Below are 69,155 nucleotides of genomic sequence, written 5' to 3'. Positions count from 1 at the left end.
ACGAAACACATTATTATTTATCAATTTTAAGGTTCATGGTAAAGCCCTTTTTACGTTCTTTTCTTACTATCTTTCCGTATTATTTTTTTCACTCTCTAATAATAGAACATTTCTTAATGCACAATTATCTACAATCAAACATATTCACTTGTGAAATCCTACACTTCCTATTTACATTCACCATTTTCCGTCCATTGTTGATAAAGGATATTTTCCAAGCCTCTCAAACTGTGTTTCATGCACTAAATTCATTTTGGAATCGGGAACAACACCAATTAAAGCCAGTCTTCAAATTAGAATTATTTCTGTAACTATTTATACCTGTTTCTTTTTTCTTTTTTGTTATTTTATTGAAGTCGATGATTGTTGAATTTTTTTTTTTTCTTTTACTATACATTACGACACACGTATGATAACTGTTGTTTTGATTTGTTCTAAATATGTTAATTGTTTTTGAAAAGGATAGTTGGTGATCAATAAATTGGCAAGGGAAGATGATAGAACAAGATTTCATGAAGAAATATGATAAGAAAATGAAGCAAATAGGGGAGCAAATGAGAACACTCGAACGAGAGAGAGTTCAAGCATTAAATGACCCAAGACAAATGAAAAGGATTGCCGAGGAAAATAAGGCGATGGTGGATGAAACATTAGCCAACAAGAGATTAAGTGTTAAAGAATCGAACAACAAATTGTCAGAGAAAGATGTGTTATTGGACAACATGAGGAATGAGATGGATAATCTTAGATCTTCCGAGGATAATGCAACGACCTTGTTATCTAATTATAAAAGGAGAATTCAAGAGCTGGAGATTGAACTAGACAAGACAAAGGAGTCAGAAGCCAATTTGTTTGACACATTAGTAATGCAAACCAAACAATTGGAACAGAACAAGATTCTGCTTGAAGAATCAAAGCTTGAGATAGCTTCTCTTGAAGAAAAATGGTTGGCAGCTGAAACAAGTGCCGATCAACTCTCTAAAAATCATGGTAATGCTTTAATCTCTCTGATCCTCCTTTTCAATTTTGATTAAGATTGGTACCATCTATTCTATTAGTAATATTTTGATGACTCCCACCTTTGTTTTTTGTGTTGTTTATTTGTGTTATTGAATGTTTTTGGTTTGATTTTGTAGACACAGAAAATGACTTTCCATCGAAGAAAAGTGGAGAGGGGAAGGAAATTGAAACTGAAATAAAAGAGGTGAGGTGCAATGGTGGGGAAGTTTCTGAGAAGGTTAAAACCATGCTTGAAGAACTAAGCATACTTAAATCTGAACTGAAGTTAGCAACTGAAGCAGAAGAGAATAGTAAGAAGGCGATGGATGATTTGGCATTCGCATTGAAAGAAGTGGCAACAGAAGCGAACCAGGTGAAAGCAAAACTAACCCTAAGCCAACTAGAACTAGAGCATTCAAAAGAGGAAGTTGAGCGTTGGAAAGTGATGTTAAAAACCACAGAAGAAAGGTACAAGGAGATTCTTGAAGCAACGAGGAAAGAAGCCGATAAGAACAAGAACACGGTTGAGAGGTTGAGATCGGAAGCGGAAGAGTCTCTTATAGCGTGGAATGAGAAAGAGGTTGAGCTTGTGAATTGCATTAGAAGAGCCGAAGAGGAAAGGTTAATTGCAAAGCAAGAGTGCAATGATGCGCTTGAAGCTCTGAAAGAGGCAGAGAATAAGGTAAGAGTTTCAAAGGAAGAAAATCAGAAGTTACGCGATATTCTTAAACAAGCCTTGAATGAAGCTAATGTTGCAAAAGAAGGTGCAGAGATTGCGAAGGCTGAAAATGCTAGGTTACAAGACAGTCTTAACTTACTTGTCCATGAGAACGAGATGTTGAAAATCCATGAAGTGGCGTCGTTTGAGAATATCAAAGAGTTGAAACGCATGCTATCGGAATCATCGATAAAGGAGTTCAAAAATGAGGACACTGAGAAACCACCGGTGAAAGAAAGTGGCAAAGAGGAGAGTAGTAATATCAAGGAAGGAAGAAGAACAAGGACACATGGCAATTACTCAATGGATCAAAGGGAACACAAAGAACCTAGGAGTCTGAACAAAACTTTTAGCCTTAATTTGAAGGAGATGATAACACCACATAGCCATAAGCAACAACAACAGAGCAAAACGGGAAACGAAGAGGTGAATAAGGACGTTAAAGATACTAAGGATAAGGATGCTGATGATGACACATTAAAGGGTTCAATATTTGATGAAGTGGATTCATCGGATTCAGAATCACGACAAGACATGGAAATCCCTGATGATTTTGATCATCTTGATGAATCTCATTTTGATGATCCCGAGGGTGATAGGAACTCAAGAAAACGAAGAGCTTTACTAAGGAGATTCGGTGACCTTATACGAAGAAGAAGTTACCATAATCATCGAAAGGATCCATCCAATGAAGAACATTTACAGACGTAACATTCGATCTCTGTAAGTATCAATTGTTGTATTAATTAGATTGTAATGTTAACGATGTTTTGATTCAAAACTTTTTTCTAGATCATTTCTAAAATTTGAAATTTTTTAGATCAAGTTTTTGTTTCATATGTGAAGAATTTTTTTTTTCTTTTCGTGATGTAAAGAGTGATTGTATGTGAAATGTTACATATAATTTAGAGAATAATGTAAAATGTAAAAGTTTCATATCATTTAGATACAAGGTTAATATACAAATTTATGTTTAGTGGTTTTTTCTTGATGTTTGAAGAAATTTATGTGTAATTCAAACTGTAATTGGCAGGAATTTACTATTTCAAATAGTTTAGAGAAAAAAATAAAATATTCTTAGAGTTGTTTAAAGTTATTTTTACTATCTAAAAGAAGTCATTGAAAATAATAATGAATAAAGTATATTATATATTTATTTATAAATCTTTTAAAATAATTTTCAAGAGAAATGATTTTCAAGATATATTTTTTAATTAAATACAGATGTCATATGGAATGTCACCTTATAGAAACTAACTTTAATAAATTTTATTAGTTACTCACTATTTTTTTTTTTTATCTTTTGCTATTTTCTTTTCTTTCCCAACCCAGTGAATAAATATTCCATTTACAAAAGTTGTATAATGTTTTTTTTTTCACACTTAAAATATGTAAGGAAAGTTAATTTTGGTTTTGGGGTTCGGTTTTTTCGAGTATTATATAAATAACATATTAGTTTTGTTTATCATATATCCGAGGTTTTTTTTTTTTTTGTTGATTTGACAATTTTTTCTACGGAGAAAAATATAAAAAGCAATAATTAACGTGGAAAAAATAAAACACCGCGACAGCTTATTACGTTATATTGTGGCAAATTCATAAATCCGGCAAGCAAAGACCTTTTCTTCGCATTTTCTCTGAGGTTTAATGAAAACCTTGAAAAAAGAAAAAAGTAGACAGATAACTTTGAAAAAAAAAATTAGGGACCACTTTTATTTTATTCCATCTTGTTTTTGGTTAAATAACAGCACCGTTATTAAAAATTCAATGGAGATTAAAAAAAATGTTTTATAATTCAGGATTATGATGTGCTCAATCATATTAATTATCTATTTCTGTTGCTTAGGGCATTATTTTTAAACTTTTAGCATTACAAAGAGTAAAACAAACTTCAGGTTTTTTTTTTTTTAATTTAATTCACCTGATTGAATTAAAAAATACTTGATTTTTTGATGAAATTAAAAAAGAAAAGTGTTTTTAAGAATTCAGTTTTTTCTTTAAGATGTACCACTAGATTTCATAAAGTCTGACAAAATTATTATACATGATAATATAAAATCGATGGAAACTAGCATCATAATTTTTAATACTTTTTAAATTACGAAATTAACATAAACATGTTAAATATTGTTACTTCAATATTGTTGTTATTATATTTAGGGTAAAATATGATTTTAGTACGTGAATTTAATATGAAACTAAAATTCGTTTCATTTGAAATTTTGACATATTTTTAATTTTAATTTTAAAAAATAAATAAATATTGTTATTTTAATTTAATTATATTAAATTTTTTTATGTGTTAAATGTGTTTTTCTAATTTAAGTTAAGGTAATGATGTATTTAGTGTAAATAATTCAAATACTAATTTAAATAACTCAAATAGCGTAAAAATATTTGACACGAAAAAAAATATAGTACATTTCGAATAGAGGGACAAATTCCAATGAATAAAATCTACTCGACCCTTGTATTTATAACTAAAATTTTGAAAAACTTATGAGTTATTGAGATAAAATTCACAAACTATTAAAATCAACTATAAAATTGATACCATCTATATGTACCTATATATAAAATAAGTTTCTTTGTTAGTGTTTACATTTGTTTCTAATTTTACATTGTAATAAATAAAAATTAAATTATAAAATAATTTATTTATCAATTTTATTCTTGAAATGACTTTTTTTAAAATTTAACTCTTTTTTCTCGATTTAATTGTTATTTTTTATTTAATTTTATAACCTATATACCCATATAAATAAAATTTTCATATTTAATTTCTAATTTACCTCTTAAATAAAATTTTTAAATATGAAAATAATTATTTTATCAATTATACCATTTAAATGATCGTTTCTTTAAATTTAACTGTTTTTTTTTATTTGACCGGTTTTTAAACTTAACCACTTTTTTAAATCAAAATATTACGTAGAAAATAGATAAAAGAAATTGCAATAAAATTATAGAATTTATTTATATTAATTTTACAATTATAATAATAACTTTATTAGTTTTTATTTTCATAAAGAAATCACACAAGCTCACTAATAATAAATAAGGATGATATATCTTATAAAAATATAACAACCCATATAAGAATGTTATCACTACATACACATGAGAAAAAAAATACTAAAATTAGATTATATGTATATACTTTATAATTCTTGTATTTTTTCATCACCTTGAGACTCGTTTCAAATAAAAGTAAAGTGAAATTAAAAGAAAAAGTAGGATAGTTTTCTTATATTTAATTCGGCATTCATAAGGATTAGGTAGGACAAGTGTGTTGAGAGAATATTACTATTGTAAAATTAAACGGCGGGAATTTTTTAATTAAAATATTCTGAAACACTGTACAAGTTATATTAATCAGTTTTTCCTCATGTTTATTCAAACTTGTGATGCTTTACACCTTGATTAGACATTAATCTGGTATTAATCTCGTTGAGATTTTCATGGTCCACCTAATCTATAAAGGACATAGAATACAATATACCATGGGAAAAACGGACCAAATTTGTGGTGGGTTTTGTTACCAATTTGAGGGTTTCAAATTGTAATATTCAAATACAAATTAAACATATCAATGGGACACGGACACGGTTTCTGAACATTTTGAGGCCCACACCGGAGGAAAATATCTTATCCAGAACAGCATGTGATTCGCATGTTCTTTACAGTTTCTAGCTAGATCCTTAACGACAAAAGCTGCAAACGTGGCCAGCGGGTGTACCGTATCTCCATACACCGCCACCGCATTGAACTTCTGCTCGACACGTTATGCACCTAACCTTAAGCCCCAGGAATATGTCTGAACAGAAGCAACAAGCGATAATAAATAGGATCATGTTTTGGTGCCTCCACTGTGTTGTATTTATATATTCTCGTGTAACTTGCTCACACTTAACACCACTTCACTCTTTCATTTTTGGGTTCAGTTTCTAGACAATGACGTTCTCAGTAGTCGAAGGTGGAAGCGAAAAGGCCAAACCCAAACCCGAGCCCTCTGATTTGAATACCGAAAGCATGAATCTGACGGCTGAAAACCTTTCACTTCCCTATGAAACATTCTTGAGAGCAGCAACTTCCCTCAAGGACAAGGTTCCTTTCTATTTTTCACTTTCTGCTTATATAGAATGATCTAGACGTTGTTACAGTGGAGCGTGAACCTTAAAAGAAGTGAAAATATGGGTACGAACAGGTTGTGGAGGAAACTTGGAACCGGAGAGACCAGGTTGTTGATCCGACGGTGTATTCGGGACTCTTGGGCACTGCCTTCACTTGTTTGCGGTCGTACCAGGTTACCGGTTGCCGGAACGACTTGCTGTTATGCAGAGATATCGTTGACACGTGTGTCACCGCTGCACGTGCCTCGCTCAGGTATCTTCCATGCTAGGTTTCCTTAATTTTTCGATATGTTTTTTTATTAAGAAGTTTGAAATGTGTCTTTTTTACGGCATTAATTATCCTTTTGTTGAAAAAACTATTTCATGACCGACTAACTAATTGTAACCCATTATTTCTTATACTAAGTCAATTAAAATTTTATTGAATTCTTTTAATGGTTACCCGTACTGTTTTCTTTTATGATAATATGCTTCAACTAATCAATAAAAAAAAAAAAGCATTAGCATTTCCCCTCGTCATTTCTTAAGACATTTCCAACAAATTAAGCATTGTATACTTTTTGGAAAATAATGTTTAGGGCGTGTAACTTTTAATCAAAATAACAAATATTGGTGGTGCGATTTAGATTTTAGAATTAGAATACATGTTGGGATAACAAAGTATGATTAACTATAGTTAAATAATAGCAAAATGAAGATGTAAAATAATGCATGGAATTTTGGTTGGGTGGAAAGTTTGATTCTTTTTTCGACGTGGGTAGGCCATGGATGGTTGTAGTTTCATGATTTGATTTGATATTATAAAAGATATCAAGTTTGGCGTTAGTTTCAGGCAATTTCAGGAGATTCGATTGTGGTAATTCAATAAGATATGAGAATATATATGGGTGACCGAATGCCACACTGGAGATTCTAACTGCACTTTTCAATGTTTTAAGTACTGTAACACCCACTCCAGTAATTTAATTAAAACTTATAAAACTAGAAAGAGTTATAAAACAAACAAATGTGAAATTTTCAACTTTTAATAAAATTTTTTCCTTCAAAGAGGTGTGCTACTAGGATTTCTTGCAAGTTATGTGATGAGTCTCCTATAATATTTGTTTAGTTATATAAATTAATTCATAGCATTACTTTGTTCGACTCAGTCCTATTTTTTTTTTCTTAAAAAACACATGATAATTAACCCTTTTTCAAGGTACATGGTAACAACAGTGGGTCTTCTTATGTTGACATTTTTGGTATTCTTTTCTAAAGCAACAGACACGTGACTTTTTTATGCGGTAGTGGAGGCGTTTATGCGCTTGGTGCCGTCGTTGCCAATTACATGGAGGACCTGAGAAAGCGTGACTTGTTTTTGGCTCTGTTCATTGAGGTAAAATCATGAAAATGAAAATGCACCAAATTCATTTATGTCTGAATTATTTTGTCTCTGTTCTTCAAGGACAACGTTGGCACACCACGTATATCTTTTTTTTGGCGAATTTGTTTGTTTGTACACTTCATGAAGTGATTCGTGGTTCATATTCTTCACTTATAGTGCTTCCATATCTGTTGGAATCTTTGTATCAGACAAGAAGATCTACACTTGAAAAAGATCTACACTATGATTTTATTTTTTCGAACATGTTTTTTTTTTTTTATTACTATGATGGGATTAATGCATAGGTGGCAAAAGAGAAAGCCCTACCAGTAGGACCAGAGGAAGGTGGTTTCGGAATGTCATATGATCTTATGTATGGACGTGCTGGATTCTTATGGGGTGCACTATTCCTAAACAAGCACTTAGGAGAAGAAGCAGTGCCAAAGGACATTCTTGTACCGATCATTGATGCAGTGTTGGCTGGTGGTAGAGCAGGAGCATCTGATATTAAAGAGTGTCCATTGATGTATAGATGGCATGGAACAAGGTACCTTGGTGCAGCAAATGGTCTTGCTGGTATCCTTCATGTGCTGCTTCATTTTCCTCTTCCCAGTGAGGATGCTGAGGATGTCAAAGGAACTTTAAGGTACCTCATGAGTAAGCGTTTCCCTCACAGTGGAAACTACCCCTCCAGTGAAGGGAATCCTAGGGATAAGCTAGTTCAATGGAGTCATGGTGCAACTGGCATGGCCATCACTTTCTGCAAAGCAGCACAAGTAAGACACAAACCTTTTCTTTCCTCTTCGGTTTTCTTACATATCTTACATTGTCGTAATATGACATCAAAATTTGTCGGTAAAATTTTGTCTGTAATTTCACCGATTTGTATTTGTAGGTGTTTCCTAATGACAGAGAACTTCGAGATGCAGCGATAGAAGCAGGGGAAGTTGTGTGGAAAAGTGGATTGGTGAAGAAAATGGGACTTGCAGATGGGGTATCTGGAAATGCCTATGCCTTCCTTTCCCTATATCGACTCACTAAAGAGAGTATTTACGAAGAGAGAGCAAAATCATTCGCTTCTTGCTTGTATGACAATGCAAAATCTCTTGCTCCTGCCAATGGCTATTCACTCTTCCAAGGTCTTGCTGGAACGGCGTGCCTCTTGTTTGATCTGCTTCAACCCCAGAACTCTAGGTTCCCAGGTTATGAATTATAGATTGATGCAGATCAAAAAAGTTTCATGTAAGAGTATGACTGATATGATGTCATAGTAGAAGACAGAATTAAAATAACAGTAACAATAATAGTATAGGTGTTTGTTGACTCAGAATTATGTGATATAACTAATGAATAAACATAGTTTAACCCTCTATCTTTATCTACCAAAACTGAAACCAGAGTGTTCTGAAGTTCTGGAAAAGGCTATTTGTACTTATTATGAGTATATTTTTTGATCATTTGTGAAATATATGTAGATATCAATGTCTAGTCCGGATCAATTTTCAGTAGGATTGTTTTTAATTTTCACCCCGAGTGATTTTCAATTTTAACAATTTTTATTATTATATATATATATATATATATATATATATATATATATATATATATATATATCACTGTTTCTTACTACTGTTTATTATTATTACATCCTGATTTTTTATTATATAAACATGAATAATTACTTCCTGTTGTAATTTTGTGACACTTTACTCGTTTAATTAAAAATACAAAAAAAATATATCAATTTTCTTCAGATTATATTATTCTCACATTTTTTAAGAGCCTTCTTCTTAAATATTGTCAGTACAATTTTAAGAAAATAAAGTTAACAATATTAATATTAAGACATGTAAGGAATGGAATTTTTATTTTTCCTTGTATTGTTATCGGTTTTCTTTTTCCTTCTCTTCTCAAAAGTTTTCTCAATTTTCTTTGTGCAACAAAACCACCAATAAATTATTTGCCACATGCTTTAAGTTGGGAGACAACTTCAAAAGTTATAAGGATATTAATGTCACAAAAGAAAGTGAAGAGATACTTGTATACTTCTCAAAAGAAACCATACAAGAAAGAAGAGAAAAAAAAAATGTGTCAGTATAAAATAAAAGAACTTGTATATCTGTAAGAGAGAATACAAGAAACAAGGGTTAAATAGTAGTTAATTAAAAATAATAAAAATTACACCAGCTACACACTCATAATCATAACAAGATGATTTTATAGAATCACTTTTCATTGTATTTATAAAAGTTAAAAAGATAATATGATACATAATAATATCTCTACCACATATGAATATATTGAAAAACTAGTTTAGATTGTATTGAACCCTTATTATTTCAAGTTTTATAACAAGAAAGCACCAAAGGTTCTAAAATAATAATTATTGAAGTGGTTCTCCAAAACTAAGAAATTGGGCAAATTCTTCCCGCAAATCCATATTTTTAGTCCTTTAGAATTAAAAAATAACTTTCAAATACAATTTAAAAATAAAAAGTAGTTCCTAAACTGCATAACTTGATTTTTTTTTAACTTACAGAGTTGTTTTTAATTTTTGAATTATTTAATTCGAAAACTATTTTTTATTTTTGAATTTTGAAATATAAAAATTATTTTTTTTAAACATTAAGTTTTAGACTATATAAAAAGGCCCAAGCCCATTGCGTTTAACCGCTAATTGACCCGGGATGAATAATGGACTACCACTACCGTGTGCCCCCAAACTGAAACTGAAACTGAAACTGCAAGTGCAACAGCATGGGGAGAGGAAAGGGAGGGAAGAAGAGTCGCACTCAAAGAAAGCATTTCCAAGAGAGCAGAGAAAATGTGTGGAACTCCAAACGTCCTAGATCAGATTCAGATCCTTTTCCTTTCTCCGACCGCTTCGCTACTCAGAACCTCGCTTTCGATCACTATTACAAGGTAAACCAACCTAACCAATGCTTCGCTAAGTAACATACCGTAACTCCTCTCTCATTCTCTCATTTCTTTGATTCTGTTCTTTCTTTTGCAGGAGCAGGGAATCGTGTCATCGCAAGAATGGGATGAATTCGAGCAACTTCTCCGAACTCCTTTGCCTGCAGCATTCAGGATCAATTCCACGTATTCATTTATTTATTTCTATTTAAACTTCTTTTGGATTTTCACCTTCTGTCCAGTGACTGAGTTCAACTGATTTTGAAAATAATCATCTATCTGTAACAGCATTTCAAAGTATAAAATAATTGCACGTGCGTAGTAAAGATAGTCAAATCCGTTTCAGTTTGAATCTAGACTCGTTTATTTCAGTTCCAAGTTACGTTGATGCTTGCTTAAGTTTATTGTGTCTTTTTATTCGGTGATTCCAGTAGCCGGTTTTGCGCGGATATTCGGTCCCAACTAGAGAATGATTTTGTGCACTCTCTTCAGGCTGAGGTATGTCACCGGCAGCAATTTTGTTTAATTATGCTGCTACTGTCGATTTTTCATGTTTAAAGTCTTTGACTCTTTTTCTTATGGTCCTGAATTGTTATATGTAGGTTGTGGAAGGGGATGATACAGAGGCTATTTTACCTTTGCCATGGTATCCTGATAATCTTGCTTGGCATTCGAATTTTTCGCGTAAGCAGCTCAGGAAAAACCAAACACTCGGGAGGTTAGTAAGTTTTGTACATGAGTGGTGTGAATTGAACCTATATTAGTTTGGAACTAGATATGTAGTTCTAATTAACAGCGCAACAGCCAAAAGTTCATATTGATATAGTATGATTATGACTTGATGTTTAGTTATATGACCATGCTTATTTATGACTTTCACATGACTGGTTGGTTGCATTTAGTTATGATTTATGCCTTATATCAGAATGTATTGTTTAGTTAATTCAAATAAATTATGCATAAGTTAGTGCTTATAACTAATATGTCAATTCCTGCTCCCTATTATGTGAATCTCTCAGGTTTCATGAATTCTTAAAGATAGAAAATGAAATTGGAAATATTACAAGACAGGAAGCTGTCAGCATGGTGGGCCAGTTTACGTTTTGTCTATCATTATTCATGATCGTAAAAAAGGACTAGCTCCTGTTCTAGATAGCTGGATGATTTAGTGCATGTATTTTACTTTATGATCTTACATTTCAAAAATTTAACTAGTGGACACAAATGTTTATTTGCTACACAGGTACCTCCCCTGTTTTTGGATGTACATTCAAATCATTTTGTACTTGATAGTAAGTAACTTGTGCTGTACTGAAGTGGATTTTGTCACTTTTCCCATTTTTTTGTGCTATTTTGTTTGTTTGCAATGCATATTTTAGTACTTCTAACTATTTTTCTATTTGATTGCTTTTATTCAGTGTGTGCAGCACCAGGTTCAAAAACATTTCAATTGCTTGAGATTTTACACCATTCAACTAAAGTAGGATCTCTGCCCGATGGAATGGTTTGTGTCTGTGTGCATAATGTTATTTTATTTGTTTCCTAGACAAAACAGTCTAGCAAATAAGGTCTGTCCTTATCAGGATTCATGTGCTTTATTAATTAGTCTATGCTTAATAATCAGGTTATAGCAAATGATCTAGATATCCAAAGATGTAATCTTCTCATTCACCAAACCAAACGGATGTGCACAGCTAACCTGATTGTCACCAATCATGAAGCTCAACACTTCCCAGGATGTCTCTTAGAAAAACATTATGATAAAATGGAGCTAGATCAAGAAGGCCAGTTATTATTTGATCGGGTTCTGTGTGATGTCCCATGCAGTGGAGATGGTACCCTACGTAAGGCCCCTGATCTCTGGAGGAAATGGTAATTTTGTTCCTTTCCTGTATGCATTCTTCTTCCTTCTTTTTCTTCAACCACCATATGCTATTTCTTGGCTTAAGACTGATTTTTCTTGTATAAAGGAACACAGGGACTGGAAATGGCCTTCATAACCTACAAGTTCTAATTGCAATGCGAGGTACATTTTTCTCAATCACAATCCCTATAGTTAAATTGAAGTTACATTCATGGTTGATTTAGTAGAGAAGTTCTATTGACTATTGAAGTTGACAAGCATTCTTTTTCTTTATACAAACAATTTATTTCTGTGCATTTTTAGTTTTAGTTTGAACTGACGGTCTCTTGTTCCTCTGGTTCAATTTTTTTTTTTTTCCGTATGGTACTTGGATCAAACTACTGCTATTATTATTATAGATACAGATGAGTATAGGGTGAATAAGAATTCGCTACCAAAACGATGTTGGCAAACTTAATCACTCTATTAACGTTATTAGGTGTATCTTTACTTAAAGTTGGTGGAAGGATGATTTATTCAACCTGCTCAATGAATCCTATCGAGAATGAAGCGGTTGTGGCAGAGGTAATCAGCTCTGAAAGCTCTGAAATTATATTTCTTGCCAGCTATGCTATCTAGCTTGTCCAGTTATGGGCATTTCTATTGAAGTGTTTTATTTTCATACGATGAAGTAGATACTTTATGCTTTTATATGTATAATTTGTTCCTTCATTGATACGTCACTCCTTTATCAGGGATCAATTGGTTGCTATCTTATATATTCAATGGATATTTATTTTTTAGAAGAAATACGAATATAGCCTTGATTTCAAAGAAGTATTTGATAGAAACGTGTAATTTAATTAATGGAAGCTAACTGGGGCTAACTATCAATAGTTCTATCGCATCCACTCTTTGGTATTACTACAAATCCTTCTGTGGTTGCTTTTGTAGCTTGTGGTTATGAAGGAAAAACTCCATCTGAGATGTCCCCACTTTATAATAATTTGTCCACAATATAAGAATTTACTTTTTGTTTATTCAACATTAATAGTTCTTCTTTTTATTTGAAAAAATAGTTGGAGTTTTTCCTTATTAAAAAAAAAATCATGTTCAATGCTTTGGTCTTGGCACCTACTAGAATATATTAACATTGTTTGTAGCACTTAAGTATTTTCCCTTACGTACCAATTGCAGGTTTTGCGAAGGTGTGGAGGGTCCATCGAACTTGTAGATGTCTCTAGTGAACTTTCCCAACTCACTCGTCGACCAGGTCTCAAGAGATGGAAGGTTTGTTTTTTCTGTGACTATTTGTTGCCTTGTGTTTTAAAGTTTGAAGATAAAACGTGTAATGACTACCAATGGATGTTTTGATTGGCTTATACATGGCAAATTCGAGCATGCATGACTCTTCTTTCTGGGGCTTAGAAGGAGAAAATGTCTTCATTACTTATTATAATGAATTAATTATTTCAATTTTATTGTGTCACATGGCCTGTCATTCTTGTGGTTGGCTCATTTTTTAGTTGTGTTTTAGTTGTTAATTCCTTGTAATTGATTACTGGGATGTCAGTCAACTTGTACCCAAGTTCACATTCCTGGTAAAACATTAAATTTCAAACTTTCTGAATAGAAAAATATTATGTATACCCAAATAAAACTTGCATTTCTAACAGAAGATGTGTGATTATTGTGTAGTTAATTGAATGCAGTACTCTAGAATAGAAGGGTTTAAGGTTGTTATGCTGTTGTGTGCATTGACATGCGTCTGAAGATGGTTTGGATGTGCAGGTATGTGACAGAGGCAAGTGGTTCATCTCCAGCAAAGACGTTCCCAAGCTTCGTAGAAATGTAGTTCTTCCCAGCATGTTTCCAAATGGCGGAAGCTATCAGGATGTTGGTGATAGTAATTCTAATGTCATCATTGAAGGTGATATTAATACTGATGATGTTAAGGGACATAGTGAAGATGATATCCAAGCAATGGAGAACCCTGCTATGCTCGAATTTACTGAGGAAGATTCTGATTTCCCACTAGAGCGGTGCATGAGGTTTGTGCCTCATGATCAGAACACTGGGGCCTTCTTTATTGCTGTTCTGCAGAAAGTTTCTGCTCTTCCTGGTAATTTCTTTTATGATTTTAGTTGTTTTTCTCTCTCAAATCCTGACTAACAGAGTCAAGGAATTCTAGTGGATATTGGGAATAACTCTTCCTTCAAGCAGCCTCTTTTAAATGCTAACATATTTTGTGTCCAGTCTATGCCTTTTCTTGCCATAATAGGTTTGTGATTGTTGTCCCTTTTTGCAGCAATCCAGGTAAAACCTAGAAAAGAAGTTGGGAAACAGGTTGACACAGCAAACCAGGGCAATGAGGATTCACACGAACTGCATGTTAATCCATTGGAAAGTATACCTGAAGGAATTTCAGAGGCTAATATAGATGAAAATGAACCTAATGAAACAGATTTGAAGGTTAATTCTGTTGCATGTGAAGAAGCGGATTTCAAGGAAGCCCAAGAACCCTGCAGTGTAGAAATCATAACAAAGAATACTCCAGGCAAAAGGAAGCTACAGTTTCAAGGAAAATGGAGAGGCATTGATCCTGTTGTCTTCTTCAAAGATGAAGGAGTTATTGACAGCATAAAGGCATTTTATGGCATTGATGATCAATTTCCATTTAATGGTCACCTTGTAACAAGAAACAGTGATACAAGTCACGTGAAAAGAATTTACTATATATCCAAGTCAGTCAAAGATGTTCTGGAGTTGAACTTCTCAGTGGGGCAGCAACTTAAAATAACTTCTGTTGGCCTGAAGGTTTTTGTAAGTATATTATCATCTCAATTATAAATGTTTGTGTTATTATTGTAATTTTTAAGTTGATTTATTTATAACATATGCTTATTATTTTCAATAAAGTGAGAACATGTATAAAGTGGGAACGTAGTAATTTATTTACCGTAGATATATGTTGTAGATAATTTAGTTCAACTAAAAGATGGAAACTTTCTCTTTTCTCTTTACTTTCTCTTTTCAGAGAACCAAAATCCTTTTAAATAATTCCCTATGCAGTAGTGAAAACAGTGTCATTTGAGGACACAGATCAGGTTGAAACTTGTGTGGGTAAAGGTTACCATCTATTTATATAAATAAATTTAGTCAAACTGAGTTACATTGACAAAATTATAGTGTATAAAAACACAAATATTAAAATAGTAGCATGACTTGTTAGTGTTAAGATTCCTATTTCTGTTTTTCCTGACTCAGTTTAGAATATTTTGTGGGATATGAATCATGGTAAACAACTGGGGTGTGAGATTTCTTTTTGCCGTGATAATTGATATGGGATTGCTGTGATATAAAGCCTTGATAGTTTGTTTGAATTTTTATAAAAAACTAATTACTTGTAAACAATCAGTGGCCTGCCCTCAACTGTATGTGACAAATGAGTTATTTGATTAGCTCTCTTGTGAATAAGTGAAAAAGCTTGCCAATGTCATCATCATACAGGAAAGACAAACTTCATGTGAAGGAAGGTCTGCACAATGTTCTTTCCGGATCACTTCTGAAGGATTGCCCCTTATTCTCCCTCACATCTCCAAACAGATTCTATGTGCATCTGCGATAGATTTCAAGCATCTTCTGCAGTATAGAGCTGTAAAATTTGCAGATTTTGTGGATGCCAAGTTCGGAGAAAATGCTGCAAACCTAATGCCGGGCTGTTGCGTGATAGTTCTGGGTGAAGGTATGCACCGGCATGATCAAAGAGTAAATGCCAATCAGCCAGACTCTATTTGACCTTCTTCTTTCTTCGCAGGAAGCAGAGCTGGTACAGGGACCCTCCAAGTGGACGAGTCTACTGTAGCCATTGGATGCTGGAAGGGTAGAGCAAGTTTGACTGTGATGGTTGGTGCATTGGAATGCCAAGAACTGCTCCAAAGGCTTTTAATGCGTCTAGATACACAAACAGAAAAGGACTCCTCCATGCATGAGGACCAACCGTCTGGTACCAAGGGAGATGAAGCACAAGTGGAAAACGGTAAAATTGAAGACGTGGGAGTTACTGGGTGTTAGAAAAAGGTGAATAATTAACGGATATTTAATATTTTTCACTGATTACTTGGAGTAGTCAATCTAGGTTTTTACTAATTTATTCACAGCTCGTATCCTCATGTTTCCCACTTAACTTAACTCTCTCATCCTTCTTACAAAAAGGCATTTTGCAGAAATTAAGGCCGTTGGTCCACCTGTGTAAGTTATGAATTTATTTTCTATTCATTTTTCTCGTCGTGTTATTTATATAGCCAAGTTAGCACACAGACTTTGCTCAAATTTGTATTAATACCTTTTAGTGAGTTTACCAGAATTGCTTATACTTGACAGAAGCGTCCATTTTACTTAACCAGCACATTTTATGAGCATTGGAAAGTTGTTCTAGTTGCATGTTAGGGAAACGCGAGATCACTGGTTTTTGTGAAAAAAAAAAAGGTCTTAACCAATGTCTGTTTGGGTATTTTAAAGTTAAACTTTCATTTTTCTCGTTGTCAATTAGATTTATTTTTGTATTTTCTCAGTATTATATAGTGATCTTCACGCATAGCGCACAAGATTGAAATTGATTTAATTTAAAATCTTGCAAATTTTTAATAGTTGAAGTACTATTATTACAAATGCATTATCAGCTTTCAATTTAAACGAGAAGCTATTTTTGTTTAAGATTATAATAATTACTACTTTATAAATTTAAAATACATTTTATTTATTATTATGTTGTTTTATTTTAAAGTTTAACAAATTATATTGTCTTTAAAATATTAGAATTATATTATTGTATGTGCTATTAAAACAGTAGCTTTATCTGGAAATGTCATCCAAGACCAAGGACTTTGGTATCAATCCCACAAGATTTATTATTCTAGATCTATCAAGACCAGGGACCTTTGTTATACAAACTTACAAATCTTACAACAATGTTGATTAAATTGATTCTTGAACTTAAAGAACTATTTGTGCAAATTAACAAGAATTATGGCATCAAGCTAAGGCTATGGGTATGGCATTTTATAATAAACTCTATTCCGAGTCTAACAAAGTTACTACCAAAGAATTAAGCTTAAATCAGTACCACTATTTTGTTATATTTTCTGATTAAAATAGTTTTATTTTAAAATCCAGCATAACAAAGGTGAGCATTGATTAATGAGATGAAACTTTAATCTAATTGAAAAAATAACAATAAACATATCTAAAACAGCACGTCTAAAGTCAAGGAAGACCAGCACCGTCAGGATGATGATTGTCTGTCCGCCTTACATGTATTCTATTCCTACTAACAGATAAAAACAGCGCAATTAAGTTGTCTCCTATGTTATACCACGAAAATTTTAATTACTTCCCTCTCTTGATCTTAATGAGCAACTCATGCAAAATAAATTTTAAATAATGTAAAAATATACAAAACGAAATGCACCAAATTAATAAAAATTGGTGATAAGAACACAAGCATGAAATCTAGAAAATTTAAACAAATTATAAATAAAGTCAGGATTACTGACAACACATGTTCCCCTTGGGGATTTCTTGAGCAGGACCAGGAACGATAATCTTCTTGCCAGACAGAGATGCTGAGTTGCCATTTCCCTGACTATCACCAGCCGCTAGGTTCTTCTTGTTAACAATGTTGAATATTTCTGTCAAAACCGTCATGAAGGCTGTTTCAACGTTAGTCGATTCCAGTGCCGAAGTCTCCAAGAAAAATAAGCCTTCTTTCTCGGCAAATTCTTTTGCATCGTCTGTGGGTACTTGACGCTGGTTCTCCAGATCACTTTTGTTTCCTATAAGAATAATGACTATATTCTTATCTGCATGGTTTCGCAGTTCTTCTAACCAGCGAGGTATGTGATCGAAGCTTTGACGTTTTGTGATGTCATAAACCAGCATTGCCCCGACAGCACCTCTGTAGTATGCACTTGTGACTGCTCTATATCTGTAGAATAAAATCATTTATATGTCAGGTCAAACCGCAATCAGTGTTCGGAGTAATGGTACGTTAACCATGGGTATTGGGTATCATAAAATGATCAGAGATATAAACTTGACAACAGTGTGATGATTGAAAAAGCACATACAACCTAAAAATATACACCGTACAAAAAGATCACAAACACAGCATATTAAAATAACTAGGCTGAAAATATACATACTGCTTTAACTTTAAACTTGACAATATACCAATGATTATCCATACAGAAATATACATAACCTTTCTCGAAAGAGTTAAACTAATTGAGTGATAAGCTCTCAGGTTTCCGATTTAGTAAAAAAAAATAAAACTAAAGTACTCTCTACAAATAAGATTGCATCCAACATGCTCTGGTAAGATTGTCTACTGCAGAGGATATTATATAGTGGGCGGCCAAAGAAGTAAGAAAATGATAATTTTTTAATTTAAATTTGTGGGTTAAACTTTTAGCAACACAAACGAGCCCCTTTCATGTGCAAACATTTTGCATAAATTCATAATCTATACACACTACTTATGTGGATGGTAAGTTCAGTCACAGATACTTCTGTTTCTGTTGAAATGTACGTGAGTTTTACACCCAACGATTCTGTTATACTACAAAGCTGAGAAATAACTATTTTAAAAGAACAATCCCATGGAAATTGGGCAATGATGACAGCTAATTATAAACGTAGAAAAAAAATCAATATACTCCTAATTGCTTTATAAATTTGATTTCTCTCTCTTGTGAGGAATGAAATAAGCTTATAAACAAATTCGCACATGAATTTTGCATCTATAGGCATTAACAAGAATTATTTCACAAAAGATACCAGAAATTGAAAAAACGGTTTTTAGAATGGTACAAAATATAATCATAGGCCTACCTACTAACAACGTGTTTGTTCTCACTTTGTGTACAACCAGAATTCCTTCAATGGGCAGGTTTAACACAAAAGTTTGTATAGGTAACTCTTGACCTTCAGGTCCATTACACAGGTATTCTCCTCCCAAATACACACGCATTAACAGTGCAACACAGATTCAAACACGGAACAGAAATTTGTAGGAATCATTTCTAAGGATTTTATTAGGTTATCTAGACAATTCAATCTGATTACTATAGTCTCGAAGTTCTAATAGCACACTATATATGAACTAGGAATATTCTAACAGATATGTCACTTCCAAGTGAAGTTCTAATACGTCCCATGAAAGGGCGTATAAACTGAGAGAGGGCAGTCCGGTGGCACATTCATCTTTACTTGTGAAAATTATTATCCTTCATTCATAAGTATGTTTGCCTTTGAGTTCATCACAGTGCACATCAATACTCAAATTGTCTCAAAGAAAACCTTGACAGCCCCAAAACAAGTTGAGAAAAGGGATGTTGTTCTGACTTGGTCCAAACGAAATTGGCAGGTGATCTTAGACAATTATGATCGCTATTAATCTTTATATATAAGACACAGTTAAGCATTATTAATTCCTTTTTGTAATTATAAAACTTGAATGTATTGCATAAACATTGACGGGAACCAAAGACACGGAAATCTAAATAGTTTGAGTCCTAATAATTTCTTCCCAATTCTGGTTCCAAATGGTCCAATTAGGTCACCCCTCTGACCACACACGTCCAATCCATAACAATAGATAGTTATCTTATATGTAAAATAATCAACAGATAATCTTCTAATCCTTTAAAGATAAGATGGAGATAATTCACTTATCACTAAGAATAAGTTCAAACAGACTAATACCTCATCAACTCACATGAGATAGGCTATCTATTTGTCCCTCAACTCCGTACTCAAACATCCACCGACTAGAATCGTAGAGTTCTTGCCACATCCAACAAGACATCGAGGTACACGATCCCTACCCTTGTGTTTGTCCCGAACAAGTGCAAAAAGGTTGGTGACAATATGAAGTTAGGTTTTAATTTCTAACCTCTGTAGTTGCCATTCGTCAAACTATTTCAAGGAACATGCAATCAACGATAGCACAGATATTAAACTCCAAAGTTCAAGATCCTTCTCCCACAAGCAAAACATTCCAAGTCAAACTCAGTTTGACTTACTACTACAGACTAAGTTGGCGGAAAACACGAAGGTGGTCACTAAAAAAACAAATCCAAGGATCAATTCTTCCGTCGGCCACGACCAGACGAGTAGATCAACTCAGCAAACAAATCTAACATCTAAGTATCTAACTCAGAGTTAAACTGCGTAATAATTCGCCGCGATCAGAGCATACAGAAGGTGCGCACTAATCAGTAACTATTGTTTCAAAGGCATATCAAGCAACGGATACAATACGTCGCGAAACCTAACAAGTCAAAAAGATCTACAAAATCCTCCACTAAAATCCTCTAGGTTTTACTTCAAACAAACAGCGAAATGAAACAAGCAGAAAATAACAGAGTATAGTGTAGATATAGTTGAAGAGAAGTAGAAGAGATAGAGAACCGTTCTTGTCCCGCAGTGTCCCAGATCTGAGCCTTGACGCTCTTGTGCTGAATCACCAACGTGCGGGTTTGGAACTCGACACCGATTGTGGCCTTCGAATCCAAGCTGAACTCATTTCTGGCAAATCGCGCAAGTATCTGCGACTTCCCCACCGCTGAATCGCCTATAAGCACCACCTTGAACACGTAATCTACCTTTTGGTTCGCGTCTCCGTAGCCTCCTGCAGTAGCCATTATTCAGGTAAAATGCACTTTCTCCTTCTTTCTCACTCCCAAATTTGTGGCTCTTTCTATTTCAAATTGAGCTTGGTCGGCGATTGATTAAGCAACTGTTTAATGTTTAGCTTAATTTGGAGGTTTGTTAAGTGTGGAGTAGAGTAGTAGTGGGATTCACATGACACGTGGCCGCATGGTATTGGGCGCTGGTCCCTATAAGCTTGATTGATTCTATTGAGAATAAAATAAAATAAAATTGTGTAGTGAAAGGGAGGGAAGAATGGTTGAAAACAGCTTTATTACAGTGATAACAGTTGTCAAAAAGTGTGGCCAGCGAATGTCTTTGCATCGGGTGGAGTTATCTCGTTGATCGTCTTTGACGGCAATTTCTTCTTTATATTTTTTTATTCAATACACATGGGGAAATGTAATCTCTATTCTTTTAATATAAATATATAAATATATATATATATATAAAATATAAATAAGCCTAAATAATTATTTAAATAAAAAATATTTCAATTATTGTTTTAATATAATATTTTTTATTTGTTTAATTGAGTATAGTTTTTAATAAATAAGTGTGCGTTCATTTTTTACTAGTTATTATATATATAAATATATATTTATTTAATAACAAAATTTAATCTGGTATGCAATTATTTTAAATTTACAAAAATAGTAAAACAAATGATTGAGTCATGTATATTAACATTAATTTTCTTTTTAATAAACACGAAAGGTATAAGTATTAATTTAATTCAAATAATGATAATAAAATAAAATAAAATGTACAAAATTATACTTTTTCCTTATTATATTAAAAATGAAATGTATTAATATTATTTTTATTATATTTATCCTAATGATAATAATACAATGCGAAAACAATGGTAATGATATTTCAGTCAGTGTTTTCTTAACACCCTGTTAATTGTAGAAAATTCAGTATAATTATGTTATGAGATTATGTATGCTTTTAGTAAAGGTGTTGGAAATATGATGGTTCGAAATTAAGATGAAAAAGATGCATAATGTTGCATTATAATATGCTCCAAAGATTACAAAAATAATTTAAGTACTATATATATTATTTATGAAGGAATTATCATGCATGTGCATTTAGATCATTTGAAGGTGTTGAACTCCAATTAGATGAGGATCTCTATCCCTACCTTTCCACAAAACATGACATTTTCAATTCAAATTAATGCTAATGAAAACTAAGATTTTTCTATTTAGACCATAAAGAATGTATGCAACAAATGTCTAATAAGTAACACAATATGAGAATCTATTTAATACATACATTATACATAACTCAAACAACATTATTTGTGGCATTAATAAAAAGTCACAACTAACGTCAATAGAACAATAATCACACATAAAATATTGATTAAAAAAAATTGATTAATGTTAATTAAAAAATAATATTGATTGATATATTAATGTGAAGATTGTGTTTAATCAAAACATGTTATCAAAGAAAAAAAAAAGTCTAATATCACATAAACAAATAACAATAACTCATATAAAAGTAATATCACATAAACAAATAACAATAACTCATATAAAAGAAAGGGTAATCATAAAAAATAATAGTGATTAACTTCAATTAGAAATAAATCTCTAATAAGACTATGGCATCTCAACCTAGATCAAAACATGAGTTTTAAATAAAAGCCGAGTAGATAACCTTCCAATACTAAGTCAATTAAGAGAGAAAATAAAAATGCAAATATGAAAGACAAGAAATTTTTAATATTTTTTTTACCCTTTTAACTGAAGTTTAAAAATATTAAATTGTAATTAATAAATTACATTCATAAATTTTTTTAAATTTCAATGTTTTCAAACAATGTATTTTATTGAAACGGCTCATTTTTTAAAAAAACAACTATTATCTAAAAGATCTTTAATGTACTATAAATTTTAACTTATCTATATTATAGGAATTTAAAAGTAATAAGAAAATAATATTTATATTTATAAAAAATTTTGAAATATAATATTTTAAATAATTCAAAATTCAAAATTAAAACATAAAATCAATACAATTTTTTATTATTTTTAATAATTAACTTGTTATCATTTTATTTTGTTTTCCAATAGTTCTATATTTGAATATTTTTTCATTCATGACTCAGTTTTAAGTTTAAAGTCACCATTTTTGCTACAAGGTTTCTTCACTAATTTAGTTGAGAATTTATATAAACGATTTTTGTTACAGAAAAATTTACCATAATGTTGATATTCCCTTCAACAAAGAAAGAAAAGTTATATGTGATGAGAGAAACAAAAGTTCAATAACCAGCATACGAGATAAAAGGTTTATAAATTCTGAAGAATTTTAGTGACTTTTTATTAAAAGTCACATGTATTTTTTGCGCAAATAATATATCTAAACTTATATACTCTTGAATATAACATTTTTATATAAATTAAAAAAATTAATTGAGTTCTATACAATTTCAGTTTTTTATTTTATTTTAATTTAATTTTACATGACATTTTATACCATTTAAAAATTTTATTGAATATTATAAGATTTACACATTTTTTTTAAATATTAATACAACTCTAGGAAGACCCTACATTTTAAAATTTTGTAAATTTTTAACTAGATTTCCGTACACATTTTCGATAAACATTACATTTATTTAAAAAATTAAATAATTAAAATTTGGATCGATAGTTTAATTATTCAACAAACTTCCATATTATATTTTGATAATATGTGATAATATGTCAAACATTTCAATATTATTTTTTGAGATAGTTGTTTCATTGTGTTCTTATTTTTAAAGTTTATTCTGTCAAAACATTTCCAATAACTAATTTTAGAGCACAGAAGCAGGGAAATAATGACGAGAACTCTGACTTTATGCGTGTGAGATACTGATAAGTTGGATTCAAGAGTGAGTTACAACTAGAATATGAATATCCAACACACAAAAATAATAATGAAAAGTTTAAATAACTTAGAAATGTTATAATTTATATTTAAACAAAATATTATTCTTATAAAATGATATGTTTGGTAAAATAAAATTATTTTCTGCAGAAAAAATAAAATATAAAAAAAAAACACAGGAATACCATTTAAAAAAAATCTGAGAATAAAAAGATTAATTTTACCTAAATTTTTCATTCACATAAAAGTAAATTTTAGGTGTGAGAGAAGTTGTTGTGTGAAAACTTTGGTCTGGGTGGGAGAAGGGACATGGAAGAGTTACGGAAACTAGAGAAGGTACAGAGGATGCTGGAGTTCATGGAATCACGAGGTGTTTCAAACTCCAATCACCACTCTAACCGCTTCCTCGCTAATTTCATTATCTTCATGATCCAACCCTGCGGAGATCTTGCCATCAACGATAAATGCTGCGTGCTTTCCCATTTTATTCCCACTGTAAGTCCCACTCCTTCTTTTCATTTTCATGGTTCAAAGTGAAATTTGAAAATTGAAACTGCTTCGTTTCCCTCTTGGAGCTCTCATCTTCATTCCTCGAGGACGCGTACAAGCACCACCATTTCACCACCACCACCAATGAACAAAGTTCTGGTACTGCACTGCTATGCCTATTTTATCGTGTTCATGTGTGCTTTTTTATTAGTTTTACTGTTTTTTGTTTGCATCGGATAGAACGTTCTGTATTGAGAATCGCTCTTTATCTGGCTCCTGTTCAAAACTTATAAGGCACTATCATTTATTTTGCTTAGAGATAGTAGTAGTACGATTTTCTATCTCGTTTCATGATTTCACACATAATTATCCTACACGTCTTTGATACTCATACCCTCTTGGATAAAGATATTAACCATCAATGATTGCGGGTGGTGGTGCATTAAATGCCTTCCACTGCTGCATTACCATGGCGTGTGCTGATGTTCATTTCATACAATATTTTTTAAACTTGCTGATCATATTTTTGTTTCATGCTTTAATTCTACTTTTGTGATATTTTTTTAATTTTACCTTAGGTTTTCAACAAAGTATTGTAGGAGATCCTTTGCTTAGTTGCAATCAGACCGAAGAATACAGTTTATTGCAAAGTTGTAATGACAACATGCCCGTGGTTGGGTTGGACTCCATGCAAATGGCAAATTCTACCCTTGAGGATTTTGTAAGTGTATATTAAAAAATAACCTTTTGCTGTGATTTTGATATTTTGTTATAATGCTTGATTAGGTAGTAAATGTGAGTATTCGTAACAGATAAACTTTATTGGTATCGTTATAATATCATGTTTTTGCCATCAATTACCACATTCGTTATTAGATGAATAAAGTGGCATACATCCGGTCTGCACTGAAGCTTTTTTCACAACAAACAATGTACGAGAGTAATTTTGTGGAAGGCTTGATACCATTTAATTAACACTTCATGCTTTTAGAACTTGTTTTGAGATTTGTATGTTAATGTGAACTTTTTTTTTTCAGTGCAGGTCTTATTTTATGTTTCATGGATTGGATATAAGCAAGCCACAATCAATCTTCAAACACTTACCTATTCTTTCATTCACAGAGAGCTATATTTATCAGGTATATGCTTGATTGATGCTATTAAATTCGGTCACTCTTTTATTATTCAAGTCAATTACTGTTTTGAAGGTGTAGGATTCGTAAATGTGGTTCCACTGCATCTGTGGAGCTAATCAATGGTCCCAAAAGGGGAAAATAGATAGATCTCCTCAAGCCAGATGAAAGGCAACGCAGAGCCATTCCACATGTTTCAGGATTAATGTCATTATAGCAATTGAAATGACAGATATTTAGTGCTATCATGGAGTGACTTGTAACAATGGTGATAACTGACATTGACCTGTATGGCTCTTTATTGTTTTGGGCTTGGCCTAAATAAGGATCATCATTTCAGTTATCTTCCTAATAACAGTCCTAATGCACATGTGTTCAATGGGGTTGATGTTTAACCTAGGTGCACAAGCGCTTTTATCTGCATTTTATTTTTGTTCTAGTGTCTCATCTCAGCAAAGCAAAGGTCAAGTAATGCACTCTAACACATGAATACTATTATGAAGAAACTATCTGCATTTTATTTTTGTTCAAGTGTCTCATCTCAGCAAAGCAAAAGTCAAGTAATGCACTCTAACACATGAATACTATTATTAAGAAACTATCTGCATTTTATTTTTGTTCAAGTGTCTCATCTAAGCAAAGCAAAGGTCAAGTAATGCACTCTAACACATGAATACTATTATTAAGAAACTACGCACTCCTCAAATTTAAGATTTGGTTGCTTAAATTTGACTACCCTGGGCAGCCTTTCAATGACTGTTTCTTGCATTAAGATGCTCAAATTCCTATTCTCATACCTAAATGTCTTGGTGGGTTACTTGGCCTTTGAGTTTGTGGAGGTGTATTTTTATGCAATATTGCATTCAACAAATGCATGAGGATGAAGTGAACCATTTTTTTCCAACTAGGAAGCATATGTTTTGGCATTTGTTTTTCATATTTGTAAGTGTTACTTTGAGACTTGCTTATATATTCCAATAGTAAGTATGAAATCTGCAAAAGCTACTACTTTTTCTAAGAAACCGTCTCTGTTATGATGCAGCTTGATAAAATGAATGAGAAATTGCTGCAAACACCCAACAATGAAAAGCATGTATCTGGAGAAAAAGATAAGGTGATTGATTTATTCAGTGACAATTTGAATGTTGATGATTAGGTAATAACTTTAAGTTTTCTCATATAATTTAATTTTAAATGTAGAGGGGAACCGAATTATTTGTTTCTTGCTTCTCAAACGACCCACTTAGACCACTTTTGACTATTCTTGAACACAAAGGCCTTTTGACAGAAAGGTTTTGATTCTGCACTCTTTACCTTACATTTCCCATGGAGTAATTAAGGTTTAGCTTAATTTGGTTCAATGTTCTTTTTCCTTGATGAGACAAGGATAAGAGAAGAACTTAGACATGGAGCAGAGTACTGGACTCTCGAAAGAAAACTTTGTTCTGCGCTAATAAACAAGGAGGAGGTATACATAATTCATATGCACTTTTCGTTTTCTTCAGAGTGCTTATATGTTGATTCAAATCCTTTTTAAAGATTTTTTGTAATATATTCAATTATTAGTTATTGGTACTCAGATTCTTGTTGAGGATGTGATGAAGGCTGTTCATTTAAAGTCTTTTGATTATCGAGTGCTAAATCTTCTTCTCTATGAACTGCAAGGGACCAAGGTATAACTAATTAGCAATATTTAGTAGATATTTGCATTATTCATCTCACCCTTGACATGTGCACACACACATTCTCTGAGGTAGGCATTAATTTTCTTCTAAAATATTGTCAGCAACATGAATCTCTATGTAAAATAACAAAATATTTTTAGCTAATTGTATGAATTCAGGATAATTTCTGAATCTTTTTGGAAGGTAGAGGAATTGCATATGGAATTTCTCTCAATTTCGGAGTTCCTAGTGGAAGTTTCTGACGATCTGTAAGTACTATCATTTTCAGATAATACCAAAGTTATCCTTAATTTTTTTGTTGTTTCTTTCTGTAATTACAGGCTGATTTAGATTTCAGCCTTAGTCTAGTTATTTTTCTATTTATAATTTTACATAATTTTTCTGTCCTGATGTTGCAGGTATGATTATGAGGTGTGTTCAACTCTCCTAATCTTTTAACCACCATCTGTTGTAATGTTTTCTGAGTCCTGATTTGATTGAAAACCCTCGTTCAGGATGATGTTTTAGAGAACAGTTTCAATATTTTGCGCATGTTTATCCGAATATATGGACCTTCAGCTGCTCCTGCTATGCTGGTGAGAATGTCAAACTATTTACAAATGGTGCTGCTAATTTATATACTTGCTAATGGAAGTCCATATGATTTGTTGAAGTTTATTGGTTGGCTGAACGACCTTCATAATGTATGCAGCAGCAAGATTAATATCCACCTATTATTAAAATCAGAAATACTCCAGCAAAACACTCTGACACTTTTTTTAAACACACATCATCACTAATAGGCCCTTATTATTTAGCAGGACTAGCCTTAGACCTGTCTTGAAAATAGAGTATCATTTAATGTACTCACATTTGTCTCAAAATTTGCTGATCTGCAGTCAAATAGATACAGCGTGGTCAAGCATTTCGCATTCTTATATTTCTTTTTCTTTCAGGATTGTTGAACTAAATACCTAAACTAATGTGACATGTTATTTCTTATTGTCATGCGTAAACTCAAGTGGTAAACATGGAATGATGGAGTAATGAATTTATGACCACTCTACCACCCACTTTTACAGGGAGAGGAGGTGCAATTAGAGTTTGGACTCAAACCTTGTCAAGAATGCATTTTGCTGACTGTGTAGAGAAATAATATAATATTCTTGTTAAAGCCTTAGTGAGCATTGTCATTTCTCACACATATTGAGAGAAGAAAAATTCTATAAATCTAATTTTTATAATTGTATGTCATAATTTTTTACAGAGTCTGTATTGTTGATTTGCCTATATTGATGAGTTTGTTTTATTCCTGCCTGTTAATTGGTATAATCATAGTAGTTATGTAACATATACTTAATGTCTTTGAGATACAATGTCAAATTCTGAATTCCAGGCAAAACACATTAGTGAGGCTGAAGAAAAGTATGAATGTTTATTGAAATCACTTGATCCACATCTCTCTTTGAACTACCAGAAAAGATGTGCAGAAGCCACTAAAGAAGGTAATTTTCTGGAGTCAGTCATTATAGCAGTATAGGTATAAGATAACATAACCATGTCCTTCCATGATTCACTGGCAATTGAACTCTTTTAGGTGGAAAGGTATCAGAGTACCCTCTTGGCACTTGGACTTTTCCAACCGTGATTCAGGATGAGGAATCGTATAGATTAAAATTGAAGTCAGATATTTGATGAGTATGAACTTGAACTGTATCCATCAGGTAATCCTTCAAATCTAATGTTTTCACCTAGTGTTCTTGTCTTCCCGATGAAACCAGGATCCAGCACAAGTGATGAGTCCAACTTGATATGTTAGAAATTAAAAGAGAAAATAGACAAATACAATATGGGACTTGCAAAAAGATAAATTTAACAAAGTTATGTTAGTGATTCCTATTTACTATTCAAACTGATTTTTTCTCTAGTTCGAGTTATTGATAGTGGTACTACGTGAGAAAAGTAAATATTGTTTTCATTTTTATTCTTTTGGTTTTTAAGGTAGATGCTTGCATCTGAACTATAAGGGAAACAAAATCAAAAGTAATCTTACTCACCATTAATGCATTTATCTGAAGAATCAGTTCAACAACATTGTAACTAACATTAATTTCAAGTTTGACCTAAAGTTTTCTTTCAAGATAAAATGTATTTGGCATAGCATCGATCGTTCTAATAAGACTAAACAAATGCATATATAATTCATTCTGATTTTATCACTTATCAATAATGTGAACTATATAAGGATTCTTTTGGTGTTTTAATCTTACATGGGCACAAAATGGAAAGAAAAAATGTGTGTTGTGCAAAGAAAGATAGGAAAAAGTGTAAAATAAGAGTAAGGTAAGAGAGATAAAAAAAAACGTGATGGATTGTATAAAATTTATATTCTAGGTTTGATACAGTTAAATAAAAAATTTGTCTTAACTTGGATGCTCATGATTAACTTGAAAAAAAGATTGAAATATGTTTCATCTTTTATAGATGATTTAATGTGAACTTAGCTTTTATTATAGTTTAGTTTTTCAAATTTTATTAAGAACTTCTTATCACTTTATGACCTTGCATGCAATTTAATCATGTTACTTTAGGTACTATCATTATCTTAAAATAGTTATTAATGTAAGATAAACAATACCTTAGTGACTGGAGAGATTATTTAAAGTTATACAAATATTTAAAATGTATGCGATCAGATCTTATATCAAATAATGTCCACTTAGGACATGATATTAAATGAAATTGATTCTATTAAATTGACCGAGTAAAGTTGATTTTGAAGTAACAGAACTTCTTAGAATAATATTAATTTATAAAAAATAAGTCTAAAACTTAGTGTAAAATTTTTAATTCATGAAAAAATTTCTAAAATTATTTTAAGTCAAAATTAATTCAGACTCATGATTAATTTTTCAATCTAAAATCACATATATAAATATTTATATAAAATTATGTTCAAGTGAGATCATAACTTAAACCAATCATGTATTAAGTTAATTCTTAAAATACTGAACTGACTAAGTTGATTCTTAAAATATTGGACTGTAAGAAATAAAAAATTCAGCACGTATTTTAGTTAAATACAAATAAATCATAGTTTTTTAAAACTAAATTTAAAGAATATAGCATTATTGTAAACTAAGTAAAAGAAATGTTATCATGAGTAATTTGTACACACCGATTCCATTTGAGTTTTATCATAGGTCACGTACCCGAATTTTTATGAAAAACAAATCTATTTTCCAATGATTTTTTGTTAGTATATATTAATTAAATAATTATAATTATTGTTACTTTTTAATACCTGATTTCAATTTATTACATCTCCTAAATGGCATAATAAGTTTTATGCTATAAAAATGCAAAATTAACATGGTTCCTCAAAATCGAGGACGGTTCATGTACATATTAGAGAGACAATATCAATGACCTTGTCTTTTGCTTCACATTTTTGTCTGCCAATTTTACTTAATTGATTTCCAAATTGGAAATCTCAGAAGAATTATAGAAAACAATATGTTATTGTACTTTTTTTAGTGACCATAAAAACTAAGAAAAAAAGATCATATTCTAAAAAAAAATGGAAATAGTTTACTGTTTTTAGTAAATAAATATTTTTTAATAATGTACGTGTAAAATGATATCTACAACGTCTAATTTGTTCACTGTCGTTTTCCCTATCTGTTTCTCAGTGACAGCTTTGGCTATTTGCAAGCTGTGTAGTCGCAGCAAGAATCTTCAAACCTGAAAAAGAAAACTGAAAACAAAATAGTCATATGTACTTTTTAACTTTATTTTTGTTTTAATTTTTATAATATAAACTGTTTATCTGTTATTTTATATTTGAGTAAATTCTAAACATTTTCAAATTACGAGCATTAATCGCTTTAGTTCTTTATTTTAAAAAGATTTTTTTGTTTTCATAGATATAAATGTCATAAATTTTATAATACTAAAAGTAACTTATACTTAGTGTAAAGTTAAGGGATAATTTAATAAATTTGATGTTATACTTTTTTAAAAAGTGAGACAATCTAAATCTTATTTTCCTGTGGTCAAATATTTACCTTATTGATACATGCCTTTTATAATTGTTATTAACAAGTAATTTTAGGACATTGGTAATAGAGTATTTTATGAATATTATCAAAAATGTTTATTTACTCAAAATGTGTCAGGACACATGGGATTAAATGATCTAATAAAAAAATAAAGGCAAAAGTGAATATTTTTTCTTTTGTTATTTCTCTTTTACACTAAAGACAGTAAGACAGTAAAACAGATAAAAAAAAAATCAATGATGTTGGCTAATAACACCTAAAAGTGTCGAACAATAAATTTACCTTGTTGTAACTACTCAATTAACTCTTGAGAACAAGGGATAAGGTCACTAATCACTAAATAAACAAAGTAATGTTTATTTTAAATTCATGCTGCTAGATAATGTAAAAACACATAACCAACTCTTCTATTTATTGTATTAACTTATATTTTGCACTTTTAGCACATACTTGCACTTTCAGAGAAGCTCAACTTGATTACTCTTTATTATGATCCAAAATTTCATGAAGTTTGACACCATTATTCACCCTTCATAAAGTATTAAACATGGTACACGAAACTTCAACATGTACTTGTACCATTTATGATGTCAAACCACTAAATCATTGTAACTTCTTAATTACACATTATGAGTTTCTTCTTTCACACAACTTTGTTCAGTACAGAGTTGAGTTCTTTTTGTCTTTTATGTCAAACAGATTCATTTTCTTCTCAGTGTTAATGCCACTTTCTTGTTTCCACAGCATAGAGCACCCCTTTACTTGCATGAGTAGCCATAATCTGATTGAAAACAAAACTAACTCCTAATTGTAAAACGTTAATCAAGTCAAAGACACTCAATGCTCATTGCTCAATACCATGACACTCCAAGAACTGTTACAAAAATTAGATAGGTTAATAAATGACAATTTTAACTACCACCTGCCATTGTGTGTTTTTAAATTTTACCCACTCATACACACAAGAAAATTTTCTCTTTCCACCCTGCCACTTATAATCAGTCACAACTACTAATAGATCACTGGGCAAGGGGTCCTTGATACTGATTTGGATTCTCCCATTTTGTTTACCTCTATTGAACTGTTCCTTTCACTTTTTCTGTCACACTCTGCTCCCTCTCTCGCTGTCCATTCTCTACTGTCCCTCTCTCTCTCTCTCTACACTGCCAATACAACGCGCACCCTCTGATCGATGCAAACCCTCTTTCTTCTCTCCATAGGCCACAGGAATAAAAAGCATTCATCACTCACAAAGCTGAAAAAAACTTCCAAAACCATTTTATTTTTTTCCCTCTCCAACTTGTAGTATTATCAGCATCACACAGCTCAGTTAACATTTAAATTTATTATAAGTGTTTGGGTATAGATTGGGAATGACATCAAGAAATGACATGATAGGCATTCATGATCATGGCTTCACTCAATCCAATTCAGAACCCCACCACCACTATCTTACTTGTTGCAACAATTATTATTACATTTCTGCTGCAACTGTGTCCTGTTTCTTGTTTCATGCAACCACAGATGGTAGACTTTAATACAAGTCATAGTTTTTGTGTTTGTTGTTGTTTAAAAACACTGAGTTGTTGGTGTTTTTTTTTTTTGTATGCAGGACCCTTCGTATGAGGAGAAAAACAGATTAGGTTCAATGCCTCCTACTTGCCACAACAAGTGCAACCAGTGTCATCCATGCATGGCAGTGCAAGTTCCATCCATTCCTAGTCACAACCGAGTCCACCCTGTAGCTATTTCTCCGAGTTCTGCAATGCAGGGTTTTCTTCTCCAAGGTAACAGCTATTCCAATTACAAGCCAATGAGTTGGAAATGTCGTTGTGGTGACCACTTTTACAACCCTTAGAAACTGTATTATGTTCTCGCGGAGATAGATTACTCTCACAGCTGTAGAATGAAAATTGTTCCTCTTGTTCTCCATTTGATAAGTCAGTCACCGACAACATTTGTGTAAACTTCTCTAGCAGTTTATGTTGTTCTTTTTTGAATTAGGAGAGTTTCTTCTCACCACCTTGTGAAATTATTTTATAATAAATAATGGTATAAAATATCAAGTTTACTTCAAAAAATTGTATCTTAGTTTTTTCCTTTGTTGAAGGGTCAATGAGATTGTTTGGGTTTGCATAGAGGGTCATTTGCCGCAGCATTTATCTGCTTGTATTGAAGTTTGAAATTGGACAGAATTTGTTAAAACCTGCAATCTGACTTTATGATTGTGTCTTGAATTTTTTTTTTTTTTTGTAAAGGTTTGGATATACTGGTCACTAATTTTGGTATCTATAATAATAATAATAATGCAATGGGTTGTTGGAGAAATATTTAAGTAGGTACCGAAATCCAAACAGGATTAAATATGTTTTTGTCTCTCAAATTTCAGTCAATTTTGATATTAGTTTCTCTTCGAAACTTTATATTAATTTAGTCATTCATTTTTATAAATGTGTAGATTTAGTCCTTCTTGTTAAGTTGATTTGATATTTTAAACGCATTTTATGATAATATTTAAGTTAACATTGAAGCTTAAATGTGTCAAATTATGTAAACAATTTAAAAAAAATGCCTTTAAAACATCAGATAAACCTAACAAAATTTAGTTAAAAGAACTAAATACACACATTTTTAAATATGAATGACTAAATTAATATAAAATTTTAAAAATAGACTAATTCCAAATTTTACTAAAACTTGAGGGAAAAAAAGATATTTAAGCCTTCCAAATATATTATTAGATTAGTGATCGAATACTGTTTGTATCGGTAAGATGCCATAGAAGTAGTTGTATCCCCTGTACTGAATGGAACTTGTAATAATTGTAACAGAGAATAATGAATTGCAGTTTTAATTCCCTGTAGACATATGGTTCCTGCCACCTTTGTTTGTAAAATGGAATATTGGTTGACCCTATATCAGAAATTGTTTTTTCAAGCTTTATATGTCCCAAACATAGTTTATGGAGAAGAGTAATTTTATACGAAAGAATATGTATATTATAAAAGTTAGAGGTGTGATGTCAATGTTCTAACTAAAAACTCTTCTATTCAAAATTCACAAAAATAGCCTTGTTTAAAATGCTTTATTAAAATATTATAGTCCGTTGAATTTTTTTTATTGTATATTTTATTCACTTCTATTTACCACACTGAAGTATTCAATCCCCAGAAGAAAAAAAAAACGAAGTTGTATTACTGTATTAAACAATGATAAATAATGCAATGATTGATTAATATCATGAGACATTTAGACATTTTTTAGAAAATATTCAATTAAATAAACAATAAAGTTGTTTTTTTTTTCAATTATGAACTTATATCTTAAAGCACCCATCAATGTAGAGAAAACCCAAATGTTAACTCTAATGTAGTAATGGCAATGTGGGTTATTGTATTTGATATGTAAGAAGTTAAGCTGGTCTACATGAAAAATGCGGGATAATTTCTTGCATAAGGAATTTTTTGTGTGTAAATTGCTCTTTTTAGCTACGGTACGTATATCAAGCTGTCAATCTTAATAAATTTTTTATTTAATTTAATTAATACAAATAATGGTTAAATATTTTTTTAGTTTTTTAATTTTTAGTAAAAATTAAAATTAGTTCATCTTAAAAATTTTAGTTCAAATTTGTCTTCCATCTTTATAAATGTGTGGATTTAATTTTTTAACAAATTTTTGTAAGTCTATGTGATGTTTCAAACGTTTTTTCTGACCATAATTATATTATTTATTTTATTTGACACATTTTTGTTTCAATTTTAAATGTTAAATAAAGTTAATAAAATTTTGTTAAAAATATCAAAATCATACAATTTAATTTTTTTAAATTGAGATACTAAATTGAACTAAATTTTGATAATGGATTAATCCTAATTTTCAGTAAAAATTAAAAAAGTAAAAACATATTTAATTTTGAAAATAACAGATTTCATAAACATATTTAAAATATGTAGTAATTATAATTTTTAATTGTTTAGGATAAGTCTATTAAAGTTTTTATTATAGATGTATAAAATAAAAATAATAATGAAAACTAAATTTTAAATAATTAAAGTTGTTAAAAAAATAAACTTAATTAATAATAATTTCACAAATGTACTCGTGTCACTTGACACATAATAAACTATAAACATATTTTTTGAGAAAAATTCGTAGGATACGCCTGCATTCTTTACTGTAGTAGGTCGGTCCCATGGCCTATTCTGTATTGTTGTTATATTGCAATGTTATTTATGTTGTACACATAAATTGGATCACGTGTGATAAAATTATATTGCAATGTAATATAAAATAATAACTAATTTTTAAAATTGAAATATTTTTTAAAATCTAATTTAAATAAAAAAAAATATTAAGTAATATTCTCAATAATATTATAGCACTTAATATGATGAAAACAATGACCATTGTATTTTTTATATGGATGAAGTGTCTTTCATCAAAGTATGTGTTTATGATATTACTTTGCTAGTTATGGAATTTAAATGCATGTGATGATCATGTTGCTAGTTTTTATGATAGAGGGATGTATAGAGAGGTTAGCTTGAGTAGTTTTAAGAAAGAAAAGTCTAAATTCAAATCTAACACTATCAAGAGATATTAAGAGAATGTATCAATAATAAAGAAAAACATTTTGAACATACAAAAATCAAAGAAAGAAACACGACAAATTGAAGTCATAAAAAGTGTAATTGAAGTTGTTAAAAATATTATCTTTCGCATTAACTAATATAGATTATTCATTTCGGTTACTATTGGCATGTGTCCTAATTGATATTAGTTTACTACTTACAAAATTGTCGGCAATGGTGTTGTTCTTGTGATAAACAATCATATAAGGTCTATATTTGAATATCAGTTGCGTGACAATATTGTGAAAATAATGACTAATGTTTGTCATGGACTATAAAAAAAATATTGTTTCTCTAGGTACTCTTAATTTTCAAGTATACAAGTTTTTTTTATTGGATGTGAAGTCACTAAAATTCTGAAAAGTACTATTGCTATGATAAAAGGTAAATTAAGCAATGGCCTCCACTTGCTACTAAACAATGAAGTTATTGATATTATAGTTGTATCATCTTGTCGTGATTCAAAGTCAGTAAAATGTTGGAATGTTTATTTCGAACAATAGTTGCTTGCTAGATGATAATAAAGTTAGTGAAATTGACTTTTGCGATGTGTTTATGGTAAACAAAGTAATATTTAGCATCATTGTCCATAGGACCATTGATACAATTGATTATATTTCCTTTATTTTGTGGGGGCTTTACTTTTGTTATGTTAAAAGGTTATGTTAAGTTTATGAAGAGTTGAAATTATTAGCGCATGAATGATATCTTATACACTTTTACAAAATGAAAAGGGTCCATGGCTAAGAATAACAAAATGAGCATGATCTAGCAAGCCGACCTGCCGACTAATAATATTTGGTAGGCCAAATTAAAATTTTTAATTTATTTGTCTGTTGTGATCTGTTTTGCCTAACTCGCCAATTTGACAAGTCAGAAATAAGACAATATAAATCGACCTCCTAATATTTTTTAAAACAAAATTAAATTAATTTTTGTTTATTATATTATTATTTGGAAAATTCAAATAAAATAGTATAATTTAATATACTAACACTTGCAAATTAAATTCTTATTATTAATTATGATGTAATAATTTAATATGATAATAATTATTTTAATTTATTGGAATAGAAACATTAATCAAATAAAATTTTAAAAATTATTCACAGTGTACTTTTAATATATACACACCTATATATAATTAAAAAATAAAAAATAAAAAATAGCAAGGCTGATCCTTCCTTTAATGGGACGGGTTAAAATTGTAAATTTGTATAACTCTTTTAGAGATTGTTGTTGCATGTTCTTGAATGTTGGATTGTAAAAACATTTTTTGACTTAAATAATTAATGATTTTTTATTTAGTGAATCAATCTTTATCAATTGCAATTGAGTTAACAACTCTTATTGAGGTATGATTTCGTTCTACTGCTAATTATTCTAATCCAATAATTTGTGGTTGCCTTGCACATGATCATGCAAGTATATTTAAGCTTAAAAAAGTGACACATAAGTGAATATCTGTTGGTTGGTTATCCATGTGAGATAAAAGGTTACATGTTAAGGTGTACGGTAAAAAAAGCTATTAAAGTTGATAATTAGCATAAGCAACCATAGCTTAACTATGAATCACCAAATGATACTATGAATCACCAAATGATACAGTGCATGTCTAGATACAAAATATTTAACCGAAGAGAAATAATTTACTGCAATGAAATTCTCTCTCTTTGTGTATGATAGTTTCATCCAGGTGTTATTAGTCATAGGTCAAAACTTTCTTCATAGTAATTTTGAAGAACAAATATACATAAAAAAAAATCAGAAAGTTTTACAAATTAAAGACAAACTAAAATAGTATTTGTAATTTAATATTTAATAATAATTTTTTTACTTATATATATATATATATATATATATTTATGATTATTTGAAATATATATTTTTATTTTAACTTTATATAAGAAAAACAATAATAACTTTGGTAATATTTAGTGTACTTTAACTTGACGTAAAAAATTAATCATAGTAATTTTGAAGAACAAATGTATATAAAAAAAATCAGATTCAAAAATGTTTAATATAAATGAGATATAATAAAATAAATAAAATTATTATTTCATACAATTTTGTTATAATTTCTCATATTGTATGGTAATATAATATGCAAAAAAAATATTATTAAAAATTCACAGGAATATTTGTTAACTGTCTTTTTAGTTATTTTTTAATCGTTGATATTGTTTAAAATAACAGAATAAAACATATTAGATAGAAAACAAGAATGGATCCAAATATATAGAAAGTACTATATATTTAGTTAAATAGAATTATATTTTCAAAATATTACTTTTTAATTTCCAGTCACCGATTTTATTAAAATTATTTAAGTAAGGAAGTTATTTTTTTCCTAACTAAATTATTGTTTAGTCACATAAATACATATCAAATTAAAAAATATATTTAAATGATAAAAAATTAGTGAAAACAGATGGATACATACTGTATATGCCAACATTTACTTTGTGCTTATAAAAAAATATTAAAAACTGATTATTTTAAAATAAAAATATTGTTAAATTTAGAAAAATATATTTAAAAATAAATCTCCGTATTCGTATCTTTTAATTTTCAAAAAATTTAAATTAAGATCAATAACAAATGTATAATTAATTTTTAAAATAATTGTTAAATATAAAATAAAAAAGAAAGATATGTACAAAAATAAAATAAAATAATAGTTTAAGATAAAAGAGGTTTTTAGAATAATGGTTAAAAATAAATTATTTATAAAATAATTAATTTTGGGTTAAATATGTTTTTGGTCCCTTAACTTTTAGTAAATTTTGGAATTAGTCAATTTCAAAACTTTTGATCAATTTAATCATTCATATTTTGAAATACATAAATTTAGTTATTTTAATTAAATTTTGTTATGTTTATTTAACATTCCAAGCGTGTTTCGTAATAGTATTTGACTTAACATTAAAATAAAAATGTGTCAACAATATAAACAACTCAACTACAATCCTTCTTGAGATGTGTATGAAACATCAAATAAATCTAAAATGTGTCAAACAATATAAACAACTCAACTACAATTCTGATATGCGTATGAAACATCAAATAAACCTAATAAAATTTGATTAAAAAAACTAAATCCATGTATTTCGAAAGATGAAAGACTAAATTAATCTAAAATTTCAAAATTGACTAATTCCAAAATCTCCTTAAGGTTAAGGGACAAAAAAACATATTTAACTCATTAATTTTTGAAATAATTAAGGATAAAACTGATATTATAAAGCATGGATACAAAAGAGAGAATTATCTTTATATATTACTAGTGTAAACACAGGCGCTATCGCGCCTGCGTGTACACATTTTTCGAATTATATTTATAATTGATGATATTGTAATGTTATTAAGTTAATGAACAAAATAAAAGTATATTTATAAAAATTAAAGTGAAATGTATGGAGAAAATATGAAAAAAATAATTGTTGATGAATAGTATGAGAAAAAAGAAAAAGGAGATAAATAAATAGTTTTATAAAAACTTGTAAAATTAACCGTTAATTTTTAAAAATTTAATAAATAATTAAATTGTAAAGGGTAAAATTGGAATTATGAAATGTGGACACAAAATAGGGAATCCCCTTTATATATAGTTATAGATATATATATATATATATATATATATATATATATATATTTTGTTATATATATAATTATAAATAATACAAGAAATAATATAAGAAAATAAAATTAAGTTTTTTAAAAGGAAGTTAGTATAATAGCAAGCAGAAGTTAAACTAAAATAAAAAAGAATGGTTGGTTCCCTCCATCAATTGTTTCTTTCATAAGAGAAAAGAAGGGAAAAACCCTACTCTCCCTTGCTCTGCATCTCTGCAACTGTAAAGTCTCAAACTCATGGCGACGGCTTCACATGCTCGAGCTGTGAAGTCTCTCAACAAGTCCTCTGGTCGAGGACGTTTTGTCGTAAGCTTCTTCTCTCATTCTATGTGTTCGTTTATGAGTCCGTTTATTGTTTTGCTAAAACCCTAAACCTCGCCGTTGTTAGAATTTTCTTTGTTTTGAATTCATATAACTCTGTGTTGCAATGGTCCTGAAGGTTTCATTTGAAATTTGTTCTCTGTGTTCTCCGATGATTTGTATTATTTTTATTTATGGTTTTGAAAAAAGACGTTTGAATGTACAGTTCAAGTCATTCTCCGAGAGAGTAGATGAGATTGATATCAATGTATATCGAAGTCTCGAGAAGGTCAAAGCCGAGCCATCTGAGGGTTCTTCATTTTTTAGAGACTGCCTTATAGAATGGAGGGTATGTTTTGATATATAATTCCTATCTGTTTTTCTTTTCTCATCAAATGTTTATTTTGTTTATTTGCATTTGCTGAACTTTATTCTGCTGTTATTAGCAACTAATGACTTTAGGCAATGACAGATGATAAGTAGTTGCATGCTAACCTGAATTGATTCTTGTAGAATAAAAGTAGCATGAATAGAAAAATTTGCTGATTTTTGTTTTTAACGTCATTGTCTAGTCCCTTTAGCTCAATCTTCATATATATATATATATATATATATATATTGTAATTTGTCAAAATACAGGAGTTGAACACTGCCGAAGATTTTATCTCATTTTATGAAGAAATGATGCCTTATACACAAACATTGCCCCTTGTGCTGTTGCACAAGGAATCTTTAATCTCAAAGCTTCTTTCGAGGTTGCACATTAAAGCAAGGCTATCCCTTGATGCAATTCTCAGGTATGCAAATGCCAGTCTTTTTCAAGAATTACTTCATTTTTGCGTGACTCGGAATTGTATTGGTTTATATGTCGAAATATCAACTATGAATGAACCTTATGACTGCTTTGGAAAATGTTGAACTCAGTAACCTTGAATGTGATTTTGGCTACTATTTTGCATTTATTGTAGTAACAACAATTTTGGTGCATTCCTGACTTTCATTGAGGACCAGTTATTAGTTTGAGCATCATTTGGTTCATTTAGTTCATTTGGTATCCTTTTTGAGTGGTTAAATTTGGATGTGTAAATTGTTGATTTTCTTAGTATTGGAATCTAGCTGTATAATTTTTCTGTTCTAATTACAATATACTGGAGTAAATATTAAATAATATTATTTTTTATGTATTCTGATTTATATACTAGTGTTATAGATTGGTCAGAGCAGTGGGTTAATGTATCACTGGTTGTGTCAAGTGTTTCATTGGTAAAAATGTATGGACCAATATATATTAAAATTTCCTAACTTTTAAATTTCATACCTCTAAAAATTATAAAAAAAATCATGAATCTGGGAAAATTAACAACATACTGGCTAACTTAAAATTTTTCCACCCTGACATGTCTAGCCAGTCAGTTCACACTGGTTCTATAACATTTCCTATCCAACAACCAACTTGAAACAATTACATCAATGGTTCCTCTATAGCATTTCCTATCCACAATCAACAATATTAGTGATTCCTGATCAAATTGGTTCAGTTGGCTAGTTTGAGCTGATTTTTGTAACTCTTATTTTGTACAGCTGACTGATAACAACCAGGTAGCCTTGAACTTGGTTAATAAATGGCTGGTTGTTTCCTTTTTCAGTTCTTTTTTTTCTGGTGTTCTATTGTTTGACAGCCACTGCCAATAAATCTCAAGTCTTTGTTTTTACAGGTTAATTGCTGCTTTATCCAGGGATCTCCTTGAGGAGTTTGTTCCGTAAGTTGCTTAACATTTTGACTAGATTTGGCACTCTAGGGTTTCCGGTGTCAGTTGCCAAATCTTGCATAGCACTTGCACAATTATATTTTAATGATAATTCTCTCATGGTTTCTTATTCATCATGGGTATGGGTTTTTCTAGGCTATTGCCGAGAATTGTTGATTCTTTAGTATCTCTTCTTGAGAATGGTGGTGACAAGGAGCCAGATATCATTGAGCAGGTATATTCTATGATTTTGGAAAATAGTGTTATGGGGGTATCTTACTATTCCTTTCTTTTTTGGTAGTTTCCTTAGTTCAGTGTGAATTTTTAAAATGTTTTTTTTATACAGATATTCATGTCATGGTCTTACATCATGATGTATCTGCAAAAATATCTAGTACGCAACCCATCAGAGGTGCTCAAGTAAGTGATTGAGTTTTGCTCTTGTAGTTTTTTTAGTTGTTTTTGAACTTAACTATTCTGCAACCTGAAATTCTCTGGAATGCGTAAGCTGACCTGCCCCACTTTGTTAAATCAGAAGGATTAATTTAATTTGCATTAGTTTGAACATGGACTAGGACTAACTACTTACACTAAGTTTATCTCATTTGATCAGAGAGTTTATTGTTTATATATATATATATTTGTTTATTGTTCATTTATCCTAAAACCAACAACTGAATTAAAAATATGATTTTTCTAACTTTGGAGTTGTTTTTCTTGGCTTGGATTCTTCAAGGGTCACGTCAAAACTAAGGTATTATCCTAACAAATATGTCCGACAATTCATGGCAGAAGCTATGTCATTTGTTTTAAGGAATGCCCCAGACGAGCAGCTGGAAAGAGGTATGCATGCCATTGACTACTTTCGGTTTCTCTATTTTCTGTCTCTATTTTTCTGCTCTATTCATGCCATTTTTAACTAGTTCCCATGATTTTCTTGGTCTTGTGAATTAAATTGCTTTCTTGTTAAATCTTTCTCTCTGTAATTAAACTTCTGTTAATATGTTTTGTGATTGCAAAACTCGTGTTTTGTTTCACTGGTCAGGAATCAGGAGAGTGATTGATGATGCTGTGAAGAAGCCATCACCGTGTAGAGAATCAGGTGCTGAGGCACTGCTCTTTAATATTATGAAAGGTTACACATCCAGGTTCCATTCAAAAGCAGAGCGAGTGTTACAATTGTTGACCAGCGAAGCAATTTATGCTGTGGGTGATAAAGTTAGCCAAGGTAAGCTTGTTCTCTTGTTAGATACTCTTGCATTTTTAACTTTGTTAAGGTAATCAGTAATTGACTGTTGCATGGATTTTTCTTTTTCTCATTATATATCTCTTGTCATCACCTAGTGGGATAATAAGCCTTTTATTGTTATATCTCACAAGTTTCTCTATAATCTTTATTACAACTTGTGGGATTCTTGTGACATTATTTTCTCGTATAGGATAGTGATGTTTTCTTTACGGTGGTCTATGTAGATATAAATTTGTGATTGATTTGTTATCCATTGTACTGTATTGTTTCTTATACCTACCTGCTTCTTTTTCAGATTCAATGGCCATTGTGAAAATTGTTAAATCTGTCTTCAAGAAACTATGTGAAACGATGGAGTCTAAGGAGCTGAATTTGGTATGGAATTGTTTATATAAGGAAGCAGATGGATGTCTTAATACTGGAAATATTAGGCACTTGCAATATATTTTATCAGTACTTGTGTCAGCTATAAAGATGCAAAATGGTAAAAAAGTGCCTGGTAAGTTGAAATACTTTATGCTACCAAACGTTTCTTTTTTATCAGTTCAGCTAAGTTGAGCCCGTTGACTGTGATAATGAACTATGGTAGTTTTATAGTGAGATAATGATAAACTTGGATTGATCAATACATTAAATTTAAGTTTGTTAAGGGAATCTGCCATACTTTTTTACTTTTTTTCTTGTTTATTTTTTTTTTGTACTATTGGGAAAGAGCATGTGCCTAATCTCTTAGGTCCTTGAAATGTATGGTTAATCCCTTTCCACAAGGTAGGCTTACGGGATCTGGACTGAACCTTTTCTGCTTTAAAGACTACAGTTTTGTCTATTAGTATCCAATTCCTTATTGGTTATCATTACCATTTTAATTCCTTCTTTTTTTTCTATATGGTCATATGTATGGCTTCTGCTTGTGTGCTTTTTGGCTTATCTCCATCACTTATTTAGAGTACTTATACTAATTGGTAATAAATGGGAGTTGGGGAATTGGTTGAGTTGTGTTCACTTCTGCTTTGGGATGGTTTTAGATAATCTCTGATATTTTCTTTTGACCGGAGAGTGGATTGTGTTTTACAGTAATTTTTTACCTTGATGAAATGTTTTTGACTTAGGGATAGTGCACATTTTCTTTACTTTAGAAAGTTGCTCCAGTTATTGATATGTTTTTCATTGATTTTAATTGCATTTACATTTGGCAGATTATAAGCCTGTCTTGAAACTAGCTTTGCGGCTTGTGCAGACATTTACCAAACCTTGTGGAGTTATTGATTCACAAGATATGAATTTAGTTGTTCATAGAATTTTGAAATTAATGCTGGCCATTCTCAAAGGACTCTGTAATTGCAATACCTCAATGATACCAGAGTGTGCCCTCCAGTGGGCTCCAATTTTTAGATCTGGAAGCTCAAGGTAATTACTGCAACAGTGCAATTGCGATATTGGCATTCTCTTTAGATTGTTTCTATGCCTCTTGACATGTTTGAGTTTGGGTTCCAGTTTGCTGTGTTTCATTAGAAAACTGCTGCAAGAGGATCTTTGTTTATTTCATTTCAGGAGTAATGTTATAAGGTAACCTCATAATTTAGCGTGACTTTGCATGATCAAATTGTTTATCACACTCAACATACATAAATATTTGACTTATGTGACTTGGTTTTAGTGCAATGAATGGTTTGATGGAGATTTCAGAGGAAGAGGTCATACATTTGTTACAGTCTTTCTGTGAGAAAATGCAATTAGACAAACGTGACTTAGTCGATGGAACAAGTGAAGAAGAACCGCTGGCTAGAATTTGCAGTCGTTTGCAAGAGATAATCAGCTGTTGGAAGGAAAAAATAAACGATATTGCTCGTGCTGATGTATTATGTGAAATTGATGAAGGAATGTTGGCACATTTGTGGGGAGCGGTGAGCTGCTATTCTCATATGTCTATTGTAGGTGGCAATCCATCCTTGATGGTGGAACTCATGGAGGCTCTAGATCATCTTTTGACTGCTAAAGCTGGTATTCCTTCATTCTTCTATTGTTTATAATATGATTTTCTGATGAATAATTGTGTAAAACTCACGTCTAGGATATATTAGAGCTCGTATTCATGTGTTTAAACAAGTTTGAGTTTTCATTCATAGTTTGAACCGGAACAGACCTTATTAAGAAATGATATGTAAGCCCACATCGCAGGCCCATGAAGAGGATTCTACTATTCCAAAATTGTCCCTGTTCTATCACAAAAAATCGTCTCCTCTGTTTTCAGTGTGCTGTTTTTCCTTTGCTGAAGTGTTGTTTTATTTCTCAGTGGTAAACTGGTTGGGTCTTTCATGGGGACTTGATTCGATCCTTGCTGTCATTTGTGTTGGATTACCATCGTGATACTCCTCTATACTGGAGGCAAAGGATCCATTAGTAGCACTTGAGATTGAATGACTGTAATTTCTCACTGCACTTTGAGGAAGTGGATGATGAAGTTCTGGTTGTGATAAATCTTTGCTGAGCAGGTATGTGTAGTAGTCTGTCACAGTGAAAGTTCCCTGTTTCAGGCTATACACCTCTTCATGAAATTCTGCTATGAGGAGCAAATCTTCTTCAGAAATCCATTCTTTCATATCGTTCCAAATATAATCAGCTTTATCAAAGTATATGATGCTTTCAAAGATGGATGGAGAGTGCAAAGTTATGAGCAATAACATGATCAGAGTATTGCAACGCTCCCAGGCTGCATAACAGAATTGAGAAAACAGCACATGGGGAGTCAGCTGTTGTAACAGAATGAGGACTATTTTGGAAGAGTAGAATCCTCTTGGGCCTGTTGTGTGGAATGGACCGTATTAGGAATGAAAATATATGGTTGATTTTACACTTGGGATTGTTGTATCTGTTAATATTATAATTATTTTTCTAATTTGCTTGTTATACTGTTGAATTCTCTAGGTAATAAAAGTAGAAACTATAATTTCTTATCTTATCCTTTTTTGCCTGCAGGTTACATTGGAGATATGTCTAAAAGGGCCTTGGAAAGCATTATAGGTGCAGCATTAAGTTCTTACAACAGATTGTGCAACCACACTTTCTGTGGAGCTGATGAAACTGGGAAGTTTTTAAGTCTTGCAAAACGATATAAATTGTCTCCACCAGTGTTGTTGGCTGTTGCTGATTATTTGGAATTCAAGTACGGGTAGGTGAACATGTGTTAATTGCTTTTAGACATTTGTTCTTGTTTTCTACCAAATTTGGTCTTTAAAGTAAAACATAGGACAATTTAGTCCTCAAATCACCAAATATCAGTCATTTTAGTATATGGTATTTTCAGGACTAAAGTGACAACTTCTGTTTCGTAGTTTCAGGGACTATATGTATACTGTTTGGTAATTTCAGTTTCTAAAATGATATTTTTTGTAATATGAGGGGCTAAAATGAATACTTCACATAATTTCGATAAATAATTTGGTGTTATGCTCTCTTCCATTCTTTAGTGGTCCATTTTTTTCTGTATGTTTATTAGTAATAGTTCTTTACATGTGTAACTCTCTCACTTTCATATCACAGTTTTTCATTGGAAAACAATGGGTGTAGAATTTATCATCCAGAGCTCGAAGGAAAGACAGCAGATGCAGTGGCAATTTTTTCTGATAATTTGCATCACTCTGACAAGGAGATTCGCATTTCAACTATAAAAATACTACGCCACTATAAACCTATAGTTTGGGAAAGTTCTTCAGTGGATGAGGCAGCTGATATGAAAAATAAAACTGAAGTTTCTCCAACTTCCAATGCTGATTTCACAGAAAATAATGTACGTACCTTTTAAATAATGTTGCATTTTTTTAACTTAAGCTTTGGTATGTTATTGTGTTTTTCTATGAAATGGCAGGCTCTGCTGTTGCTCCTTTCTCTTGAAACAACTCCTATTTCAATTTCTACAAGCAGAAGCGTTCAGCTATTGATTTCCAAGATTCAGATGGAACTATCTGCTGGAAGGATTCCTAATGTTTACGTGCCTCTGGTTTTGAATGGATTGCTGGGCGTCTTGAATAATCGATTTAGATACCTATGGGATCCTGTATTAGAATGTATTGCTGTCTTGATTAGTATACATCTTACACATGTATGGGATAGTCTTGTTGATTATATAGAAAGGTGTCAAGCAATATTTCTTACCCCTTGTAACTTACACGCGAGTGACAATGGTGCTTTATTTGGTCGTCCAACTGGTATGTTTGAACTTTGTCGACAATGTCCATAATTTTTCTCATTAATCTCCCATTTATTTTTGTGTACAGGATATCCTAGGTGTGAAACTTGGACACTATTTTATATATAATTGGTAATTGGTTGGGGAATTTGACTTGAGCTTAATATATTCTGTGAAATTATATGTTTGCATTTAGTTGAGTTGGTAATACTTTATAAAGAAAGGATATATGTTTAAAAAAAGTTTAAATTCATAACCTTTAAAAATACCAATATAAATAAAAATAAAATTTTAATTGTTTCTATTTTGGGGTGGGTGTTATGTAACAAAACGGTTACCATTTAATCTAGTTTTTTGAGATTATGTTAATGATATGTCACACTGCAGGCTTTGTAATCAAGTTGATTTTTCTTCTCAGGTCTACTTGATTGTTTCAAATCTTTTGTCTGTCATGCATCTGATAGCACACCAACTGTAACAATATTAGAACTATTACTGCAAGCTTTGCAAAAAATTCCAGCTGTTATTGAATCTCGCTCTCGGCAATTTATTCCTTTATTTTTGAAATTTTTGGGCTACAACACTCTTGATCTTGCAAGGTAAGTAATTTCCGTATTTTATCCCCTTTGTGAAACATGACACTGAATTTTGTGAACCTCAAATTTTACCTAAATTGTTGTACTTGACTCTTTTTCCTTTGCAAATGAAATTGCAGCGTGGGATTGTTTGATTCTGTTTCTTGTGAAGGGAAAGAGTGGAAGACCATCTTGAAAGAATGGTTAAATTTGTTGAAGCTAATGAAAAATCCTAAGTCATTTTACTGTAGCCAGTTTCTTAAGGAGGTTCTGCAGAATAGGTTGATGAGCAATTCAATTATGTATTTTTTAAATTCTGCTATATTTTGTTCATCAGTTATCTAGAGTGTCTCCTATTTTAAACATATTTTTTTGTATGTTTTTTTTGTTTTTTGCCATTTGGCAGGCTTTTAGAAGAAAATGATCCTGAAATACAGATGCGAGTTTTGGATTGCTTGTTAATCTGGAAGGATGATTACATTTTACCATATATTGAGCATTTAAGAAGCTTGATTAATTCCAAAAATTTAAGGGAGGAACTGACAACATGGAGTTTGTCGAGAGAATCTGAATATATTGAAGAATGCCACCGATCTTATCTTGTGCCATTAGTTATCCGTCTTTTGATGCCAAGAGTAAGAAAGTTGAAAGGACTTGCATCTCGAAAGGTATACTTAATTTGAGTATCTTGAGGTTGTTTTATATTTATGTCATCCTATTTCTTTGATCTGCCACACATATTTTTCATTTGCCTTTAACTTTGTAGAGGAATGTTTTGTCATCTTATTTTCAGAAAGCGAGCATTTGTCACCGGAAAGCTATTCTGAGTTTCGTAGCTGGAGTTGATGTCATTGAGTTGCCTCTTTTCTTTGCGCTACTGATAAAGCCCTTGCGAATAGTGAAGAAAACAGATGGGCCTGCTAATTTGTTTTGGACTTTACCTACAGGTTCTATTAACGAATTTCAAGATGCTGCTTTGTTGGAATATTTCACTTTCGACAATATAGCAAATCTATCATGGAAAAAGAAATATGGTTTTTTGCACGTTATTGAAGACATTGTTGCGGTTTTTGATGAATTGCATATTAGGCCCTTTCTTGATCTTCTAGTGGGTTGTGTTGTCCGGTTATTAGAGAGCTGCACTTTAAGTCTTAGTGCAAATTTGAACAGGCTTCCTTCAGATCAGCATAATTGTAGCCCTAATTCAAACTCTATTGGGGAGGACAGTGTGCCAACAGACCAAATCCAGGTAATATTGTGTTCATGCTGATTCAGTTTTGTATAGTGAACTATCTAAATGAACTTGACAATGAAATGAATGTTTCTGGGCTTATACTGGCATAACTAATGATTTTTATACATGTAGTTTTTAATGTTTGTTAGAGATCCTATATCGGCTTGTGAATGAAATTAATGTTAAGGGTTGATATTGGCATAAATAATGATTAGCACTGACAATTGGTTTGTTTTAATAAAATAATTTTTTGTATATACTTTATAATATCTATCATATATTCCACATCTACTAGAGATGTGATTAAATTATAGTATGTAAGTGGGTGTACACCTCATCTTGTGAGCTGGTTTTATGTGGTTGAGTTATGCTTAAGTTCACTTTGTAAAAATGTCTTTGTTTATCAATCTTTGTGTATGTTTCAGTGCCAGTGATTGTTGCTTTCCTATGTTGCTTGTTTTGATTGTTTTTCTTCTTGTTGCTTGATGGCAAGCCACATATGGCTGAGCTATTGGATGGAATCATAATTGTCTGTTTTATGATCTTAATTGTCTGTTTTATGATCTTAATTGTCGGTTTTATTCAATATTATCGTTTTCAATTTATTTGTGCAGATCAGTGGTAATTTGAATCAGCTGAAGGATATGAGATCTCTATGCCTGAAAATTATTTCTCTTGTACTCAATAAGTACGAAGATCATGAATTTTGTTCTGATTGGTGGGACAAATTCTTTTCTGCAGTAAAACCACTTATTGAGAAATTTAAACAGGAGACTGCTAGTAGTGAGAAACCAAGTTCACTGTTATCTTGCTTTACGGCAATGAGTGGAAACAATAAACTTGTAGCACTATTATGCTGGAAAGAAAGTCTTGTACCGGATATATTTTCCATTATTTCTGTCAATTCGGCTTCTGAAACTGTTATATATTGTGTTTTAAAGTTTGTTGAAAACTTGTTAAACCTTGACCATCAGTTTAATGGTGAAGACAACGCTGCTCAAACAGTTTTACTTTCAAATATAGAAGTACTGATGGACAGCATGTGCTGTTTATTTGGAAGAGATAATGCAATCAAGAGGTATACTAGTTCTATTTACTTTAGCTCTCACTATTTGTTACGGTATTAATTATTTTAACCTTGTAAGTGGTCTTGTTGCTCCTAACTTAGTTCTCAGCTTCTGGACTGGGTATGGTAATTGTATTAACAATGATATACTGTGGTTCTCACTGCAAAATAGAATTTTGTTTGGTTGACAAGGGGATCACAACAATGATGAATACAAACTGCAAAGGGCAGGAGGCACAAGACATAGTTGTCACATGTGACCAAGTATCTAAGATGAACATAGTCAAGAGTCTTTGTCCGATTTATTTTCCCATAGACCAATTTTGAAAATATGGACTAATGGAACTGGATAACCAGTCATTAGTTTTTGTTAAGCATTTTTTTTATTTTCTGTTATCAAAGCTTGCTGTTTTTTTGGGTTGCAAAGGGCTTTATATTATGTTAGATATAGAACAATCACGGGTGTTGACCCAACAATTTAAGCCTGCTAGGAGAATTGATCCTTGACATATAGATTCCGCATGGAACAGACTTTTTGCTTGATGCATTTGGCAGTTTCTAGTGCGTGATGCAAAGCAGAAGAGTGAGTGAACTGGATCATATTATATGATAAATAACAAGGTTAAGTACTGACATATTTAGGAAATGTGTGAGCATGATAATTTTGTCATATGGGGGAAATATGTTTTTATTTATAAAGAACACATTCTTTGTCAATTCTTCTAAATAATCCTATATCAATAGGATTAGGATTCCAAGTGGAACTAATACTTTTACATAATATATTTGGAGGTTTAGTGCACGAGTCAAGGCAGCAGAGTGAGTGAACTCAATCAGATTATTGATTAATAACAAGATTAAGTACAACATATCTAGGAAATGTGTGCAAATGATAATTTTATCATATGAAGGAAACATGTTTTTATGTATGCAGAACATTTATCGGAGAATGAGGAATTCAATACTTAATATTTTTCTCTCTTTTATTGTTTGGCAGAAAGCTGATCAAATCTCCTGGGGAGACGGTCATAAGAATTTTCAAATTTTTACCCAAGTACATCAGAGATACAAAGTTGGCAAAGCAATTTGTGGAGATATTGCTGCTGTTTATGGAAAAGAAAACTCAAAATTCTGGTGAGAGAGTATTGTATATCCACACTTTTCCGTTTTTATCCATTGTATTTTCTCCAACTTAATTTCTGCACTACTATTGAAACTCATATATGGTTATATTGTAGATGTCTGGGTTGAAGTTTTGCAAGTCATTCAGAACATTTTACCTACACTAGGACATGAAAGTACCACTAAAATTCTAAGTGCTGTTTCTCCATTATATATTTCGGCTGAGTTGGATATGCGTTTGAGAATCTGTGATCTTCTTGATGCTCTTGTAGCTTCCAATACATCTATACTCCCAGTGGTAATCCCTATTCTTTTGTCTCCCTTGATCCATACATGATACTTTTGGCAAAGCATACAGCATCCTGTCTTTCTTTAATTTTTCTATGCTGTTTCATTGGGATGCAGGCAAAACTTCTCCGTCAGCTGAATACAACATCTACTTTGGGTTGGCTAGATCATGATGCTATTTTAGATGCTTACAGAATCATTAATATTGATTTCTTCGGAAGCGTTCAAGTCGAGCAAGCATTACTTATCTTATCACATTGTGTGCATGACATGTCATCAGAAGAAACGACTTTTATGTGTAGTGCGCATAGTTCATTACTGTCTTTTGTTGATTTTTCTGCTCTCATCCTTCACCAAGAAGAAAATAGTGAAGAACATATCTCAGTGATGAAAAACACTGATAACTGTTGGACAAAATCTTGCATCCAGCGTGTGGCCAAGAAATTTCTCTTGAAGCATATGGCAGATGCGATGGATGGATCACTTTCGGTTATAAAGGTGTTTGTTAAACTTCTGTCATAAATCCTTTGTAGTTACCATATCATAGTTATTTGAAGTTCAGGCATACCCGTTCATATAGTTGTACCACACTTTCTCTTGTGTCTACCTTTGTGGAACTAGTCTGTGTATATATAGTTGTATTGTACAATCCCCTGTCTACCTTTGTGGCACTAGTCCATCTCTCATATAAGGGAGCAATTTGTCCCCATTCCTAATTTTAAGCATGGCGTCATAAGTCATTTTTAAGTTTTAGTTGCGGTATCATATATGTGACTGTAGATGTACTGCACATTCTCCAATGTCCTTTCTGGCAGTAGTCTGTCTCACATTACTAGGCAATTTGTTGCCATTCCTAAATTTTATCACAGCAAGGATAATGAGAATAATAAACTTTTAGATGTGACACGACCTAAATTTTAAATAAGTAGTTGTATAGTCTTTTATGTTTACACATTGGTTTACATTGTTGCAGGGGTGGATAAAATTGTTACATCAAATGGTGTTGAAGCTTCCAGAAGTGTCAAACCTTAAATCACTTATGGTCTTGTGCAACGAAGATGGTGAAGCAGTTTTTTTTGACAATATAAGTGACTCAGTGGTATGTTTTTATTGCGAACATTTTATGGCTATATGTTCAGCATCACATTATTTTCTAATTAAACAACTTTCTTTTGCCTTTGCTTATTGTAATCAGAAACAATATCTACTTTAATTCTTAAGAGTTGAGTTTTAATCTGAGCACTGTGTTCTGTTAGTAAGATGGTTGTAATCTGTAGCTGTCTCAAAGTTAGAGAGTTTGGTAGTCTGTTTGTTCACTTCGTACTACAATGAGATTTATATTATTTATCTATATCCTAGAATCATGGAGGAAAAGGAAATTTCTTTCTCTTTTCTTAAGCTTCTATTGTTAGCCACTTATCCTTATATCCTTATATATAAATCTGAATCAGTAGAGAGATCTTTAGATCTATCAAGCTCTTTTTCTCATATATACTCTTTCAATTGTTAGTATATTAGTTCTCTTTTGTACGGCTATATATAGATGAGTCTCATCATTGTAAGTGGGGTTTTCATTCTCTCTAAATTTAAAATCTCATTGTGTTTCTCTAGACCTCTAATAATTCTTGTTATTCATTTGATAGTTCACTAGTTCTCCTGTAGTAATTTAGATGCTTGCAGAATGCCTCAAGTGAGTACATTTTATGTTGCAGATACGTAAGAGAGTTAAGGCATTGTCATGGTTTCAAAATGTTGTCAGTGTGAACAAGCTTTCAGAGGTAGTAGCTTTATCCTTTCAAATGGAAGCATTCTTTCTAAATATAGAAATTTAATTGCATTATTGTTTACTTTCAGTTCATCACTGAGAAAGTGTTCCTGCGACTCTTTTTCAACATGTTGTTTGATGAGAAAGAAGAAAAGGCAGAACATATGAAAAATGCATGCATAGAGACCATTGCTTCTGTAGCTGGTCAGATGGGATGGAAATCATACTATACATTATTGATCAGATGTCTTCGAGGTGCATCCAGTAATCCAGATAAACAGAAACTCTTTATACGCCTAATTTGCTGTATTTTGGATAAATTTCACTTTTATGATAAACAACCGAAGGAACCTTTGGATGTGGTTTCTGACATGGAGATGAGGGATACTGATGTGAACAAAGAGATACAGGCATGCCTATATAAAATTGTGCTTCCAAATATACAAAAGTTACTGGATTCTGAATCTGAAAAGGTCAATGTAAATATCAGTCTTGCTGCACTGAAGCTTCTTAAATTACTTCCTGGAGATGTGATGGACTTGTATCTTCCAACAATTGTTCATCGGATATCAAACTTCTTGAAGAGGCATCTAGAAAGCATCCGTGATGAAGCTAGGTCTGCATTGGCCACTTGTTTGAAAGAACTTGGATTGGAATACTTGCAGTTCATTGTCAAGGTTTTGCAATCTACCTTGAAGCGAGGATATGAACTTCATGTCTTAGGATACACACTTAATTTTATTTTGTCCAAGTGTCTTTCAACTCCAGTTGTTGGAAAGATAGATTACTGTTTGAAGGATCTGCTTTCTGTAATAGAGAATGACATTCTTGGAGATGTTGCCGATCAAAAAGAGGTGGAAAAGATAGCTTCAAAAATGAAAGAAACACGGAAGAAAAAGTCATTTGAAAGCTTGAAATTGGTGGCCCAAAATATAACATTCAAAAGCTATGCCCTGAAGCTTCTTGCACCAGTGACTTCTCATTTGCAGAAGCACATCACACCAAATGTAAAAGGAAAATTGGAAAATATGTTGAGTCATATAGCTACTGGTATTGAAAGCAATCCCTCTGTAGATCAGACTGATCTATTTATCTTCATTTATGGCATTGTTGAAGATGGATTAAAAGACGAAATTAGTTGGCATGAAAATAAGTTATTGCTATTGGAAGATAAAGATAGCCGTGTTAAAACAAAAAGAATTTCTAAAGGCCCTGTTGTTGCTAAGGGCTTGTTGTGTTCACACCTTATTACAGTGTTTGGTGTCAGAATATTTCATAAACGTATGAAGAGTTTGAAACAGGATGTAAAAGATGAAAATACTTTATCCTTATTAGATCCTTTTGTCAAGCTTTTATGTGATGGCTTGTCCTCGAAGTATGAAGATATCCTGTCAACTTCCCTTGAATGCCTTGCTATACTTGTAAGGTTGCCTTTACCATCCCTTCAACAACATGCCGGGAGATTAAAGGCTTCTCTGTTGGATATTGCCCAGGGTTCAGTCAGGTCTAGCAGTTCTTTAATGCAGTCATGTTTGAAGTTGCTGTCTGTGCTTTTGAGGAACACTAAAATTTCTCTCACTTCAGATCAAATAAATTCATTAATTCACCTTCCTATATTTCTCGATATTGAAAAAAATCCATCATTGGTAGCCCTATCACTTCTAAAGGGTATTGTCAGCCGCAAGCTGGTGGTGCCTGAAATATATGATGTTGTTACTAGGGTTGCTGAATTGATGGTGACAAGTCAAATTGAACCAATCCGCAAAAGATGCAGTAAAATTCTGTTGCAATTTCTGCTTGATTATAGACTTTCAGAGAAACGCTTGCAACAACATATGGATTTCCTGCTCTTAAATTTGAGGCAAGTGTTTCAGCTAGTATTTTTTTAGTTATTAATACTATATTTTCCTTTTCTTTTAAATTTTGATTTTAACCTTGGGGATATTTTAATCCTTTGCAGTTATGAGCATTCAACTGGACGGGAATCTATTCTTGAAATGATTCATACTATTATTGTCAAATTTCCAACAAGTGTTTTGGATGAACAATCTTATTCAATATTTGTCCGTTTGGTATTGTGCTTAGCCAATGATAATGATTATATTGTTCGTGCTATGGCTGGAAATGCTATAAAGAAGCTTGTTAGTTCTGTCAGTCCTAATTCACTTAATTCTATTCTTGATTATGTTCTTTGTTGGTATTTGGGAGGCAAGCAACAACTATGCGGTGCAGCTGCCCAGGTATTGTTCTCTAAAATGTCTCGTGAATCATAAGTTTATTAGAAAGCGTAAACTTAAATGTTATGTTGTCTCAGTATATGGATATCTGTTTTGGGTTTGCTTGTAATGTATCATGGTCTTTACTGTATCATGCCTATGCGACATCCTTTGTAGTTCAATTTTTATGTTATTTTTTGTCCAAGGGTTTTAGGTAATACTTGCTTCCCTAGATGTGGTGTGCAACTATTGCCAGAGGTGTTTTATTTCAGCAGTATTATGAGATGGGACAAGGGAACGGCGGTGACATGTAGGAAGTGTTCCTCAACATAAGGGGGACATTTAAAAATTATATAAATATTATATTATAACAAATCAATAACCACAATTAATTAGTTCATATATTACTAACGAGTGATGTTTTTACTTTTCAACTAAAACTACCCTTGATTTTGGGAAAATCAGTGTGATGGTTAGGGGTGACAATGTCAGGTTAGGCTGGGTATTACTTTAAAATAGGCCTGACCTATTATGAAATAATAGGGTCCGTTATGGTCTATTATAAAAGATTAAGGTCTGGCCTGAGCTATTATAAAAAATTAAAGATTTGGTCTGACTTATTCACCCATTAGAGGATTGTTTTGGAGCTTGGTTGACCTTTTATAAAAGTCCGGCCTTGCTTACTAGCCTATTTAGAGGCCTTTTTTCCGGTTACAACCTGTAAATAGGTTAACAGTCAAATTAAAATAGGCCATTAGATCAAATTTTAAATAATCCAAGTTAAGTAGGTCATTAGGCCTAGTAAAAAACACTAAACCTAACAAGTTATAATCCGTTTTTTCTATCTTAAATATTTATTTTATTTATGACGGAAATTTTAATTTATGATATTCCTAAATTATAATGTTTATATTAATTGTTATTATATTTAAATTTAAATAAATAAAGTAGCAGGATTAATAAAGTTTTTCATAAGCTCCAGCCTATTCCTACCAGTAGAGATGGTGCAGTTATGCAAAATGAATGCTTAAAGTTATAGAGGAAAGTGAGAACGTGACACATTATTTTGTTATTTTTCTCATTAAATTCACCCAACCAAACTTTGAGTCTGCTAAATGGTCTTTTAGAATCAATTATTTTTTATATATTGTGCATCAAGCGACTGGTCCTCTTAAAAGAAAATTGGAGCAGAATAACATATATGAGGAGATTTTTGGATTTTTGTTTAGTATAAAACCAAGACTTGAGATTATGTTACAATTTGAAAACATCTTGAAATTTATCTAAAACATGACCTTTTGAAATGAAGTTTTTTTCTTTGACAGAAAAATAAAATTTATTAAAGAAAAAAATACAGTGGAGATGGTTAAAAGAGCTTTTGCAGAATCACAAACACAAAAGAAGCTGTTCAGCCAAACTTTACGACAAAGCAACAAAAGAATTCTTATTGTAGCATAAACGTGAATAGAAATAACTTTTGGAAATACAAACATTCCTTTATGATCAAGTACTCCAAAAAAAACATTATAGTTGCCATGTTGGCATAAAAAGTTTTTTTTTTTTATTATTATATCATCTTTGATGGAAAGAAATGCCTCTTAATACGGATGAGACACCTAGCAGTTACCAGTTCTAAATGACAATGGCTGCTGAGAATTACATTAGTGATTGCTCTTTTATAGAAGAATCACACCTAATGCACTTTATGGAAGGAACTTTTGTGTAGTGTATGCATAGTAATCATTTGTGTTAATGTTTGTTAAGAATTACTGTTTAGATGAAATACTTGATCGTAGATTTAGATTGCTTTGGTTATTCATTTTTGTCAGAAATCTTTCTCTACAAAGTAAGAAACTGGGAGAACGGCTTGCTTCAGTAATCACATGAAAAGTCTAGAACCAACCTATTCTGTTTTATTTAATTGTCCTTTTTTGCTTGACAGTAAACATGAATATTGGTGTAGAACATTTTTATTTGTCTGCATCATTTTTATTGAGCTCTGAAATTGCTGACACAGGTTCTGGCGCTGCTAATTGAAGTGAAAAAGAAAGGCTTTCGTGAACATATAAATTCTATCTTGCCTGTGACTAGACACATCTTTAGGTCTGCCATAGATGCAGTTACCAACTGGCAAGAGGGCTTTTCAACCGAGTCTGTCATTCCTCTATGGAATGAGGCTTACTATTCTCTTGTTATGTTTGAAAAGATGATCAACCAATTCGGTGATTTATGCTTTGCAGAGTATCTTGAGGTAAATCTGTGTCTATTAGATATTGACGTGTATAAATGCGCTGCTTACGACATGTTAGTCTATTAACTATTTTTAGATACTTATGATGCAATGTGATAGATAGGGGTGGACTGGCTGAAATTGCTGGATGGAGGACTTTCACACAGTTTGAGGGCTTTACGCTCTGGCTAGGAAAAGCATGAAAGGGGTGCAATAAGCTTAGTACGCAAGTTAAATAGATACATGCGGGTTTCCTATAACTAATGGAGAATGTTTTATAATAACTCTCAATTAAACTCACTGCTGGGTGAAAGCCCAATAATAGTTTTATGATGAACTAGCAATATTAGGAATCAGTTTACTGGAAAATTTTATATCTAAATGGTTTCTGCTGTGGTTCCTAGCTTCCTCCGTACTAAATAGTTTAGGCAGTTTTTTTCTGATGTTGGAATAGTCATAACTTTACCATTTAACTTCATACTTTATTTAGTACATGTCATAACAAGCACACTAACCTGTAATAATATTATGCTGGGATTTCAGGATATATGGGAAGCAATATGTGAAATGCTGTTGCACCCACATTCATGGATACGAAGCATATCAGTTCGCCTCATAGCCCTCTACTTTTCGCATGTAACAGATGCTAGCAGAGAAAATCATGGAACCTCGTTAAGGAGTTATTTTATTATGAGTCCAAGTAGACTATTTCTAATAGCTACTTCTCTTTGCTGCCATTTAAAAATGCCGGTCATAAATGATTCTGACAGCAGCCTGATGACCCAGATTATCATCTTTGCTATCTGTGGTGTCCATTCTTTGATGGGGCAAAGTGCATGTATAGATCCCCCTGCTTTCTGGTCTACTCTTTCGCAACAAGAAAAGGATCGATTTCTTAAAGCATTTGACTTACTTGATTCAAGAAAAGGAAGAAGCATGTTCATGTCTTCATCTACTGCTTCTATATTTGAACACAGCAATCAGCTGAATGTTGACAATGCTCAACGTGCATTAGTCACATTATTGCTCAGGAAAATGGGAAAGATTGCCCTTCAAATGGATGCTATTCAGGTTGGTACACAAGCTCTTTGCATAGTCTTTTGTTCAATGTGCCTGTGATTAATATGTTATTCTATTTTTCTTGCTGGACGCAGATGGGAATAGTCTTCAACAGTTTTGGGAATATTATGGCACAGATTAGTCAGGATGACTGCCTACACTATGCACACGTGATCTTGTTACCTCTATACAAAGTTTGTGAAGGATTTGCTGGAAAAGTTGTAACTGGTTAGTTTTTCCAACTAGGAAAAGTATAAATCTGTCTAAATTATTGTGTTGTTTCCTAATTTTCTGTACAGTACATAGTAGATAAAGTTCTAGTTTGTGATAGGTAGTCATCTTCCTGAAGTGTTCTAGAATCTGTTTATCGATTTTGTTCTCCCATTTGTTGATACTGTTTGACGTATTAATGTGCATGTTTATTTTTTACCAGAGAATGTCAAGAAGTTGGCGGAAGACACGTGTAGGAAACTAGAGAATATTTTGGGAACTCACAACTTTGTGCAAGTTTACAACCTTACCAGGAAGAACCTTATGTTGAAAAGAAACAAGAGGAGACAAGAAGAAAAGCAAATGGCAGTGATCAATCCGATGCGTAATGCCAAACGAAAGTTGAAAATTTCTGCCAAGAATCGTGCTAACAAAAAGAGAAAGATTATGACAATGAAAGAAGGAAAGCTCATGGCGATGCGTAATGCCAAAGGGAATTTTAGAATTTCTGCTAACAAAAAGAGAAAGAATTTATAGAATAATTAGCTTAGCGGTGCCCATTTTTGGAAATTGCTTGTAGAGTATCTCCAAAATTTTGTACATACGCACTCGAGGATGAACAGAAATACATCATTATGGTAGAATATTCGTTTTGATACTTTCTTGTTCCTTTCATCCTTTTACTTTCTGCGCTGATCTCGTTCTTGATTATAATGAACAATTTCTTTAAAATATTTAAATTAATTTAATTGCATATTTTTCAAGGGACTGAAGTATGACATTCTTTGTAGTATTATTACTTGCGTTTCCCTAGTCTATTGATTTCTGAGTGAAAAATAATTCAATTATTAATACATATTCAAATTCTCATTTCGGGTCTATTTTTCCTTTTTTTTTCATACATTAATTAATTACATATCACTTTCTTTTATTATTATCGTTTCCTATTTCTAAATTAAGAAGTTGCCCACTTTTCATTGTTGAATTTGAGTTCCGTATAGACGGTCACGGAAATGGATTAAATAAATTACATAAATATTGATGAGCTGAGAATTAATTTTCATGTAGACTATTTTGTTTCAAAAAAGTAATCGTTGTAATTGGCTTAGGCTAAAAGGGATTTTCTCTCCCGAATTCACGAATTAGGATTAGTGTTATAGTTTGTTGCTCAAATTAAATAAATAAGATTATAATATTGGCTAACTTCATTCTTCTAATGAACATGGATTCGAGTATGTGCATACGAATGTAGTACGAGTAATGCAAGTGATTGAGCTTTTATGTCGAAAATAGTACAATTACCAAACATTGGAATAGTTATTAGTTTTGAGATATTGTTTTGCATTGCAAACAGTTTATGATATGTTGTTTCAGTATTGAAATTTTTCTGAAGATATTGATCAATATTTGGTCCGTAAAAGTCACAAGTCAGTTTTGTAGGTCTATCTTGCAATATATATATATATATATATATATATATATATATATATATATATATATATATATATATATATATATATATATATATATATATATATATATATATTATAACAATAATTTTATTTTAATATTTTATATCTTTTTTAAAAGAAATGTATCTACTTTTGTAAAAAAATCAATATGAAACGAGCCTATCATAAAGTATCGAAAATGTAGGTTTCAATATCCTACATGTGAGAGATGTGATCAGTTTAAATTGAGTTGAATTTATAAAAAATGCAATATAATAGATTGAGATTAACACTTAAGTATTAAGAGGGTGAAACTTAAAACACTGTGACGCCTAATGAGTTAAAAGAAAGAAAAGAAAAAAAAGAGACAAAGAAGAAGAAAAAAGATGGTACCTGCGGTAGTTAATGTACGTTTTCTTCGTCTAAGTTTGGTATAAAGAATAGTTTTTCTTTTTTAATATTAATAACATAAAATAATTTACAATGTCATTGGGGTGGTGGCGCAGTTGGCTAGCGCGTAGGTCTCATAGCTTATTGAGTGATCCTGAGGTCGAGAGTTCGAGCCTCTCTCACCCCAATTTTAAGTCCATCACGTTTTATATAAGGTATAAATTTACGTTTTTAAGTCTAAAAAATTACAGAAATTATGAAACAAAAATTATATTTAAATATCATCGGGGTGTTGGCGCAGTTGGCTAGCACGTAGGTCTCATAGCTTTCTTAGTTTTCCTGAGGCCGGAGTTCGATCCTCCCTCACTCCAATTTTTATGTCCGTCATTTTTTATAATGTTTAAATTTACGTTTTTAAGTCTAATATATTACAGAAATTATATTTAAATACTATTGGGGTGGTGGCGCAGTTGGTCAGCGCGTAGGTCTCATAGCTTACTTAGTTATCCTGAGGCCCGAGTTCGATCCTCCCTCGCCTCAATTTTTATGTCCGTCATGTTTTTTATAATGTTTAAATTTACGTTTTTAAGTGTAATATATTACAGAAATTATATTTAAATATCATCGGGGTGGTGGCGCAGTTGGCTAGTGCGTAGGTCTCATAGCTTTCTTAGTTATCCTGTGGCCGGAGTTCGATCCTCCCTCCCTCCAATTTTTATGTCCGTCATTTTTTATAATGTTTAAATTTACGTTTTTAAGTATAATATATTACAGAAATTATATTTAAATGCCATTGGGCTGGTGGCGCAGTTGGTCAGCGCGTAGGTCTCATAGCTTACTTAGTTATCCTGAGGCCGGAGTTCGATCCTCCCTCGCCTCAATTTTTATGTCCGTCATGTTTTTTATAAGGTTTAAATTTACGTTTTTAAGTCTAATATATTACAGAAATTATATTTAAATATCATCGGGGTGTTGGCGCAGTTTGCTAGCACGTAGGTCTCATAGCTTTCTTAGTTTTCCTGAGGCCGGAGTTCGATCCTCCCTCACTCCAATTTTTATGTCCGTCATTTTTTATAATGTTTAAATTTACGTTTTTAAGTCTAATATATTACAGAAATTATATTTAAATACCATTGGGGTGGTGGCGCAGTTGGTCAGCGCGTAGGTCTCATAGCTTACTTAGTTATCCTGAGGCCGGAGTTCGTTCCTCCCTCACCCCAATTTTTATGTCCGTCATGTTTTTTATAAGATTTAAAATATGTTTTAACTATAATATATTACAGAAGTTGTATTTAAATATCATTGTCGTGGTGGCGCAGTTGGCTTGCGTGTGGGTCTCATAGTTTATTGAGTGATCCTGAGGTCGAGAGTTCGAGCTTCTCTCTTCCCCTTCTTGTTTTCTATTTTTTATGAAAGGTTTAATTTTACGCTTCTAAGTCTAGTATACTACAGAAATTAGAAAAAATCTGAAGTATAGCAACTATAAGAGCTGTGTTAAAAACAACCGCTTAAGTTGTATACAATTTTTAAACGTTAATGTATATACAATAAAAAAATTGTAATTATAAGTCCATACATCATTATTTAGCAAATTTTTTTCAATTTAAGAAACTTTTTGAATGATGTAAAACCAAATATTTTTAAATAAATAAATTTTCAAAAAAAAAAAATACTGATTTATTTAATAATTAAAACTGACGAAATTTTGATATGTAAATGTATCAACAATGCTAGTGCTAGAACACCAACCGATAATAGCATACATTAATTGCAGCAAACTAAATATGTTAACAAAAAGGTTTTTTGCTTTGTAAACAAATTCAAATATAATATGTATTTTCACTTTTGTCTAAAAGCAACATTTATGAAAAATAAAGATGACATTGCATCTAAGCTATAGTCCTTCAACCCCCTCACCAAGTAAAAGAACAACAAAATTGCAAAAGGCATATATATGTTCCAAAGAAAAAGAAAGATATCTAGTTTCTTCTGCTCTTCATATCTGCCTATATAAAATAAAATGACTAGTAACCTACATCTACCACATAAGCTCACCCATACCCCAGTTTTAAATTAATAGCAACCCTGAGTTGAGTCAAGGTCAAGAATGAAGCATCCATAAAAGGAAATGGACTAGAAATACAAAGGAATACAGGTTCCTCAATAAGTTATCTCCTACCACTGGTGGCAGCAGTCTTGCCCTTGCTTAAATCAGCAAGATCCTCAACAAGTTTTCTCTCGTCTTTGCTCAGTTTTTTGGGGATTTCAACTTGCACCCTAACCAATTGATCACCCCTCATATTCTTCTTGTTCAGCAGGGGAACACCTTTCTTACTCATAACAAGTGTTGAGCTTGGTTGAGTCCCAGCTGGGATTTTTAAATCCACCATGCCATCTACAGTAGGAACCTTAACAGTAGTCCCCAAGATTGCATCAATGTAAGATATTTTACATGTGTATAAAATGTTTGTGTCATCCCGTTTAAGCACTGGATCTGGGATAACTTCAAGAACAACAAAGAGGTCACCAGAAGGACCCCCACGCCTTCCAGCATTACCTTCATTTCGGACCCTTAACCGGCTTCCAGAATCCACACCAGCAGGAACCTTGATACTTATCCGCTTTGTCTTCCTCACTCGACCTTCCCCAGAACATGTATTGCAAGGTGTTGAAATTTCACCAGCTCCATTGCAAGAAGAGCAAGTCATAGACTGCTGAAAGATGCCTAATGGAGTCCTCGTCGATTGAACAACCCGACCCTGACCACCACAAGTGCTACATTTAGATGATTTAGTCCCTGGTTTAGCCCCTGAACCATTGCAAGTTCCACAGTTCTCTAATCGCCGAATCTCAATCTCCTTTTCCACCCCAAAAACAGCTTCTTTGAAGTTCAAAACAAGACTGTAATACTCATCTTCACCTTCAACTGCTCCATTCCAAGAACTTCTGCTGCCCCCCATGCCACCCATGCCCTCAAACAGTGTCTCAAACAGGTCAAAAGGATTGCTGAAATCCTGAAATTACAAAGATGGCCAGTTGACAAACAGGAATATATGGTAACAAAGTAAAAGTCTTAATTGTTTTTGGAGACAACTTACCCCCATGCCCATTCCTGAACCTTTAAGACCAGCCTCTCCATATGTATCATATATGGATCTTTTCTCATCATCTGACAAGACCTGCAAAAAACAAAATTGAATTACATAAGATCAATTATGAGAAGACATGAAAAAGAGTAAGTTGTGTTCAACAAGCTGTAGTTATACCTCGTATGCATTACTAATTTCTTTAAACTTCTTTTCTGCATCAGGTTCTCTGCAGCAGAAAGCAAACATCCATAACAGTTCAAACAACATTAACCAAATGATCACGAAGACAACACAAGACTATGCAACTAGTAAAATTGACTTTGATGTGAAGAGGTTCTTGGCAAAAAACTTTATCAAATAAGCAAATCAGGAAAAATGCAAAAAAAAAAAAAACAAACTTTTAAAAGAACAAGTCATGGGCTTTATATCAAAGACACCCAAACCACTTAGTTCATATCAACAGCAAAATAAAAGCCTTTAAAATTTTAAAAGAAAAAAGAAAGAGTGAGGAACAAAGAAAGCAAAGGGTATCAGAAAGCCAGTGGTGTTCAATATGAAATAAGTAAAAAGAACTCACTTGTTCACATCAGGATGATAACTCCGGGCAAGCTTCCGATATGCTGAAAAGTCGAAAGTATAGAGAAATATGATATTGTAATGTTAGAACAGACAATCAACATCCAAAAACGCAAAATAAAGCGAGCCGAAAAAACAAGCGCTCAAGTCTTAGCAAAAAAGCATAAATTCCTTTTACACAAATAAATCCTACAAATTTTAGTAGTGTAATTACTCTAGATCCCAACCTAAGTATGGTAGATTTCTTTGAGAGTTTTAGTTACCTTCTAGGATGGTTTTCGGTTTTCAAATATTTTATCACTAAAACCAGTTTTACTTGTTTGTGGTTTCCGGTTTTACAAACCATGTCTAGCCAAATAGAACATAATAGGAGACGCAACCCACAAATAACTGAAGAGTGGCCCAATACTTCTCAATGATCTACAAAACCACTTTGAAATAAACCTCTTATCAGTATAAGCAATCATTGTCAGCAGAGCAAAGGAAGGCATTGAGAATCAGTTAAATCATTGTCCAATACAATTAAGGAATTATAATGATTGAGAAATATCAGTGGGAAGTGACAGGGTGTACAACAAGGGGTATATAATTCTGATTCTGATGAAGGACAAATTAGACGGACGATGTCATTACAATTCTGATGGAACTAATCTGGATATCTACCGATTGACAAATTAATAGGCCTAAAATATTTTTGTCCATGCTTTATACATGTATGTGGCAGAGAAACTGGGGTTGATGGTGGAGGCGATGACACCAGGTGATATGATGCTCAGGAAGCATATAAGGTGGTAGACATCATCATGGTAGAAATGGAGTGTCAGGCAATGATAGTTGTGGTGGAGGGTAGAAGATTGTTATATTTCTAGCATTCAAGGCCAAGGCAACCTCCTTATAACTAATACTAATAATAAATGAATGATTCTCCACTGCCTACTTTCATTCATGATGGCAGTATTTAAACTGTTTGCATCAGTCAATCCTTGGCTGAGTACATTTGAAGGAACTGAATATCTATAATCTACAAAAGAGCATAAACACAAATGGCAGTTACAACCAAATCTATCAAGGGACAGCTCATACATTCCATTTCAGTTAAATAAAGTCCTTCAAGTTATCAGGTCTCTTAGTAATCTATTTGGGCTTTTTGTTATGGGCTGTATATCATGGCCACAGTGGCTATGAAAGATGCTTTTTAAAACTAAAATGGAATAAAAAATCGTTTTATGTTTTAAAATTTGATGCAAGAATATTTTGAAAGAGTTATAAACTACTTTAACACCATTTCAGTCAAAGATGTTTTGTTTTGAAAGGCTATTTGATTTTCCTTTACATTGCTACACTAAATATTAGCCATTCATGAAGTAGAGTAAAACAATATATTTGAACATATCAATCAATGACAGTAGAGGCATAAGCACATCAATCTGAAAAGGAAAGGACCATAGAAAAAATACCACTCTTAATTTCAGATTTACTAGAATTTTTTGAGACCCCAAGGATAGAATAGTAATCCTGCACATTGGCACACAATACATAATGAGTCAATATTGAATGTTCATGAGAGTTCCATAATTTAAGGAGACACATCTTTAAAAGGTAAAATTATATAGAGAAACTAAAGGAAATCATAGTGGCTTAGAAATGCATAAGTACTTGAAACTTACAGCATCAGCTCTAACTATCAACCTTGATCCCCGGCGACCATGTAAATTTTGCAAAGAAACTTTGTCAAAAAGTGCACGCGAGGAATCTCGGGAAAAGAAGCTTGAATTTGGGGCAGACATGAAGCTTAGCTTGCTTGAGACACTGCAAGGAAAATGACTAAATTTAATTACACTCTCCAGCTCAAAGAACGAAGATGAAAATATCGTGTGTATCGATTGGGAAAGTCATTTCCAAAATTCATTATCTAGTGTCGAGTAGAATATAAAAATAATGCTCCTTTAGATATGAAATAGATAAAAACTATATTAAAAGTAATTTAGCTCCTTTAGCTATGCAAGAGCAACAAGCCAACAAGATTAGTCAAAAAATACTAAATAATAGGACTAACTTGTTCTTGAATGATGCAATCTTCCCCATCCCAGTCGATCCCGCAAAAATCTGAGGTCGAATTCCCCATTGAGTAGCTGATGTACTAGCAAAAGTAGAAATTGCCATCTAGTATATTTTCAGCAATACAATCTGCCAACAAATACAAAATTTTTCAATCAAATTCTGCAATCAATAAAATAAACAAACAAATAACTAAATAGACAAACAATAAAATGATGCTGAAAGAAGCAATTTTTTTATACTTAAGTGAACCTGGTGATGAGTAACGAATTACAATACGGTCGAATTCAATAATCAATACAGCATACAAGAAAAGAACGAAGAAAAACATACACTGTAGACAACACTTTAAATTCCACGCACAGGAAGAGATAAGAAATAATTAGTGGTCTAAAAAACAGGTTGGTTTGTTGTGAGGAATAAAAACAAGAAGCAAAATTGACAATAATACTCCAATCTAGGAAGAAGGGATGAATAAAAACATGTTTTTATCACAATTCTGAGACACAAGAACAATGGAAAAGGAAGAGGAACCTGTGGCGCTTAACCTTAACCGCTGCTGCTATCGTAAGCTGAGCAAGGTTTTAGCGAAGAGAAGAGGATATAGTGTGTGAGAAGGAGTGGGAGGATGTGGATACAGTGTTGAGAATAGAACACTCGTATTTCCTCTGCTTTAGAGGATTACACAAACCTCCCTCGTGGTTGAGTTTTCTTTCACCTTTTCTTTTGGTTTAGCAACAACGCTCCTTCTAGAACCCTAATGATGCCACTATTTGGGTTTGGTTCACTTTTTTAAATGCAAAAATGCATTTTTCACAAGGAGATATTTATGTTGAAATTAAATTAATGTCATTTACTTCTGTATGGCAAATTTTAATTTTAAAAAATTATGTTATTTTTTTTTATATGGCTCGGTAATTTATTTTTTTATGATATACCACTATTTAGGGTTCATGATTTATTAATTAATATTGAAATTTATTTTATAAAATTTCATTTAAAAAACAAAAATTAACATCAAAATTTTCATATAGTGGTGCCTTTTCTTATTTTGTAATCCATACATTGTAAATTTAATATTAAATCAAGAATAATATTTAATTGAAGAATAAATTTGGTTAATTTCAAATAAAATGAAATGATTTTAAATTGTCATTAAAACTGCTTTATTAGATGGTTTTAAAGCTTTTAAATAAAAAGTTTCAAACGTGTAGAATGTTGAATTCACAAACAAAGAGTAATTATTTATTTCTTAATGCATGGATGTTGTTCCATTCATATTTTCTTTATTATGGATTGTGGTGAAACTTCTAACTTTTCTCCCATGGACTTTGGTGAAACTACATGTATAGATTTATCAAGTCATTAATAGTGGGAAAGCTTGCACTAAATGTTTTTAAAAACAAAAACAGAAAAAATAAATATTATAATCACAACATAAAAAATATTATAATCATAACGTTAACTATAACGCGCAATGTAATGGTTTATTGAAAAATAATATATGTTTCTATCTCTATTGTGATAAATATTTTATTGTTAATAAAAATATTTATTTATTAATTAAATCGTAGAACTAATTAATGCCAAAATGAATAGATTAGATTATTGTATTTGTAGGTATCGTTTTCAAAATGGAACAAATAGGTAATAATAACCCAGGCATTATTCAAGTACTCAGATTTTAAATATAAAATTCTTTACTATTCACCAACCGACCTTAGCTCAGTTGGTAGAGCGGAGGACTGTAGTAGGTGATACCTAGCTGAAATCCTTAGGTCGCTGGTTCGAATCCGGCAGGTCGGAAAATGTTTTATCTTTCAATTTCAATAAAAATGTATTATAATTTAGGTAATCAAAATAAAATATTTAAAAACTAATAATTTTACATTATTAAATATTTTAATTAACTTAAATTGTTTAACTAAAAGCTTTCTTTTCATCAATTTCATTATTTACTAGAAATATTAATTCTGTTGAAAACATCTCTTCTAACAACCGACCTTAGCTCAGTTGGTAGAGCGGAGGACTGTAGTGGGTTATTCCTAGCTGAAATCCTTAGGTCGCTGGTTCGAATCCGGCAGGTCGGATAGTTTTGTATCTTTCAGCACTAATGTGGAAGAGGTTTTTTGGAAGATAAATTCAATAATGAACTTGAATTTCTAAAAGACAACACTGATCTTAGGAAGATTACACAAAGTCACTTGCTTTAATGAAATCGTTGACAAAGATAAAGTCCGAATTACGATATGGAGAGATAATTAAATTGAAAAAACATAAAATAATATATATATTAATTTCAAATTTTTAACTAACAAAATAATAAATTTAATTTATCTTACTAATATTTAAAAAAAACGAAAAATATTTATTATACAAGATTTTATCCTTATTTTTATAATCATAATAAAAATTTATATAAAATTTATGATTTTTAAAAAAATTATTACATTTTTTGTTATTAAAATTGTGTCAGAATCTTGTTAAAATTATATTAAAAATAAAAAAATGTTTGTCAAATTAAACACTTTAATAATAATGTATCTACCGCGAGAGTCGATATCCCATACATGTCTATCACGACGTAGCAAATCTTATTTATATTTCTCCATGAAAAACCTAACCATAATCCTAAATACAAAGTATATGGGAAAATGAAAAACATGATGCAAAAATATATAGTAACCGCAACTGTATATCAATTTTTATTTTATTCATGTTACTCTTATTTAACAAAACAAAGAAACAACTTAGATACATCATTTTTCATGTTACAACTTTTTTACTGAAAATACTGGTTGGTTGAGATTATGTTAAAAGAACATTAACACTTCTAACATGTATTAATTAGGGGTGGCAAAAAGGGTTGGACCCAACGGGCCAGCCCGTCAGCCTGTGCTAAAAGGAACAGGCTGGGTTGAAGATTTCAACCCGTCAGCCCGTTTTGACCCGTCCCGTCCAGCCCGTCAACTTGACGGGGCAAAGTACGGGCTGGCCTGTTCTGACCCGTTGGCCCGTTTTAAAAAAATAAAATACAATAAAAATAATTAAAAAAATTAATTTTTTAGATTATATATTTTAAATGTAGAAATATATAATAGTATTGTAATTTAAATCATTAACACCTACTAATTAAATTTGAATTAT

The 69,155-nt window shown here is 31.8% G+C and overlaps 8 protein-coding genes and 3 non-coding genes across 19 annotated transcripts; 9 read left to right on the top strand and 2 right to left on the bottom strand.

Moving 5' to 3' along the window:
* Positions 1-188: 188 nt before the first annotated feature.
* LOC114191263 (uncharacterized) lies at positions 189-2,664 on the top strand. Its single transcript, XM_028080438.2, has 3 exons — positions 189-307; positions 467-990; positions 1,137-2,664. Exons 2-3 carry the CDS (start codon positions 495-497, stop codon positions 2,426-2,428), a joined length of 1,788 nt encoding a protein of 595 aa, XP_027936239.1. The 5' UTR covers positions 189-307; positions 467-494; the 3' UTR covers positions 2,429-2,664.
* A 2,876-nt stretch (positions 2,665-5,540) lies between these two features.
* On the top strand, positions 5,541-8,740 carry GCL1 (GCR2-like 1). 2 transcript variants are annotated; one of them, XM_028073299.2, is made up of 5 exons: positions 5,541-5,824; positions 5,925-6,103; positions 7,114-7,225; positions 7,519-7,989; positions 8,109-8,740. In XM_028073299.2, exons 1-5 carry the CDS (start codon positions 5,672-5,674, stop codon positions 8,427-8,429), a joined length of 1,236 nt encoding a protein of 411 aa, XP_027929100.1. In that variant the 5' UTR covers positions 5,541-5,671; the 3' UTR covers positions 8,430-8,740. The 2 variants fall into 2 exon arrangements, with proteins under 2 accessions (XP_027929100.1, XP_027929092.1); XM_028073291.2 differs by having other exon boundaries at positions 7,108-7,225.
* Positions 8,741-9,877: 1,137 nt separating this feature from the next.
* Positions 9,878-16,347, top strand: LOC114184678 (uncharacterized). Its single transcript, XM_028072012.2, has 15 exons — positions 9,878-10,135; positions 10,227-10,315; positions 10,561-10,627; positions 10,732-10,847; positions 11,149-11,215; positions 11,373-11,421; positions 11,548-11,633; positions 11,754-12,001; positions 12,100-12,155; positions 12,472-12,557; positions 13,170-13,262; positions 13,764-14,094; positions 14,281-14,795; positions 15,483-15,717; positions 15,790-16,347. Exons 1-15 carry the CDS (start codon positions 9,971-9,973, stop codon positions 16,044-16,046), a joined length of 2,460 nt encoding a protein of 819 aa, XP_027927813.1. The 5' UTR covers positions 9,878-9,970; the 3' UTR covers positions 16,047-16,347.
* Positions 16,348-17,373: 1,026 nt separating this feature from the next.
* LOC114184761 (ras-related protein Rab11A-like) lies at positions 17,374-20,789 on the bottom strand. The gene is made up of 2 exons (XM_028072102.2): positions 20,445-20,789; positions 17,374-17,958 (listed from the first exon to the last, which is right to left on the bottom strand). The coding sequence occupies exons 1-2, from the start codon at positions 20,675-20,677 to the stop codon at positions 17,520-17,522; spliced, it is 672 nt and encodes a 223-aa protein (XP_027927903.1). The 5' UTR covers positions 20,678-20,789; the 3' UTR covers positions 17,374-17,519.
* Positions 20,790-23,840: 3,051 nt separating this feature from the next.
* Positions 23,841-32,775, top strand: LOC114171301 (ATP synthase subunit B). Of its 4 annotated transcripts, none has more exons than XM_028056429.2 (14): positions 23,842-24,071; positions 24,152-24,224; positions 24,644-24,786; positions 25,103-25,204; positions 26,241-26,312; positions 26,399-26,490; positions 26,585-26,666; positions 26,779-26,871; positions 27,067-27,131; positions 27,282-27,294; positions 27,378-27,458; positions 28,259-28,367; positions 28,460-28,586; positions 32,536-32,775. In XM_028056429.2, exons 1-13 carry the CDS (start codon positions 23,886-23,888, stop codon positions 28,555-28,557), a joined length of 1,209 nt encoding a protein of 402 aa, XP_027912230.1. In that variant the 5' UTR covers positions 23,842-23,885; the 3' UTR covers positions 28,558-28,586; positions 32,536-32,775. The 4 variants fall into 4 exon arrangements, with proteins under 4 accessions (XP_085531737.1, XP_027912230.1, XP_085531734.1 ...); XM_085675614.1 differs by having other exon boundaries at positions 23,875-24,071; positions 25,108-25,204; XM_085675608.1 differs by lacking the exon at positions 32,536-32,775 and having other exon boundaries at positions 28,460-28,759.
* LOC146889029 (EPIDERMAL PATTERNING FACTOR-like protein 1) lies at positions 31,004-33,145 on the top strand. Its single transcript, XM_085675617.1, has 2 exons — positions 31,004-32,450; positions 32,536-33,145. The coding sequence occupies exons 1-2, from the start codon at positions 32,328-32,330 to the stop codon at positions 32,779-32,781; spliced, it is 369 nt and encodes a 122-aa protein (XP_085531743.1). The 5' UTR covers positions 31,004-32,327; the 3' UTR covers positions 32,782-33,145.
* A 6,190-nt stretch (positions 33,146-39,335) lies between these two features.
* On the top strand, positions 39,336-59,102 carry LOC114192181 (ARM repeat superfamily protein). 4 transcript variants are annotated; one of them, XM_028081824.2, is made up of 31 exons: positions 39,336-39,502; positions 39,723-39,845; positions 40,136-40,293; positions 41,212-41,256; positions 41,401-41,479; positions 41,591-41,664; positions 41,981-42,087; positions 42,290-42,472; positions 42,789-42,992; positions 43,690-43,900; positions 43,988-44,059; positions 44,151-44,494; positions 45,470-45,656; positions 46,034-46,280; positions 46,359-46,698; positions 47,098-47,278; positions 47,395-47,535; positions 47,661-47,922; positions 48,048-48,503; positions 49,103-49,566; positions 50,552-50,688; positions 50,793-50,974; positions 51,082-51,462; positions 51,938-52,063; positions 52,677-52,742; positions 52,819-54,590; positions 54,690-54,969; positions 56,963-57,196; positions 57,719-58,246; positions 58,330-58,462; positions 58,668-59,102. In XM_028081824.2, exons 1-31 carry the CDS (start codon positions 39,434-39,436, stop codon positions 58,979-58,981), a joined length of 8,100 nt encoding a protein of 2,699 aa, XP_027937625.2. In that variant the 5' UTR covers positions 39,336-39,433; the 3' UTR covers positions 58,982-59,102. The 4 variants fall into 4 exon arrangements, with proteins under 4 accessions (XP_027937625.2, XP_027937619.2, XP_085531730.1 ...); XM_028081818.2 differs by having other exon boundaries at positions 45,470-45,662; XM_085675604.1 differs by lacking the exons at positions 39,336-39,502; positions 39,723-39,845; positions 40,136-40,293; positions 41,212-41,256; positions 41,401-41,479 and having other exon boundaries at positions 41,646-41,664; positions 42,037-42,087; positions 45,470-45,662.
* Positions 59,103-60,386: 1,284 nt separating this feature from the next.
* Positions 60,387-60,472, top strand: TRNAM-CAU (transfer RNA methionine (anticodon CAU)). Its single transcript is given in 2 exon segments — positions 60,387-60,424; positions 60,437-60,472. It is a non-coding gene; the product is annotated as a tRNA-Met (tRNA).
* A 1,750-nt stretch (positions 60,473-62,222) lies between these two features.
* Positions 62,223-66,759, bottom strand: LOC114185454 (chaperone protein dnaJ A6, chloroplastic-like). Of its 2 annotated transcripts, none has more exons than XM_028073185.2 (8): positions 66,543-66,759; positions 66,007-66,137; positions 65,618-65,759; positions 65,408-65,465; positions 63,952-63,994; positions 63,552-63,600; positions 63,384-63,464; positions 62,223-63,299 (listed from the first exon to the last, which is right to left on the bottom strand). In XM_028073185.2, exons 2-8 carry the CDS (start codon positions 66,111-66,113, stop codon positions 62,454-62,456), a joined length of 1,326 nt encoding a protein of 441 aa, XP_027928986.1. In that variant the 5' UTR covers positions 66,114-66,137; positions 66,543-66,759; the 3' UTR covers positions 62,223-62,453. The 2 variants fall into 2 exon arrangements, with proteins under 2 accessions (XP_027928986.1, XP_027928996.1); XM_028073195.2 differs by having other exon boundaries at positions 66,557-66,755.
* A 963-nt stretch (positions 66,760-67,722) lies between these two features.
* TRNAY-GUA (transfer RNA tyrosine (anticodon GUA)) lies at positions 67,723-67,814 on the top strand. Its single transcript is given in 2 exon segments — positions 67,723-67,759; positions 67,779-67,814. It is a non-coding gene; the product is annotated as a tRNA-Tyr (tRNA).
* A 192-nt stretch (positions 67,815-68,006) lies between these two features.
* On the top strand, positions 68,007-68,098 carry TRNAY-GUA (transfer RNA tyrosine (anticodon GUA)). The gene is given in 2 exon segments: positions 68,007-68,043; positions 68,063-68,098. It is a non-coding gene; the product is annotated as a tRNA-Tyr (tRNA).
* Positions 68,099-69,155: the final 1,057 nt, after the last annotated feature.

This window comes from Vigna unguiculata, chromosome 1, assembly GCF_037176805.1.
Source record: "Vigna unguiculata cultivar grain cowpea cultivar isolate G323 ecotype 2 chromosome 1, ASM3717680v1, whole genome shotgun sequence".
NCBI lineage: Eukaryota > Viridiplantae > Streptophyta > Magnoliopsida > Fabales > Fabaceae > Vigna > Vigna unguiculata.
Note: the sequence above shows the minus strand (reverse complement) of the source record. Positions and strands in the feature narration are given on the sequence as shown.

Coding starts and splice junctions, on each gene's coding strand:
- LOC114184761 (XM_028072102.2), bottom strand. CDS start 20,677: ATGGCTACTGCAGGAGGCTACGGAGACGCGAACCAAAAGGTAGATTAC. Junction 17,959..20,444: donor GACACTGCGGGACAAGAACG/GTTCTCTATCTC, acceptor TTTATTCTACAG/ATATAGAGCAGTCACAAGTG.
- LOC114171301 (XM_028056429.2), top strand. CDS start 23,886: ATGGAAGAGTTACGGAAACTAGAGAAGGTACAGAGGATGCTGGAGTTC. Junction 25,205..26,240: donor CAGAGAGCTATATTTATCAG/GTATATGCTTGA, acceptor GTTATGATGCAG/CTTGATAAAATGAATGAGAA. Junction 26,667..26,778: donor CGCTAATAAACAAGGAGGAG/GTATACATAATT, acceptor ATTGGTACTCAG/ATTCTTGTTGAGGATGTGAT.
- LOC114191263 (XM_028080438.2), top strand. CDS start 495: ATGATAGAACAAGATTTCATGAAGAAATATGATAAGAAAATGAAGCAA. Junction 991..1,136: donor TCAACTCTCTAAAAATCATG/GTAATGCTTTAA, acceptor TTGATTTTGTAG/ACACAGAAAATGACTTTCCA.
- LOC114192181 (XM_028081818.2), top strand. CDS start 39,434: ATGGCGACGGCTTCACATGCTCGAGCTGTGAAGTCTCTCAACAAGTCC. Junction 52,743..52,818: donor GTGTGAACAAGCTTTCAGAG/GTAGTAGCTTTA, acceptor GTTTACTTTCAG/TTCATCACTGAGAAAGTGTT. Junction 58,463..58,667: donor TGCTGGAAAAGTTGTAACTG/GTTAGTTTTTCC, acceptor ATTTTTTACCAG/AGAATGTCAAGAAGTTGGCG.
- GCL1 (XM_028073291.2), top strand. CDS start 5,672: ATGACGTTCTCAGTAGTCGAAGGTGGAAGCGAAAAGGCCAAACCCAAA. Junction 6,104..7,107: donor GCTGCACGTGCCTCGCTCAG/GTATCTTCCATG, acceptor TCTTTTCTAAAG/CAACAGACACGTGACTTTTT. Junction 7,990..8,108: donor CTTTCTGCAAAGCAGCACAA/GTAAGACACAAA, acceptor TTGTATTTGTAG/GTGTTTCCTAATGACAGAGA.
- LOC114185454 (XM_028073185.2), bottom strand. CDS start 66,113: ATGGCAATTTCTACTTTTGCTAGTACATCAGCTACTCAATGGGGAATT. Junction 65,760..66,006: donor ATTGCATCATTCAAGAACAA/GTTAGTCCTATT, acceptor TTTTCCTTGCAG/TGTCTCAAGCAAGCTAAGCT. Junction 63,300..63,383: donor GTTCAGGAATGGGCATGGGG/GTAAGTTGTCTC, acceptor TTGTAATTTCAG/GATTTCAGCAATCCTTTTGA.
- LOC146889029 (XM_085675617.1), top strand. CDS start 32,328: ATGATCATGGCTTCACTCAATCCAATTCAGAACCCCACCACCACTATC. Junction 32,451..32,535: donor GTTTCATGCAACCACAGATG/GTAGACTTTAAT, acceptor TTTTGTATGCAG/GACCCTTCGTATGAGGAGAA.
- LOC114184678 (XM_028072012.2), top strand. CDS start 9,971: ATGGGGAGAGGAAAGGGAGGGAAGAAGAGTCGCACTCAAAGAAAGCAT. Junction 10,848..11,148: donor AAAAACCAAACACTCGGGAG/GTTAGTAAGTTT, acceptor TGAATCTCTCAG/GTTTCATGAATTCTTAAAGA. Junction 12,558..13,169: donor ATGAAGCGGTTGTGGCAGAG/GTAATCAGCTCT, acceptor TACCAATTGCAG/GTTTTGCGAAGGTGTGGAGG.